Here is a 72,089-nt window from a genome sequence, read left to right as displayed (position 1 = left end):
GGAGGAGTATGAGGTTAACTCTATTATCGATTCTCGAATCTCCCGGGGTAGAGTACAATATCTGGTCGATTGGAAGGGATATGGTCCTGAGGAGAGGAGTTGGGTACCTCAAGAGGATGTTCAGGCTCCTCGTCTCCGCAGGGCGTTTCACTCCCGCTTCCCATCTCGTCCCGGTTCCTTCCGCCCGGTGGGCGTATCTGAGAGGGGGGGTACTGTCAGGGTACCTGAGGTCTCTACCTCCGAGAGAGGCAGAGACTTAGACGTCTATCCGTCCGGACGGGCTGTTTCCTCTGTTCCTCGCGGTCCTCCCGGTCACGTAAACGCCGGCCGCAAGGGAGTCACTTCCTTTTGTAGCAGGACGTCCGGAAACCGACGTCATGACGCCAGCCCGGAACGACCTGTCACTCAATCCTTTAGAGTCTAATCAGATCTCGTCGGAGGCGTGTCTCTCCCTCCGAGCCAGGGTATTTAAACTTGCTTCTCCCATTTGCTCATTGCCCTGTCGTGGTTCTAGCCTGTCTAGTCACACAGTGCTCTGGTATTTTCTGTTATCCCTTTGGTTCCGACCCGGCTTGTTTGACTTACTCTGTTTACCTCTGTTATCCTTGACCCGGCTTGTTCCTCGCTTACCTGTCCTCTCGTTCCCTCGACCTCGGCTTGTCTCTGACCATTCTCTATACTCTCCGTACGTTAGTCCGGCCATTCTAAGGTCCGGTATACGTATCCTGTACCTGTTTGTACTCTGCGTGTTGGATCCCTGTCCCGATCCTGACACCAGGTCTCCCAGCGTCTGTGTCCCCATGTGTCCTAGTGTCTCAGTGTCCCCTAGTGTCTGTGTCCCCATTTGTCCCCTAGTGTCTGTTTCCCCTAGTGTCTCAGTGTCCCCTAGTGTCTCAGTGTCCCCATGCGTCCCTGCTGCCTTTCTCCCCATCCCTCTCTTACCTGAGCTGTAGAGCTGCTGTCTGGACTCTGTGCTGTATTGCTGCTCCCCCACGGATCAGTAAGTAGTAGAGAGAGGCAGGGATATGCTGTAACTTCCTATCCCTGCCTCTCTCCACACACAGTGACCCCTACTGGCCGGTGCTGGTATTGCAGAGTAATCTCCATTTATTCTGAGAAAAATACCTGCATTTGTATTGCCGGTAGTACTGCAATACTGGCACGGCCAGGCAGCCTCAAATACCAGTCAGGTGACAAACCAGTAAAATACCAGTCAGACGGCAAAGCTAAGAGTAGTGTGTAAAAAAAAAAAAAATAATTTTTTTTTTTTTTTTTTTTTTTTTAAATGGGCCTATTCCATGGGCCTGGGCCTGGAGCTGCAGCTCCATCAGCCCCTATGTTAATCCGGCCCTGGACGTGCCGGCCAGGGAATTTCCATAGCAAGCACAGCGCATGTGTGCAGTTTGACAATACAGAGCCTTGAAAGAGCTTCTCCAAAGGTGTATCATAGCTGAGACCACGTAGTCAAGTCAGAGACCATATCTCCCCACAGGATGCAAATATTCTTTTGAATTCACACATCCCTAAATACATCGACGTTCTATACAAAATTCAAAATCACTACTGTATTCCTACAATGCACACAAATACTCATCTGGTCCATAAAGATATAGAGTTTTTGCTTTATGCACACTTCCGCTACATGTAAATATAAACAGTGGCACTACTCACACAAACACAACCTTGGATTCACAAAACACAAAAATGAATTATTTAGTGCACACACCCATGTATGTTTCTACATGTACCGTATATACTCGAGTATAAGTCGAGTTTTTCAGCACATTTTTGAGCTGAAAAACCCCAACTCGACTTATACTCGAGTTAATGTCTGTATTATGGCAACTGACCCCGCGAGAGCCGCAGGGTTAGAGCCGTGGCAACGCTCCGCGCGGCCGCGAGACTTACACTGGAGGAGAAGGGAGCTGCACGGGCCGGAGGTGAGAGAATGGAGCTGACAGCTGCTGTAAAGGTTAGTAACAGCTTCCTGCCAGCCCCCTTCCTACACAGCCCATCCACTGGACCACCAGGGAATGAGAGCCCCCCTCCCTGGCCAGCTAACAAGCAGGGAGGGGGGACGAATACAAATTTAAATAATTATAAAATAATAATATTTATTAAAATTATTAAATAATTATAAAATAATAATATTAAAAAAAAAATACAAATATATATTAATAATATAACAAAAAAAATAATATTAAAATAATAATTTAAAAAATAATAATAATAAAAATGCCCACCCCCCACCAAGGCTCTGCATCACATACATAAACACACTCTGCATCACACACACACACACTGCACTCATACACACACTGCATTCATACACACACACACACACACACACACACACACACACACACACTGACACTGCATTCATACACACACTGCATTCATACACACACTGCACTCATACACACACACTGCACTCATACACACACACTGCACTCGTACACACACACTGCATTCATACACACACTGCATTCATACACACTGCATTCATACACACACACACACTGCATTCACACACACACACACACACACACACTGCATTCATTATATACACACACTGTAAATAAATATTCAATTATATATTTTTGGGGGGATATAATTTTATTTAGAAATTTACCAGTAGCTGCTGCATTTCCCACCCTAGTCTTATTCTCGAATCAATATGTTTTCCCAGTTTTTTGGGGTAAAATTAGGGGTCTCGACTTATATTCGGGTCGACTTATACTCGAGTATATACAGTACATATTGGATTATAGAGGGGGCCCAGGGCCTAGGTTTGCCCGGGGGCCCAGACTGATCTCAGTCCGCCCCTGGTCACATGCAGTATTCTAACCTCCCAGAATGCTTTGCTCATCTATTTTTTGCTTCTGTGAACAATTTTCTAAGCAATGCTCTTCATATCAATATTTTGTGTGCGTGTGCAAGTATCTAAGCATCCCACAATGATCTGCTCATGTATTCTTTACATGCGTGTGGATTATTATCAGCACTCGCAATGGGCTGTGCATCTCTATTGTGAGTTTTGTGCAATACTCTAATAATCATAAAATGGCCTGCTTATCTCTGTTTTGTATCTGATTGCAAAACATTTTAATAGCTTAGTGCTGCTATAGTGGTAAAATGATTTATTACCTAATGAGTGACTTGGCTGATACTCATCTTTGTTTTTTAACAGTAAAAGGTCACAATGTGTCATATTCAAGTAAAAAAACAAAAGCTATGGGTGTGAATCATTAAAATTATCTAGATCACTTGGTGTGGCCTATGTTGTAATGTGCATCTACCATCTATCCATTTCCTGTTCCTGCAACTGAAACAAAAAATGGACTTGCCTGGTGTTTTATAGATTTTTTTTAAATATCAAGAATTGTCAGAATTCTGCCTGTGATGACAACTCTTATATTACTAAAGCCAGACTCTGTTGGAATTCATGGGTTCTGCATACAAACTCTATACAAGTAGAGGATTCTGAGTATTCATAGAGCACTGGTGGTTTTCATAATAATTGGACTGAATGCATCAAGGCCCTGGGGAGATAGCGCAGCTAAGCGGACAAGGGGACATGTAGGAGTGTGGGGATAGATGCATAGCATTGGTTGGAAAGAGTCTGTGGGTGGGATTATGTTCTGTGTAAGACAGTGTGGGGGAGGTCTTACCTCAGTGCCACTTGGGATTCGGGCCAGCAAACAGCTTCCCTCCCGCCCACCCTATAGTACGTTTCGTCACAGCTAGCCGGGGGTATGTCCTTGCCAATTGAGTTTGAGGTTACGTTTAAGTAGATGGAATGAGATGAACAAGTGTTTTAAGGTCTCAAACCTCCCCTGCTCTAAAGGTTAAACTTTAGGTTGCCTGAGGTCTCGTGCAGGGGCGTATTAGCCGCGAGGCAAACAAGGCATTTGCCTTGGGCGGCATTTTCTAGGGGGCGGCAAAAAAAGCCGCCCCCCAAATGCCCAAGGCAAATGTCTTGTTAGCCTTGCGGCTAACAGACATGCCGGGCTGCTGCTGGGCGGTCGGGCGGCGCTCTTGGGCGGCTGGCGAGGGAGCACTTCATCTGAGCTGTCTGCTCAGCTCCCTCGCGCGCCGCAGAGTGAGGCTGGGAGCCGGAATATGACGTCATATTCCGGCTCCGCCTCCCAGCCTCACTGTGCGGCGCGCGAGGGAGCTGAGCAGACAGCTCAGATGAAGTGCTCCCTCGCCAGCCGCCCAAGAGCGCCGCCCGACCGCCCAGCAGCCACTGGACCACCAGGGAAAAAAGATGCCCCCCCCCAGCATTCCCAAAGGTAAGGAGGCTGGGGGGGGGGTTGAAGTAAAAAATAAATAAAAAAAAGTGTTTATGTGAGTGAGTGAGTGTGAGTGTCTGTTAGTGAGTGTGAGTGTGTGTCTGTTAGTGAGTGTGAGTGTGTGTGTGTGTCTATTAGTGAGTGTGTGTCTGTTAGTGAGTGTGTGTGTGTGTGTGTCTGTTAGTTAGTGAGTGTGAGTGTGAGTGTGTGTGTCTGTTAGTGTGTGTGTCTGTTAGTGTGTTTGCCTGTGAGTGTGTGTGTGTGTGTCTGACTGTGTGTGTGTGTGTGTGTGTATGTTAGTGAGTGTGTGTGTCTGCTAGTGACTGAGTGCATGTCTGTTAGTGCGTGTCTGTTAGTGCGTGTCTGTTAGTGTGTGTCTGTTACTGAGTGTGAGTGTGTCTGTTACTGAGTGTGAGTGTGTCTGTTAGCGAGTGTATGCGTATCTGTCAGTGAATGTGTGTGTGTGTATTTAGAATGCGGGACGGGGTAAAGGTTGGGTGGGGGTGGCGCGGGGGGGGGGGGTGCCTGAGTTTTGTCCTGCCTAGGGCAGCACAAAACCAGGATACACCACTGGTCTCGTGCCCATCGAGCGTGGATAAGGTCGGCTGATGGCAGGCATTGGAAATATATGATTTTTATGACGAGGGGGGAGGTGAGAGGGAGTGGTGATTAGGAACCACTCCAGGTTTTATTGGCAAGGACGGTTGGGTCACTGTATAACACTATGGGTGGAGTTATATATGTATATATGTTAATTTATGCTTATTTATGTCTAATGTTTTGGTTACAGAAAAGAAGAGATTTAATAAATAAAGTTATGGATGTGTTATACAGTAATTTAGTTTGTCATAATAAATGCTGTGGCCTGTTTCATCCATACTAAGTGGTCTGTCGTTACTGGGGGGTTTAATGGGGTTAGATTTTGTTCTAGGCTGCATCGCGATTCCCCACTACGTACATACATGCAGGATGCACATTCCCAATTTATAGTTCACTTGCTTTTTGGAAACAAATGATAATTTTAAGTACTATTTGTCCGCTGGCAACACTAACTACTACTGGGTAAATAGTTAGCGTTTGCTAGGCTGCCACCATGTTAAAGTGAAAAAAAGGGAGGAGGGCAGAGCTTGACAGCGGGAATGACCAGACACTATACTGAGCAGCTCCTGCAAGTTATAACCTAATTCGCTTGATATCTTGACTTTACTGCAACATCGATACAAAAAGTTAAATGTGATCTACTCCTGTCACCTCGGGCTACAGATTGCTGCCATTCTTATTTACCCCGGTGGCTAAAAACCATCGCCACAGGACTGGGGCCTACCATGCCTCACTATTTTCTGGACTCACTCTGTGACGGAAAACAAATCTCACATACAAACCAGCCCAATACATCGGATAAAGACATACTGATAGGGAGTCAATCTCAAAACCACAGGGAAGTGCGCATGCTGAAAAGTGGCAACCTATTCAAACTCTAGTCATGAACCAAGCCTACTCTGGATGATGCCCCACTGACAACCTCGGTACCCACTTTTGTCTCAGAGACCTCAGAAGGGTCCCTTCTTGCTACAAAGCAGGACATTAAACACAGGATGTTTAAGAAAAGTTCAGTACTTACAAGGTTAAAACTACTGTGCAACTATCTTGAACCAGGGCACATGTGTAGAATGTCAGGAACGCCCACAATTAGATAACGTGTATAAGTTTTAGTTTAATAATAGGATGTAACTATTGTAATGTGGGTGTAATTTTTGTATTCTCTGTATATGTATGGAATACGTCATTTACAGTATATATTCTTTGTTCGGAAACTGATCTGTGTCCAGGGCATCGTGTTACTGATAAAGGCACGGGAACATTTGCAGCTTCAAATAAATTAATGTTTGCTTCCGGGAATCCTTGTCCATTTTTTTATGTACTTTTGTTACACCACCTACCTAGAGATTGTTGCAGACCACATACTTCCCTTCATGGCAATGGTGTTCCGTAGCCTCTTTCAGCACTATAATGCACCTTGCCACACTGCAAAAACTGTTCAGGAACGGTTTGAGGAACAAGGCCCTGGGGAGTCAGCACAGCTAAACGGACAAGGGCACATGTATGAGTGTGGGGATGGTGCTAGTAATTGGCTATATGTGTTTAGGGGAGTGGTTATGGGTTTGTAGTGGGGCAGGGATCATCTTACCTCAGTGCCTTTTGGGATTCTGGCCAGCAAACATCTTCCCTCCCACCCACCCTAATTTTCTGTTTTTGTTCCGTCACAGCTAGCGGGGAACGTGTCCTTGCCAACAGGGTTGGGGACCAGATGGAATGTCAGGAGATGGACAAGGTGGGTCTCAACCTCCCCTGCTCTGTAAGGTAAACTTTTAAGTTACCGAATAGGACGTGCCCACCGAGCAAAAAGCCGGCTGGTGGTAGAGCATTGAAGATTATGGGAATTTTTGGTTTGGACGAGGGGGGAGGTGAGACACCAGTGGGTAAAGTTTTGGTGCATAGGCACCTGGTTAAGTTCGTTGGCAAGGGCGGTTATTTAAGTTGGAGGCTGTAGGGCAATAAGTGTAATTTATATGTTAATTATGGTATGTATATGTATATATTTATATGTTTATTTATATTTGAATTAAAGAAAAAGAATAAAGTTCGGATGAGTCCTACAGTTGTAAGTTTAATAAATGCTGTGGCCTGTTTCATCCAATATTCGTTGTTTGTCATTATTGGGGGGAGAATTGGGGTAGTTTCCTTACTCTTAGTCGCACCACATTCCCTGCTACGTACATACATGACAAAGAGTTCAATGTGTTGCCCTGGCCTCCATACTCCCCAAATCTAAATCCAATCGAGCATCTGTGGGATGTGGGAACAACAAATCCGATCCATGGAAGTTTGAGTTTGATAAAAGTTGACAAAAGGCTGAGCATTGCAGTCAACTTTTGGCCAATCCCAGCAGCCTTCACTATTGACAACTGTGGGATTCAGACAGTGATCTATGGACGCTCCAATGGTCTAGTGGGATCGTCTATAGACCTCAGTGTTGTACTCTCATGCTCCCAGCAAATGAAGCACCAGGAATCGAAGAAGACCACAGAATTAAGATAACTCTCCTGCACGCTGCAGCTACCGGACCTACACCAGATCGGTCACTTCTGGGAATCTTTGTGAAATATGCAAAGATTCCCCAAAATGAGAAATTAACTTGAATTGCATGGATTTAAAATGGTTTAAATATATGTGGGCAGAAGACCTAGCTATCCATTGAGAAGGTCTCATGCAAGAGATGAAATGCAGTTGGTTGCTAGGATATGCCAAATTCCGGGACTACTAGAGGAAACAAGCTGAATCTCTAAGGAAGTGCCTACATGTGCCTCCTTACAACTTATGTCAAAATATAATTTTTTTTTTAAAATGCCCTAGGCAAATCTTTTCAGGTGACGTGTTACCACTGGGATTTTTATTGGTTGACTGGATATTATTATAAAGGAGAGACAGTTCATTGAGATGAAGTTTTTATGGGGTGGATAGGCCGTCTAACTATGAATTCACTTTTAATTCCATGCAATTCACATTGTAGTGAATAACTCTGTAAGTCTATGTTCCATTCACAATATCCCTAAACAATCTCATTTGTTTAGAAAATATTGCAGCTTACCAAATAATTAATTTCCTTCAGCCTGTCCCTGTCTCACCTAACACAACTTCTGCGTGTAAAATCTGTTTCACCTTGGTTCACCGATCTCAGCTACCTCACACATCTCATACGATATTAATATAATTGCAGTTATAGCACTCCTGGTAATTGTTCTTCCCATCTGAATTCATTGCTCTTTAACTATTTCACTTCTTCTAGATTATAACATTTTTGGAGGAGTCTGCTCATCTCTTATTTGTATTCACCATTACTTGTTTGTCACAATTTGTTTTATATTATGCTTTCACTGCACATCAGCAGACCTCCCAACAGTCCCGATTATGGTGGGACATTCCTGATTCCGGGGTCTGCCTTCCCAATCTTGTTCTCTGGTGTTACGCATCTAGGGACACCAAGGAACTCTTCTCAGGCAGCACAATGCGAGACAGGCTTGTGCAGTGACCAGGCCCTAGAAACAAGCGGTCCTCTCAGCTTGGTCATGGATGTTGGGGGCAGCCCGGCGTGCTTGACGCAAGGCTGACACGAACTGCCAATTGTGGACATCACCAAGTAGCATCACTGCTGAATACGTTGGCTCTTTATAACCGCTAGTAGTAATAATAATAATAATCAGTGACAACGCCCCCCTCAAAGCCCAACCATTCCGATCTGCATACCTCCTAATGTTGAGAGGTATGCACCACTGCCAGATATGCAGTCTGTACAAAAAGAATGATAATATTAATAACTTACAGATGATACAAGGACTGTTACTTATTAGTTATATAAGCAGTGAATATGATGAGCGGATTATTATAACAAATTCTAAATCAACAGAATGTGTTGATATAAACACTTTGCAATATCCTCAATCACTCTGAACGAAGAGGTGAGAAAGACTTCTTTAAAAGTATATTACTATATTACAAGGATTTAATTGCTTCTAAATCCCAATCATGTCGAAACCTTTTTGTGGCTAAGTCAGTGGGTTTATCTTATTGTCTCCATTGTATCTTACCTACATGTTAATCATCATTACTCTTGCTCATTATCACCACACCTCTACACTAAACGAGGCTGACATAGTATTTATGTATTACACCCAGTTATTTTCACCGTAGTGTGAAAGAATTTCACTAATTTGCAATAGTGAAGTGGAGACTTTTAAGTATGATGGTTGAGATGTAACGGGAGGCTGTAATTGTTTATCAATGTATTCAGATAAATTTCTTAAAAGTGACTTGACTGCTGACCCTCTCCCTTTTTATCTTCCGTTGCCCTTCCCCCCAATAAAACACAGACAACCAAATTGTGGGTAAGGGCAACGGCCACAGCTTTTATTATTAAGCCAGCATAATTTAAACCAACTGTCAGCTGCTGGGTTTTCCCAGCAGACAGCTAACACAACAAATCTTCCAGAGCCTCTTCAGCCTGAAGTCCGTCCTCAACCAGACCAGGCTGCGACTCCCCAAGCCCGTCCGGGCACTGCTCTCAGTTCCACTTGCTGGCGAAGGACAAACCGCCACCGCAGCCTCTCCCCTATCCCTGGAGAGGACTGCGTCCCCCCGAAGCCAGCGCCTGTTCAATGGCTGACTGTAATCCCAAATTAAATATATCCAGCCCAATTTCGTTTAGGTGTACCCCATCAGCCCTCATTATGTTTGCGTTGTTCCCTTCCAGCTCCACATGACGAGCCACAAAGCCACCCAGCCTACGCACAAAACGTGAAATCGTCATGTTGAAACGACGCCTGCCGCGCTCCACCGCCCTGGCGTGTGGCAGCGCCCCCCAAGCCAGTCGAGGAATAACTTCGGACCACACCAGTGTGACCTCGCTGAAAAGCGCCATACAGCGGGCCAAGTCGTGCTTGCACGCGAAAATTAAATCCACAGCTCGGCACCGTCCCAAGTCATTCCCCCCGGCATGAAGAACCAGAACCACTGACCCGGTCACGAAGCGCCGGAGCGCGACGCACTCCGGATACACTTGGTGCCACTCCAAACCCCGTATCCCCCGCCATCGAACCCTAACCTGCTCATGCGGGAGCCCTAGATTCCGGCCGTATGGTCTGAGCTCAGCGCGCCTAGCCGCCCAATAAATAAAGGAGTGACCGATGATCCAAACATACCGGGGGGAACCTGTGAAGAAAACAACACATCATAACTACCAACAGACTATAACAGATGAGGACGTATATACAGTTGAAACCTGCGAGAATCCCATCGACCCATGCGCTGAATTGCAGCATCGGACAACCCTACCTGTCGCGCCTGAGTTGCTGCACCAATCCGGAAGGAGTGGGGAGAATATCCCTTATCCTCTATGCCCAAAGCCCGCAAACTAGTCTTAAAAACACTGGAGAACTGAGACCGAGTTAAAACTGACCCATCTGCGTGAAGCAAGAAGGACTCTGCAGCCTCCGGCCGAAGCGCATGTATTGACCTACCAGCGCCACAGGACACCACCTACCCCCAGTAGCACCAATGCTAACCAACCTCCCCCGACCTAACTGATCTGTTTTGGACTTCCGAATGAAAACCTCCACTCCACTCTGCCCTATGCGAACGTCCCCCCTTCGAAGAGATGCCAGAGCCCTAGCCGACGCGGCCACCAACTCACCTATCCGCAGTGCAGCGTAAAAACACAGAGAAAAGGCCACCCTGAAAAGCAGCGCCTCGAAGGGTGAGAAGCACACCGCAGAGAGAACCCCACATAGATCATCCAATAAGTGGACGGACACCGGCCGTCTACAATCAGGAACCCTTTCTTTCCTCCATCCCCGAAGAACCCTCTGGACCACGAACTCTTTTGAAAGGTCCTCCCACCCCATACAACGCATCAGGAAAGAAAGAGCCGCTAAACTGCGTTCCACCGATGACACCGAAGCTGCGCGCTCCCGTAAGGAGGACATGAAAGCCAAAGTAGACAGCAACCTACCCTCAGAGGAGTACAAACCGAACTCTCCCGCAAAGACCAGCCACCGATCCCACACTGCCCGATAGGCAGACCACGAAGCGGGAGCCAGCGATCTCCTGAACAGGTCTGCTAGGTTCCGAAATCGAGGGTCCATAAGCACGTGGGACATACCAGACCAGCTTCCTCGGCTCCTGGAGCGACCTCCCGAAAACGATCCCACTGAAAGCGAGAAAGAGAGTCGGCAATGACATTAGACACTCCGGGAACATGGATTGCTCGGAACCAAATGTTAAATTCCAAACAACGCAGAACCAACCGGCGTAACAAAGCCAATACTGGAACCGAGCCAGATGATAAACGATTCACCACATGGACCACACTCATGTTGTCCGTGCGGAAAACCAACTGCCTGTTCGCAAGCTCCTCCCCCCACAATTCCACTGCTACCACAATAGGGAAAAGCTCGAGAAAAGTCAAGTTACGTATCAGGTCCGCCTCGCGCCATGCAGCAGGCCAAGGCTCCGCACACCAACGTCCCCGAAAAAAATGCCCCGAAGCCCAGGGAGCCGGAGGCATCCGTAAACAACTCCAGGGCCACGTTAGATATCGCTTCTCGACGCCAAATTGTCCGACCATTGTACCCTGCGAGGAACTCACTCCAGACATTCAAATCGTCCTTGAGCCGCTTGGTGACCCGAATAAAATTATGGGGAAGGCTAATGCCGACAGTAGCCAGAGACAGCCATCTACAAAACACCCGACCCATAGGCATGATCCGACATGCAAAGTTCAAGTGGCCCAACAGGGATTGCATCTGACGAAGCTGCACCTTCCGCGCACCCTTCACCCGATCAACCATGGTCGTAAGGGTCCCCAATTTACCACTGGGCAAACGAAAGACCAAACCGATGGAGTCAATCTCTATACCCAGGAAGGAAAAAACCGCCTTCGGGCCCTCTGTCTTGTCCTCTGCCACTGGAACCCCTAAATCTCGCATAACTGCCTTAAACTGTCCCAACAAATATTCACATCGCGAAGAGTGAGCCGGACCGACGAACAGAAAATCGTCAAGATAGTGCAAGAGGGAAGTAAAACCTGACACTTCCGATACGATCCATTCCAGCAATGAGCTAAAAACTTCAAAATAATAACAAGAAATCGAGCAACCCATGGGGAGGCACATTGATACCGGAGAAACTGACGGAAGCCAAGCACAGAGAGATGGACACAGGTTTCTTCAGGAAGGAAGAGATTCTTTATTGGATCACCGATCGGGACTCAGAGGGACTAATGTCACCAAAATACAGCAAGTTCTGAGCCCCGGACAATAGTGCAGGCTCCTTATATAGGCACATAACTCCCATATTAAGCTCCACCCGCACATTCTCTTGACCAATAAATACAAATAAGAATTAACTTCCTGCTTGACCGCATGGCCTGTCCAGCACAATGGAGGAGGGGAATACTATATCCTGTATTCTTGCACATGCTCCGTACACTACTGATCGTATCTTGCCTCGTGCAACCAACTGATCGATACGTCAGCATATGCACGTACACATGCCACGTGGTAATCTCGGCCTAGTAAATTTATTTTTACCGAGATTCCACCACATTCCCCCCTTTGATGCCTCTTGATATTTCACAATTACTTGAGGCATCACTTAACCTTGGTTTGCATACACCGCAAGTTACCTTGAACCAGACCAGACTTATCTATGATGTGAATCTTCAACACTCATCTTCCTGCATTGGTTCTCCCTGATCTAGAGCCTTATATTTATAAATTGCCATTATCTGTGCAGCAGCCTTCCTCTCTGCTATATTTTCTATCAGGCTTTGCACAGACCTAACTACTAAGGGTATAAGACACGGCAGGAGTAGACACAACATTAAAATTAGTAGGACTCCACCTACCACTGCCTTAAACCCTCCAAACCATCATACCAGCTACCAAACCAACTACTTGGATTATACCCTTTCCATACCTGAGTAGGCACATGCGCTAGTTTAACCATATGGCTAGTAAGCTCAGCTATTGCTTGCCCTTCGTCATCTATTTGAAGACAGCAATTGCTCAGGTTAAACTTCCCACATACACCTCCCTCTACTGCCAAAAGGTAATCCAAGGCTAATCTATTTTGGTATACTGCTGTCCTCATCCTGGTATTGTGCTTCGCTAGAAGATTGAGCGCTTGTGATGTCTCGTTAGTAATGATCTCAACCACTGCCTGTAATCTTATAATACGGTTGAGCATATAAATTGGGGTTCTATAACCAAAGGTACCGTCCTCTGCCCACGTGGCTGGCCCATAGTAATCTATAATACGCTGGGGAGGCCATTCATTATCTTCCCAGGCGCCTATCTCTATGGGTTCCCTTTTCTTCCTATGATTCACATCATACACTTTAACACCTAAAGTCTCACCTGTTTCAATAGGTAACAAGAAGAAGGATGGTTTGAGCATACCCAACACACATGCCCCTTCCCAGTCCTGTGGCAACTCCGAATAGGCTTTCTTACCACAGATCCAGTACAAATTTGCTGGGGCTCTCCAGTTAGATGTGATGGATAAATCAAACCACACATCCTTTAAATTGGCGTATCTAGCAAACGGGTTAGATGGTTCTGAGACATTTGAAGCCGACCACCAAGTTGTATTCTTCGTATCATCATCATAAGCTTTTTGCCCTAGACAAGTTAATTCTCCTACAGAAGTATTATACATCATTCCTTTCCTCGCTATGCAAACATAACCTATGATGGAGGTCTTTAATCTCCACTCAGATTTACCTCTAACACTCATATGATAATCGGCTTGTGTAGATATTAATTGGTCAACTGCCTCAGAACCGGACATTACCTCCTTTGCTTCCCAAGGCCATTGGTCTCCCATGTTAGTACCTCCACACACATAGCAGTTGGTAACATTAAGACTACCGGCAATACTTTCAGCTAAATCAATAAACAGGTTTTTAGCATTATGGGGGATCTTATTATCTATGCTCATCTCTTCATAAAAGGAATGGTATACTTGATGAGTCTGGGAGGATACCGTATCAGTCTCTATCCCTATAAACAATACTGTCCCAGGATCTAAACCCGTCCCATATATTTGAAACCCGAATAAATTACCATATTTATCTAAGAACTTGTCGGGGTTATTTATAAGTATATGGACTGGATTGCATTCCATAGACTTACAATATGGACTAGTAGGCAACTTAGTCACAATCATGTCCTTGTCTACTGTCTGTCCCCAAGTTGCCCACCCCACACAAGACCAATATGGGCAAAAGTTATAATCTCTATTTGGGCATCTAGGGCTCACATACTTATTTTTACTACTGGGACAAATATATTTATCGTTAGACCCATACGTCCTCTCCCATCTAAGATCCCACATACATTCCACGGCTTTCTACCACTTGATATCGCCTTACACGCATCAAATAGCAGAACACCCGAAGAATGTACGGATTCTAATACCGTCTTATTAATTAGGGTCCCCTGAGGATCTCCATTCCTGAGAGTCAACCAAATTGTACGAGGTTGATACTCTGGACTGAAGCACTTAGGTTCTCCTACTCCTAAATGGCACACACTATATTCTATATTTAGGTATCTACATCTTGATACATCTCCTTTACACTCGTATTGCGAATGCCAAATTAGGGTTTGGGAAATATGGTTACCTGTTCTTGTAGTCTTAATGCATACCTCACAGCTAGGAGTGTCGGTACCTCTACCTTCCTGAATATAAAAATACACATATAAAAACATTATTAAGAATACATCTTTCGTCGTCATCCTCAGTCTTCGTCCGTGCGAAGGCACCTCAGCTTCCAGGATGTAAGGGCTGCAGGGAATGGAGTTCTGCTCGTCTTCACAGGGGTCCCTTCGGGACTTTTCCTGGCTTATACACTCGTTGGTGAGCGGACAGGCTTTATTATGGCCTTCTCACTCACTTACCAAATCTCTGAAACAATAAAATTTGTAATCCACAAGGTTCCTCGTCACTCCGACTGAGTCGTGCGCTTTAACCGGATCTTGCAGGGATTCTCTGGATCTGCTGTAGCTTGCCAAGAATCGACTGCTGCTGGTTTAACCCTGGAGTGATGTATCCACGGAGTCACTTCGGCTACTTTTATCGCTGTAGGGGTAGACAAAAGAACAACATAAGGACCTCTCCACTTGGGTCCTAACGGTACATTATTCCACTCTTTAATCCATACTTGGTCTCCTGGGTGGTAACTATGAACTGGGGGATAAATATTCACAGGTAATCTATCTTGTACCCATTTCTGTACCTCCTCCATAGTCTTACCCAACTCTACAACCTGCTGCCGGGTAATTCCTTCTCCCAATTGACTCAAATCCCCCCTTAAGTTACCAAGTACGGGAGGTGGTCGCCCATACATGATTTCAAAAGGAGAGAGGCCCATCCTTCTGGTAGGTGTACTGCGGATTCGCAATAGAGCTATGGGCAAGAGAACGTTCCACTTAAGTTGGGTTTCCTGACACATTTTAGCCAACTGATTCTTAATAGTTCTATTCATTCTCTCTACCTTACCAGAACTCTGGGGTCTATATGCCGTATGAAGCCTCCACTTTATACCAAGCATATGAGTCAGTTGTTGTAGGCACTGATGAACAAAAGCTGGACCATTGTCCGATCCTATAGAGCAGGGTAGTCCATATCGGGGTATTATTTCTCGTAGCAGGAATCTCACAACTTCCCCTGCTTTCTCCGTACGAGTAGGACATGCTTCTACCCAGCCTGAATAGGTACACACAACTACCAGCAGGTAGCGATGTCCACCAGATTTAGGCATTACTGTATAGTCAATTTGTAAATCGGACATGGGGAGTCCCCCCATAAACTGGACTCCTGGTGGCTTTACTGGTCCTTGCCTTGCATTATTTTTATCACACGTTACACATCTTCGTACAATGGCCTGAGTCAAGTTGGACAATCTTGGTATGTAGAAATGTTTTCTGAGGGATTCTTCTGTACTATCTCTCCCAGAATGTGTCCCGTTGTGATAGTTTTGGACAATTTCTACCGCTAGTGATGCTGGAATGACTATTCTTCCATCTTCTAACTGATACCATTTGTTCTCCAAATACTTTCCAGGTTCAGTCTTTAACCACTCCTCTTCTTGAGCTGTATAAACTGGAGTATATTGAGACAGTGGAGTTGGTATAAGAGCAGCTATATGCCCCACATACTCCTGTCTTCCCGATTCAGCGGCACACTTAGCTGCACTATCTGCCATCCGATTTCCTTTGGTTACATCACCATCTCCTCTCAGATGCGCTCGACAATGTATAATACCGACTTCTTTCGGCTCCCACACTGCTTCCAATAGTTGTAGGATTTCAGCTGCGTACTTGATTTCCTTGCCTTCTGAATTCAATAGTCCTCTTTCTTTATACAAAGCTCCGTGGGCATGAGTGGTTAAAAACGCATACTTGGAGTCCGTGTAGATGTTCACTCTTAAACCTTCAGCCAATTGTAACGCTCGTGTCAGTGCTATCAATTCTGCCTTTGTGCTGATGTTCCTTTTGCCAGTGGCCGAGCTTCTATCACCTTGTCTATTGTTGTTACTGCATATCCTGCATAGCGGATCCCTTCTTTCACATAACTACTGCCGTCGGTGTAATATTGAACATCGGGGTTCTGGATGGGAAAATCACGAAGATCTGGTCTACTTGAAAATACTTCATCCATTACTTCCAAACAATCATGTTGACTTTCAGTAGGTTGTGGCAAAAGGGTAGCTGGATTTAAGGTGTTTACAGTCTCTAAATGCACTCTTGGGTTTTCACACAACATTGCTTGATACTTGGTCATACGGCTGTTACTAAACCAATGATTTCCTTTGTAATCCAACAACGTCTGTACTGCATGTGGGACTCGTACATAAAGTTCTTGACCCAGAGTGAGTTTATCGGCTTCAGCTACTAGCAGGGCGGCTGCAGCTATGGCTCTTAGACAAGGTGGAAGTCCGCTGGCCACTGCATCCAGTTGTTTAGACATGTAGGCAACAGGTCTTTGCCATGATCCCAAGTACTGTGTCAATACTCCCACAGCCATTCTTCTTTGCTCATGTACATACAGGTAGAATGGTCGTGTGTGATCAGGTAGACCTAATGCTGGGGCACTCATCAAAGCCTTCTTCACATCTTCAAATGCCGTTTGCTGTTCTTGAGTCCATAAGAAGGGGTCGTGCTCTGTACCTTTGATAGCTGCATACAGAGGTTTTGCCAGTATCGCGTAGCTGGGAATCCATATCCTACAGAAGCCTGCTGCCCCCAAGAATTCTCGCACTTGTCTTCTATTCTTGGGTATCGGTATTTGGCACACAGCTTCTTTTCTCTCTGGCCCCATAATTCTTTGACCTTCAGAGATATGGAATCCCAGATATTTGACAGTTGGCAAACACAACTGAGCCTTCTTTCTAGACACCTTGTATCCTGCCTTCCAGAGAATGTGTAGTAGATCGTGCGTTGCTTGCTGACATATTTCCTTTGTAACTGCTGCTATCAACAAGTCATCTACATATTGTAACAATACACACTCTCCTGGGATGGACTCGAAATCCAATAAATCTTGACTTAGAGCTGAACCAAATAGGGTAGGTGAATTTTTAAACCCTTGGGGCAGTCTTGTCCAGGTCATTTGGCGTTTTGAGCCCGTTACAGCGTTTTCCCATTGGAAAGCGAAGATACATTGACTTTCTGCGGCAATTCGGAGGCAAAAGAAGGCATCTTTGAGGTCTAGGACTGTAAAGTAAGTAGCCCCGCCCGGAATTAAAGCAAGCAGGTTATATGGATTGGGCACAACTGGATGTATACTAACAACCGCATCATTGACTGCTCTCAAGTCCTGCACAGGTCGATACTCATCTGTACCGGGCTTTTGAACAGGCAGCAATGGGGTGTTCCAGGGGGAAGTACAGAATTTTAGGATACCATACCGTATGAACTTATCCAGATAAGATTGGATGTTCTTCTTAGCCTTCTGCGGGATGTGATATTGTCTTAGGCTCACTGGATAAACCCCAAGTTTTAGTTCGATTTTAATAGGTGGAATATTGCGGGCCAGTCCTGGTGGGTTGTTCTCTGCCCAAACTCCTGATATGTTGAATAAGGACTCATCACTCCTAGGGTTTTGGCTAGTCAACGCTGTATAAAGTCGCCACTCTTCTTCCTTTGGTACAGATAATGTCATAATACCTGAAGGTCCATTAAACTTTAAGGATGTTGTTCCATTTGGTAGGAACGTAATCTGCGCTTGTAACTTAGATAGCATATCACGTCCCAGCAATTGGACTGGACATTCAGGCATATAAAGGAATTGATGTTTTACTACGTGGCCTCCCAATGTACAGAGTCGACTTTTAAGAACCGGTTTTGCAGCACTTCTTCCAGTTGCTCCTATTACAGTAATAGTTCTTCCAGATGGAGGAGCAACTAGGTCAGTCACCACCGAATGTTCAGCACCAGTGTCGATCATGAACGCACTCCTTTTTCCCCCTATTGATACATCGACCATAGGCTCCGCTCGACCAAGGGGAATGGAGCCCGGTCGGTATCAATAGTCCTCCATGACCGTGTCAGCCAATCCTACAAAGTCCCTACCTTCTCTATCGCGGGACCTTTGCGCTGCTGGATAGTACCTATCTTCCCTTACACTTCCTCTGTTCCCATTACTCCCTCTATTACCATTGCTCCCTCCGGGGCCTCCTCTACCTCTCGCTCTGCCTCTAAAGTTTCCGTAACCTGCCCTGGGTAGGTCTCTCTCGTACTGCTCTCTTTGCGGACACTCGTTTCTCCAATGCCCTTCTTCCTTGCAATACGCGCACTGATTCCTACTCAAAGGCTCCCTATTCCATCTACTATCGCCTCTATCTGGGCCCCGTCTATCTACGCCTGCGATCGCTACCGCTAGCATATCAGCCTTTTTACGCATCTTGCGCTCTTCCTCTTTCTTTGTCTCTGTTTCCCTGTTCATGTATACTTTATTTGCTACCTCCATTAGTTGGGTGATAGACATTCCTGCAAACCCTTCTAACTTTTGTAGCTTGTGCTTAATATCTCCGTAAGCTTGGCTGACAAAGGCGGAGTTTAACATTCGGGAATTATCAGCGTCTTCCGGATTAAAGGGGGTATACAAGCGGTATGCCTCCAATAATCGGTCATAAAAGACACTGGGCGCTTCATCACTTTTCTGAATCACCTCAACTGTCTTCGACATATTAATAGCTTTCTTTCCTCCGGCTTTCATGCCAGCAATTATAGCGTCTCTATAGGCTTTGAGTTGAACCATATCTGCGCCATTAACATTCCAATCGGGATCGGTATTAGGGTAATGTGTTGCGGCCCATGCTGCCGGATTGGCTTGATTTAAAGCACGGGCTCTATCCTCTAGCGCTTTAATGGCCGCTTGGTTAATCCTTGTCCTTTCCTCATTATTAAACAATGTCATTAATAACTGCTTGCAATCAGCCCATGTCGGATTATGTGTCTGAACTATCGAGGTGAACAGATCGGTCATAGCTTGTGGTTTCTCAGTGTACGAGGAATTGTGGGTCTTCCAATTCAAGAGATCGGTAGTCGTGAACGGGACATATACGAAGACTGGGTCAGCATGTGCCATTTGACCTGCGGCATCGAGATAGGCTGACCCAGGATTCAGACGAAGAGGCATCTGATAATGCTTAAGTTGTTGGGTACCGGTCAGTTGTCTGGTTAGTATAGGGCTACGTGAAGGGGCGTCAGTTATGAGTTCCAGTCGGGGGGAAATAAGGCATGAGGATGTGGGAGCTTGATTTTGGGAAAAGCTAGTAAATAGAATACTCCCAGCCGAGCTAGAAGAAGCTTGACCGGAAGTTTGAAGTGGCGCCAAATCAGGATATTCAGATCTAACGGGGGTTGGTTCTGGTTCCGGAAGGGGAGGTTTAATACGAGGGGGGGTGGATTCTGTACTGGAGGAGGAAGCGGAAGTGGATGAGGGCAATGAGGGGAGGGGTATAGAACTTCCTGCACTCGCGTCACCTCTTCCTGTAGGGAAGTAAGGGGGCGGCAAAGGGATCTCGGACTCAGGGGGCGTGTCCAAAATGGGCCTAACCACAGTCCTAGTGGACAAACAAGTCCTGGCCACCATGAGGCGACATTGCTCCTCGTGGCATATCTGAATCCATTTTGGCGAGTCGTTTACAGCCTGTCTCCAACAATCAATATATGGAAACTGTCCGTAAAGTTCAGGCCTACCTGACACAGCTACGTGTACACGCTGTATCAGGGTTGGATCCAAACTACCACGTGGTGGCCATGCCGCAACCAAAATAGGCCACTCCCTAGTGCACAAAGTGACCAAACGTACAAGAGACATTTTAACCCCAAAATCACATGTTTTAAATCCCTTTTTAAAATGCTTTACCATACAACCTAAGGGATCCAAAATCGTTGACTCCGACGCGCCCATATTTATCAATGGAACGTCGTTGACAACGAATACTATGCACGCGTTCTATTCAACAGTCACACCCGTTTCCTTCGGCAACAGCACCACGTGGTACGGTTACCAAGTGAAACGTACACAATAACACAATAAACACTCAGGGAATTCCCGTACACACACAGCTGTTACACCAGTCACTAAATAATCAATATTATGCCCTTTGGCGAAACTATACAGTCACCCACGCTATAATTCTCTATATATGAATTACCCGTCTATAACACACCCCAGTAACATCGTCTTTTACAAACAGCGGTTACAGTACGGTTAGCATAGGTCAAAGCACAATTTAAGGTCACAATACAATTATTAGTGGTTATGGTGTTAAACATGCAATAGACGACAATGATTAGTACTTATATACAGTGTCAGTAAATATACAGGGTTATGGTACCGTGCACTATGATACAGCAACACACTATTAACACTCTCGCTAGACGGCTGAGCTTGCGCTATCTAACAAGATATACACTTTACTAACAATCTTTAACACATATACAATCCCAACTAAACTATTGGCCAGTACCTTGAATGGACTACCTAAAACTATGTACACCCGTTTTGGTTAGCCACACTGCCCAAGCACCACATATAGCGAACTAGAGGGCGGAATTTACAGCAGAACCCTCTTAGTCTATTTACTCTATCAAAAATCTAGTGGGTTCCAAATTTACAAGCCTTACCACTTAGCCAAGATAGGTTGAGATCTAGCGAACTGAATTTACACAGGCGCCGCTTAGTCTCCCGGTCCCTCCGACCTAGCGAACGTAATATACACCCTAGAACGCTAGTCTAGACAAGACACCGGTGTCCGGCTAGGGCTATTTACACAGGACCCCGCCTGACTCCAAACCAAATCAAACGGTCTTACTAAAGAGCGTTCGATTGAGCGGTGCGCCTTCGCTCCTTCCCTCCGACAGAGGGGGCAGATTCCATACACAGATTTAAACCCCTTTTGGGCCTACCGCACAATCGGTATACCCCTAGTGGGTCTGCCGTCTAAAACAGCAGTTGTCTTACCTCCTCGTTCCTGAACCTGAGTTCACACTCATCGACGGGGACACCCCAGCACTTCTTACGTAGAGGCCGATGATCTCCTGGACAACAGACCAGTGGCGCCGAGACGAAGGGAGGTCCACGCAGAAGTTCAGGGGTGCAGCCGTAGAGAACGTAGGCAAAGATAGACCGTCTCACGCCTCTGCCTCTCAGCTACCGTTGAACGATGAGCTTCCCGGCAAATGCACCAAATGATACCGGAGAAACTGACGGAAGCCAAGCACAGAGAGATGGACACAGGTTTCTTCAGGAAGGAAGAGATTCTTTATTGGATCACCGATCGGGACTCAGAGGGACTAATGTCACCAAAATACAGCAAGTTCTGAGCCCCGGACAATAGTGCAGGCTCCTTATATAGGCACATAACTCCTCCCATATTAAGCTCCACCCGCACATTCTCTTGACCAATCAATACAAATAAGAATTAACTTCCTGCTTGACCGCATGGCCTGTCCAGCACAATGGAGGAGGGGAATACTATATCCTGTATTCTTGCACATGCTCCGTACACTACTGATCGTATCTTGCCTCGTGCAACCAACTGATCGATACGTCAGCATATGCACGTACACATGCCACGTGGTAATCTCGGCCTACTAAATTTATTTTTACCGAGATTCCACCACAACATATCGTAGAAAAATTCCCCCTGAAACTGACATCCCAACAAATGAAAACAGGAAGGGTGAACTGGGAGCAACCGAAAGGCCGATTGAATATCAGACTTAGCCATCAGGGCCCTAGTCCCTGCTTCCCGAACGAGATCCAGAGCCCGATCAAAAGAAGCGTATCGGACCCGACTATCCTCCTTCGCAATCCCGTCATTAACCGAAGCCCCCGCTGGAAAAGACAGGTGATGAATCAGCCGAAACACCCCTGGTTCCTTCTTAGGAACGAGGCCCAATGGGGACACCGGCAAATTATCAAACGGAGGAAAGGAAAACGGACCCGCCATCCGTCCCAAGTCCACTTCTTTTTGCAGCTTAGCCGCCAGGATCCCTTCCTTACCCCGAATCGAGGACAAATTGTGCGCAAACGACGCCTCCCCAGACGGAGTAAATGGGATCCTAAAACCGTCGGTGAAACCTTCCCAAAGCACCCGCGCATCCCTATGCCTGGGGTACCGTGCGAGCCACGGAAGCAGTTTTACCGCCCATACCGGGGTCCTCCCCCCGAGGAGCGTCATCCTTAGATGCCATCCTGGGGAGGGGCTTTCCTCTTCTAAAACACCGAACCGCCGGGTGAGCCCCACCACAGTGGGAACATTCATGTTTGAATCGACAACTGTTGTACCACCTGCACTGACTCTCATTGAAGAGCCAGCAGATGCCCTTCTTGATCCCGGCCGACGCTCCACCAGGAGCGCCGGCGGCCGAAGGAAAGGACGATGAGGCTGGACGGCACGGGGTCATGAGAAGTAACCAAAGGTTACCATCTTGCATGCCAAAATGCATGTGCGGTCGAACCGCCATTTTTTGTCTAAATTGCTGGTCGTATTTAAACCAGCATTGACCCCCATAAACTTTATAAGCCCCCCAAATTAAATCCAAATAAGAAAACAAAGACGGGGCCCGCTCTGGAAACCTCGTCGACAAAATACTAGCGTAAGTTGCAAATCCTTGCAACCAATTACTGAAGGTACGGGGGAGCTCCTTACCTTTTCCAATCTCCGTCGCCTCACCACGTCGCGGTCTATCAGCAGATTCCCTATCAAACAGGACTAACGATATGAGGTCCACATACTCAATATTTTCAATATTCCCTTCAATATTTTCTCCTTCACCTCCAGCGACACATGCATCCCCAGGGGGGCTATGTCACACACCGGCCCCCCTGCAGTACCCTCCATAGAACCCAACAGAGGGGTCCCCGTGGGAAGCGAAGCGTCCTGCGCAGTTAAGCCAACCTGCCCTAAGCGATCTAATACTAAGCGCAGCAATTTTATGACTTCCCCTGTATTCCCTTGTTCCAGCCCAGAGACCCCCTCTGCCCCTAACCAAGCGCGTGCGCACTCCAACTCACGGTTCTGGAGCAGGGGTCTCTCCATCAGCTCCACATCCGATCCATCCGTCAATACAGGTCCTGTGGCCAGCCTGCCAGCCTGCCCTCCAGGGGGCTGGCGGCTCACCCCCATGGGAGCTCCAGATCTTCTGGGGTGGGTGTGTGGAGGGGAATCCTGCGTCCCTCCCTCCTCTGTGGCTGCAGAAGCACCTTCAGGTCTCCTGGGGTGATGAAGAAGAGGGGAATCCTGCGTCCCTCTCCTCTCCCTGGTGGTCCAAAGAGGCCCTGGCGAGTTCCTCCGCCGGCCTGCCTGCACCCGCTGGCCATCTCCACTTTCGGAGGGCCAGCGGTGCTCCGTTCCGGAATCCCCGGATCCATCTTCACCCGGACTTCCGGGTTCGGCAGTGGCCTGTGACGTCTGCGCTCCTTGACCCGCAGACGTCACGTACACGCCACCAGCGTTCCGGCGTGCGGCGCCCCGCCTCTTCCGGCGTGCAGCCGCACGCCCTGACGTCTCATCCGCTGCAGCCGGAAGAGAAGGGTGAGGACTGCGCAACCTCCCCTCTCCCACAGCGCCATCTTGGGATCCGCCATCTTGATGGCCAGGCCCCGACCGGGCCATCCGACGCGTGGAACACCTCTCCCCGCTCCTTCTTCCGGAAACCGGATTCCTCCGCAGGGGGTCAGCCTCACTCGGCCCCGGACAGGTAGTAGTTGGTGGCACAGCCCTGGCTCTCCTCACCGGACTGGGAGACAATCTGGATGGAGGCCTGGAACGGCGGGTACGACGTCCTCTGGTGGGCCCCGACCCCTCTTGAGACTCCTGGGTGTTTTGGACGCTGTGAAGCAGTGCAGCATAGGACTCTGCGCCGTGTGTCCTCTGAAAGGCCTGCAAAATCGTGAGTAGAGCCTCTCTGGGCATGTCAGGGACATGAGCCATGATGTTAAGTTATTAACTGCAGTGGCAAAATTCTGGAACAGCAGTTTTAAAACACTAACAGCAGTTTTTCTTTTTTAAGGTGACCAGAAACAGCACTGCTAGGTTCCCTCAGCGTGCTCTCCAGTGGTCTGGTAAGTATTTCCCAGTGACCCCGGTCCAAGTTCATCCCAAACATTGTATCAATTTTTGTCACCATGGCAACCTCTCCGGGCAGCAGTCATGCTCCCCCCTCCTTATCCACTCCGGGGGTTGGCCTTTTAAGCAATTTGTCTGAATGCATTGATAAACAATTGCAGCCTCTCGTTACATCTCAACCATCATACTTAAAAGACTCCACTTCATTATTGCAACGCTTTACTAATATAAAATGTGAGAGTAACTTCCTACTGGTTACTTGTGATGTCACAAGCTTTTACACAAGTATAGCACATGCATCGGGATGTAAAGCTGTAGAATATTTTTTGAGACATCAGAGTAACATAAAAGAGGAACAGAAAGTTGTTCCAAAAGAGGAACCCAAAGGATGTTGTATAGCCTTTTTTAATTTAGAGCTTTAAGTTTAATTATAAGTTTAAAGAAAACCCAAAATAACAATTAAAAATGTAGGAACATCATATTGAAAAGAGAACTGAAAGACAATGCCCTCACATATAACCAGTGCTAAATGATATGGGGAAATCCTTTATTAATTTCTAGGATAATTGTAGAGTGGCATGTCCACTATGTGTCTCAAAGTAGGAGTAAATTTGTCTCTACACAAGAGGTAATTGATGTAAGTCTACCTGTATTCACAGAGAACCATAAAATGTTACGAATAGTGTTAACCTCTCTTGCCTGGGTAGCAAAATAGTATCGATAGTAGTGTCACACAGGAGAGATCTGTACTATGAAGTAAATGGAGGTATGATAAGTGCAATTCAATTTATAAGGTGCAAATCCTTACAGGTAGTAACCCAAAATCTGGAGGTAAAAATACCCCTATAGTGGTCATGCACATTACACACGTATTCAAAGATCAGAAGTAACCTCTCCAGCAGGTCTGGAGGCCGCCTTATCGGGTAAGTGATTCCCTTATGTCAATACAGAGTGTACATATAGAATTCCGCTAGAATCTCCGCACCACAGGGTAGCTGAAAGTGATAGGACCTAACGTGAACACTATCGCTGGTCCCTAGCCGCTGACTGCTAACTGCCTCCTAAGTTGAAGACTAACTAAAACATTAAACACTAATCATGTCCTACATCGATACCCCCAACACCACACCAAAAGAAAATAAGAAAACAGCGTGTAGAACACCCGTACTAGGAACCTTCTCCAGTGTCGTCTGTAGTCCAGTTAGCCTTAACAGCAGACCTGCAGGAACAGTAACAGAGGGTGTAAAACTCAGTGCTGTCCCAGCTCCTCCAGTGTCTGTGTGTGAGCCTGGACAGGAAGTGGAAGGGATCACTTCCCATTTGCCCACTTACAGCCTCTCACACAGGATATGCCTTACAGGAGAAGCTGGGGAAGCTCTGAGCGACGCACACTCAAATCCTAAACATGAAAATTAAGCCTTTGCCTTAATACTATGTTTATCTCCTCTTAAAAACACCACGTGCAGGGCCGTCTTTAATATTGATTGGACCCTGGGCAAGCATCTGCTGGGGCCCCCTGGACATGCAATCACTCCCTCTACCCCAACCTAGAGGCGAAACTAATGTAGAGAGTGCCTTGGTGCAAAAAAAAAAAATTCAGGCCTGCCCTGTAGCACAAGAGTAAAGAAAAGACAGATCCCCATCTGTCATACAACTCCTGCGATGCTATGCCAGCTGGGGATCTACCATCCTTGCAGGGTTGTATTTTTGAGCAGTGTTTGTGCAATTGAATGTCAGCATGTTATTGTATAGAGTGTATGTGTGCATGTAGGGGTGTATTTGTATGTACTGTTACCATTGGAATGCAGTGGTGTACTTGTGTGTAGTGTTTGCGTTTGAATGCAGGGATGTGTGATTGTCTGTAGTGTTGGCTTTTAAATGCAGGTGTACTTTTGTGTGTAGAGTTGGTGTTTGTATATAATTTTAGCATTTTAATACAGGAATGTGTTTGCATGTAATGTTTGTATTTGCATGCAGGGGGGTGTTTGGATGTAGATTTGTACATTTGTGTGTAGTATTGGTGTTTCAGCAAACTGGTGTGTTTGTATGTAATGTTTGTGTTTGCATGTTGTGTGATTTCTATAACACATATACATATACACATTAACACGCAGATACACACATAAGCACACTGACACATGCTCACACCTTGACACATACTGGCACATACATACACACACACACTCAGATACACACCCTTTGACAAACAGATACAAGCACTTTGATACACACACACACTGGCACATCCACACACAGATATACACACACACACACACACACACACACACTGACACAGGTATGTACACACACACTCAGATACACAGATACATAAAGGTAAAAATGCTGGGGTGTATATGTGTACAGTGCTAGAGATGGAATATAGGAGTGTATTTGTGTTGGCATTAAAATGATGGGATGTATGCATTACCACACACTCAGATGCACACTTACACACACCGACACATACATACACATACACACACAGGTACACATACACACTGACAAACAAGTACACATACACAGGTATACATACACACAGAAACACTGACACACAGAAAAACACAGCCAGATACACACACTGACACAAACACAGCCAGATACACACAAGGACACAGACACAGCCATATACACACACACACACACATATATATGTGTACATTTACATATTTTAATCTCTGCCTTCTAGCAGCTCTTGGACAGCAACTCCCAGCAACCTTGGCCAATATAATGTCTCAACTCTGTTCTTACATACCATGGTCCAGAATTTGGCAAAAGTGACATTTGGAAATGGTGTACAGCCTTTGATAACACTTGATGCAATAATATGTTAAAATAAATACTTTTTACATTTATATTTAATAGGGAACTGCCAGGTTATTCTAGGATTTTTAACATGTACTTATTCCCTGTGTGTTACATTACAAACACCAACACATGAATAAAAGTGATATCAGAAATAAGCAAAACAAAAAACAAACAATATTTAGCAACCCTCCTGTCTCCTTACCTTTTGGGTACAGAGGGGTGGCTTCCCTGGGGTGCAGTGAGAGCTTGCTGGCCCGGGCTGATGGGAGTCTGCCATCAGCTTTCTCAGTCCCTCTCCCGCACAATGCTTGTATTCTCCTCCATGTGGTGTGTGCCCCCTCCCCAGCGGCACTGAGGAGGAAGCGATCTGACCTCACTTCCTCCCAGCATGCCACGGAGAAGAAAAGGGATCACAGGGCAGTGTGTGAGGAGGCTAGCTGCGAGTATGTATTCAGCCAACCCACATATTACAGGGCCCCGGTCCGGAGCAGTATTAAAGGGCTGTGGCCCCTGATTACCTCAGGTGCTGCAGGGGGCCCATGGGGCAGCTGCCTTAGGGGCCCCAGGAGTAACTGGGCCCAGGGCAGCTGCCCCTTTTGCCCCTCCTTAAAGACGGCCCTGACCACGTGTACCCCAATATTCAATGTAACCGAGCTCTAGCTGCAAATCCTGAACCGCCTTTATACTACAACTTCAACCCCTCCCAAGCTGTTAATTTGTTTAACACTAAACACCTATATTATATAACTCTGAAATGAACCCCTCACTGTCCTTAACCTAACCACTTCTAACATCTTTAACACTGCATTAACACATCATTTATAAAGCTATGTAAACTCACTATATTCACAGATTCAAACACAATACATGACAAGCAGAGCAGGAAGATGCACATATATACATTTATATATAGTAGCAAGTTGGGGGGAGAGAACGGACAACAGCTCAATTAGCCTGCCCTTGGGTGGGTCCCCGCTAAGATCTCAAGCTGGTTTTAGCTCATCTTGTGCCATTACAAAAAGAACATATCTGAAGCACATCAGACTGGTCCCACCCTTGCTCACGGTGCCTAGAGGGATATTGGCTATATCTCACTGATGATACCTTACAAGGTTGAAACGATCGTCTGGAGTTGCCGTATCTCTCATGTAGAGGGAACTTACTGGTATTTCGGATCTGGACTGCCCGTACAGGTGGGGCCAGTCTGATGTGCTTCAGATATGTTCTTTTTGTAATGGCACAAGATGAGCTAAAACCAGCTTGAGATCTTAGCGGGGACCCACCCAAGGGCAGGCTAATTGAGCTGTTGTCCGTTCTCACCTCACTTGCTACTTGTTTTTCTCTCCTTGAGTTTAAAGGGCAATCCAGACGTGGACACCTTGCTCACGGTGCCTAGAGAGATATTGGTTATATTTCACTGATACCTTACAAGGTTGAAATGATCATCTGGGTTTGCTGTATCTCTCGTGCAGAGGGAACTTGCTGTCATTTCGGATCTGGACTGCCCGTATGGATGGGACCAGTCTGATATGCTTCAGATATGTTCTCTCTGTAATGGCACAAGATGAGCTAAAACCAGCTTGAGATCTGAGCGGGGACCCACCGATGGGCAGGCTAATGCCTCGTTTCCACTGAGCGGATCGGTTCGGTTCAGTTCGGTACGGTTCGCTATTTTGGGTGTTTCCATTATGAAAGTGGTCCATACAAGCGAACCGTACCGATCCATTCAGGGCCCTGCTTCAGATGTAGGGCCATAGAAAATGGAACGGTTCGGTTAGGGCGGATCTACTATACAATCCATTGATTGGTGGACAGGAAGAGCATTTTTTCTAAACCCTGCATGGCCCTGAAGGTCTGACTTGCAGTGGAAACGCTCACCAGAATGGGCTGGTCCATTCTAAACCTTCCAAACTGTACCAACCCGAACCGATCCGCTCAGTGGAAACGAGGCATAATTGAGCTTTTGTCCGTTCTCACCTCTCTTGCTAATTGTTTTTCTCCCATTTATACATATGCAGTTGTCAAGTATAAATGTGTTTTTAGGCCTGCAATGTCCTGTTAATAAATGCATTATACTTACTTTATCTGTCTTATTTTGAGGTTGAGGTGCGAAGGATGCCTTACTATCTTGTGCCTATCTTGTGCTCCTGACATGTAAATCCGGCCCTGCGGATGGGAGGGCAAATATGTGATTGTTGAAACTAAGGAAATTAACTGGAAAATTCATTTATGGTAAAAGCAACAAACCATTCACAGCCTCTCATGAACACTAGAACCCATTCTTGCACCTGACTCTGGCATAAAGCCCTGATTCTACTTGATGATTTCATTGTAAAAGGATAAACTCTCCACAATATATTATTTGCAATAGGATATAAAACAGGCCTAAAGCAAATATAAGTACAAATGTAACTAGATAAGGAAATAGCACTTTTATTTAACCCCTTAAGGACACATGACGTGTGTGACACGTCATGATTCCCTTTTATTCCAGAAGTTTGGTCCTTAAGGGGTTAATAACTTCAGTGTATCTTTGTTGAGCAGTCCATTTGAATAAAATATCAATATTTGGAAATCCCCTGGCTAGACCCAGCTAAGAGTGCCTTACCATGTAGTAGATAACTTGTATTTGTCCCATGAAAGACCATGGTGGCACACTTAAAGGAACACTATAGAGTCAAGAACACAAACATGTACTCCTGACCCTATAGTGTTAAAAACACAATCTAGCTCCCCATGTCCTCTTAAATACAGTAAAATGTTACCTTTATTCCAGTCTGCTGCTGCTGGCTCTACCACTGATCTGCCTCCTTGGCTGACATCATAAGAAGTGTTGATCTGAGCCAATCACAATGATTTCCCAAGCTTTGGATTAGCTGAGACTGTCAAAGAGACAGCTCAGGGTAAAAGCCAGCACAAGCTAAACACAACCCTAGTCAATCAGCATCTCCTCATAGAGATGCATTGACCCAATGCATCTCTATAAGGAATGTTCAGTGTCTCCATGCAGAGGGGGGATACACTGAATGTCAGTGCTGCATGCTGTGCAGCACTGCCCCAGAAAGCACCTCTAGTAGCCATCTGAGTAGTGGCCACTGCAGGTATCCCTAAGCTGTAATGTAAACACTGCATTATTTCTGAAATGACAGTGTTTACTACAAAAAGCACTGAAGGGAATGATTATACTCACCAGAACAAATACAGTAAGCTGTAGTTGTTCTGGTGACTATAGTGTCCCTTTAATGTTCGGGCTTTTATGTAGGTAGCACTACCCAGTAATGGTGATAGGAGTAGGGCTGCTGCTGAAGCTGGGGAAGTTAAATTAAAGAAATGCTTGACTAGAGTATTTATTAAATTTAGCTTAGGGAACTATGCTAAATTTAATAAACACTCTGATTCGTCCAACTAATGAGAAGTCCTACATTTTTTCTCCAATTGTCCTGTCTTTTCTGAACACTGACCTCAATTACAACTTTAGAGGAACACTATAGTGTCAGAACCACAATCATGCATTCCTGACACAAGCCATGCTATAAAGCGTGATAGGACTTGCAGTCTGTGTAGCCAGTCTATTTATACTCTAATTAGGGTGCAAATGGTTAAGGTAGTTAGAATGCCAAAGGGATATATATGTTGAGGAACTATCATTAAATGTAAGTGCCTTAGAGATTTTAACATTTTTATACTAAGTGAAACTTCAGCGGAGTATAATGAGTAGAGAAAATCTGAGAAAGTCTGCCAAAGAGGAAACATTTTGTAAGTAAGGCAGTCCATTGTTTTAGCCTGACTGTGTGGCTTACTTCCTTATACAACAGGTGTGGGCAGAGGATTATAGTTTGGGTCTGGTCTGCCGGTAGGACACGCACAGTAACTTGTTGGAACGACTTTTTAATCCTTTAAGGTTTAAACCCCCTTTAAACCTTGAAGGACACTTGACACCATGAGCAGTACACACCGCTTGTAGTGATTATGGTGCAAGTATTCTTTTGGTCAAACTCTATTTTTATCATTTTGCCAAAGCCTTCAAGTCGACCCATCTGTTGCTATTGCTGCCGATTTATCAAGGTATTAACAGGGCAAGAGCTTCTCTGAAGCAGCTGAGGATGTTATTATTAGAATTTTTGGATTCAGCAGGGGGTGAGGGATAATGTCTATATAACATTACAGGAGATCTTTTAATTGTAGAGGTGGCTAGGGGCTTAAAGACCCTTAGCCACCCCAGGGGGATGAGTCCCTCATTTGGTGGGTCAATAATGGCATTTTAATCCCCTTTGTTGTATTAATAACAGCACCCGAAGTCCCTGTGGTGGACAATGGCATGTCCACCCCCCTGGATTATTCAGTCTATGGCCACTGGGGGGGGGAATATTCTAGCTTCCCCTAGGTTAACCCCACCAACCGCCCATGGGAACTTATTTAGCCAATGCCAAATGGTATGTGCAGGGCCCGATTAAGAGCCCACTGAGTCTGGTGCTGACAGTTATGATGGGCCTAATTACAGAATCTTATCGACAGAAAACACTAAAACAGTCATACCTCCCAAGCGTCATGTATCTGATGGAGGTGGTACTGAAGAGAAACTCACAGGATTTAGCTATCAGAAAACACATACTCTATGCTAATATCTCATCTTTCAAGTAAATCCATACCCCCTAACAGCAGTGTCCGGTAAAGCAGGATTTCGATGGGCTGGGTAAAAGGGTGGGCCACTGACGTGAATCACGTAATCAGAACCGCCTAAAGGGACAAACAAGCACAAAAAGGGTGTGTGTCTGCACGAAGAATTAGATGGTCAGCCTGGCGTGAAAGCACGTCAGGCAGCCTGACAACCATGCAGGATGACCAAACAATGGCATACTGTGCGGACAGCACCCTGAGCTTGGCATAAATGCGTCTAATGATGCACTAGCTTTACGCTTTCTGAGGACTGTCCCCTACCACTCGCTGGTCCACTCCTCTCCTAACCTTCTCACTAGCATGCAGAATCTCCTGTTATACAGTCTGAGACAGAGAAAAGGTGTATGAAGTGAGTGTTGAAGAAAGGGAACATGCCACAGTGTTAGAGAGACTGAAGCAGCAAGAATATTTGCATAGTGCGCAAAGTCAGCTTTACATTATTTGTTTTTTCGTTTTTCTTTTTGTTTTTTTTAATCAATGGGCCTATTCTATAGGCATGGGCCCGGAGCTATCATTACTAATGATGCAGGAGGGTCTGGTGGTGCCATATAAGGATGTGGAACCACAGAGGCCAGCATCCAAATTTACAAAAGACCTATGTGAGCTGCCAGAACGTGTGGATGGAGGGCTCATAGAGAAATACTGCATAGAATTGAGACGCAAGGTATTCTGTCCCACTGGAACAGAATGACAGAAAAGGGGAAGCCTCCAACAAGTATTATTAAAGAGAGTATCTGAACAAGACAGATGTGGAATTATCTGCCCAAACAGGTGCTTTTATCAGATTCTTTTTTTAAAGATACGTATTTTTTTTTTATGAAAAATAAGATATTCAATAAAATAATAGTTTTATTTTTACTTTCTTTTAGATTTTTTAATAAAGTAATAACAAAACAAAAAAAGAGGCAAAATTAAGAGATATACAAAACCCAGGAAGGAATTAATGACATTTAGGAGTTAATGCAGTCCAGGGCCAACATTACTTTCCACCCCACTGCTCACAAAGTGGAAGAAGAGGGGAAGACTCCTATTGGTGTTATTATTATTTTTAATACAGAGAGACAATTGACAGTCATAGTGGGTGGAGATGATTAACTTTTTCTAATTACATGCTGGGGTCTCACAGACCACAGCATGTATTCACTGCAACGTTTACCGTGTAAAATTAGGTCTACTAGCTGGGTTGAATAATGCACATAAACCAGCCTGCTAACCATAACTTAAACATAATGGATTGATAACCTAGCTTAGAAGTACGAATCTTTTCAGATGTCGAGTCACTTTGTAAATAAGGCTGAATGTTTGAAAGAAGAAATACTTGTTGATTTTGAGTCATTACCTTATCTGGTGAGTCTGCATCAAATCTGTTAATCGGCTTCTGTTCTGCCTGTTGAAACATATCCATAATGCGTACATCGCTTTAGAGTATTTTGAACACATTCATTAAACAAAGCTTCAGTATAATTAAAGTCTTATACAAATAACCAGCTAATTTATACACCAGCTTAGAGCAGCCTATCGAATACTGCTAAATAAAAGGTTCCCAAATCAGATACATTCCTTGTGTCCAATTCAGAAAATACCTTTTTATCCATTGTAAGTAAATGCATTCTGTACGCCATACTGTCCTCAGGAACACATTATATTCCCATTAAGTAGCCAGATGAATACAGAAGAATGTTATGAACCCTTAAGGACGAAGACTGTGGATACCAAATCAATCAAAGTAAGAAGCGAAAGATGCGTTATAAAGAAGAATTTGTGAAGAACAAGATAATTGTAGAATTTATGCAAAAACAGCATACCTGGAAAATTAACTTAGCTGGATTCTCAATTTTAAAATATTTAACAAGGTTAACTGGAAAAACCTTCTTAGTCAGCTATGCATTCAGTTTGGCTACTCTAAACTTAAAGGGAAACTATAGTGCCAGGAAAACAAAGTTGTTTTACTTGCACTATATCTCGCTATAGTGCCCCACTCCCTTGCGTCCCCGTCCCCCCATCATTTATTTGATTCCAGGGCCGATATTCCTTGTGCTGGTACAGGCTCTCCCTCAGCTCCGACCCGACTAACGTCAGCCAGCGGGGTGGGACTTAATGCGCATGCACGGCGATCGCCACACTCGCATTAGGACTTCCACCATAGGAAAGCATTTAAGAATCATGCACAGCGTGAGCATGTCCAGCGTCAGTTAGGCAACCGCTAGAGGTGGAGTTAAAAACTGCAATAATTGCCACTGCAGGGTTAACGGGACTGGGACACTGCACCCCAACCACTTGAATGATCTGAAGTGGTCTGGGTGCCAATAGTGTCCCTTTAAATTGGAAATTCACTTTGAATTCTCACTTTAGTAAATAACCCTGTAAGTGTCTATAAACAGGTAGGTGATGGTAGGTGCCAGCCTGAATGTGTTAGAAATGTGTCCTTCACGCACTGTCCATCTAGTCAGCAGCATCCCAGGGGATATACTAATAATGTTCATTGGTGAGTTAGGTCTAAAGACACTAACACAAATATGGGCAGAGCTGCAGAACAACAGAGAAACATATCGCTTGGTTTGATGAATCCAGTTTACTTATGTTTCAGACTGATAGTAGAAGGTGGAGAACCCAGTTCCTCTCTGCACCTTTTAGAATATGGGGCTTGATATCACCACTGTGGAAGATGAGTTTTTTTTTTTTTTTTTTACAATATTTATTTTTTTATTTTTTTAAGCCATAGGCCTCAATTTAAAGGGAGACACCCAGACTAGTGTGCACTGTCCTCTTAACCCTGGAATCTAAACTATTGCAGTTCCTAATCTTCAATGATTTCATCATGTTTATATTGCAGGGTTAAGACTGCCTCTAGTGGTTGTACCAGACAGCCACTAGAGGAGCTTCCTGCTGTTTCACCGAGCTTGAAACACTGGACATCCTCACACTGTGCATGAGGACATCCAGAGCTTTCACATTCTCCAATGCTTTCCTATCAAGAAGGCCTAATGCGGGGCATTCTGCGCATGCACATTAGGATGTCCATCTGCACTGGAAGAATGTAAATGTTAAAAAAATTAATAATGGGGGGAGGGGGCACAAAGTAACACTTTAGTGTTAGGAATACACCTTTTAATAAGATTTCCAAATTGTTCAATACTGTTTGCAAAACTTTCCAAATGACTGATGTAAAATAATTTCCTTAATTTATTTTTTAATGCTGACTTCTGTAGATCAATCATTTTGAAAGGTTTTTCTAACAGTATTGAATCATTCAAAAAGCGTATTAAATCGAGGCCACGGTTTGATTGCAGAGCCATTCTATTATAAGTCCATTATTTTTACACCACTGAATAATCATGAGGTGGATTTAAGTGGGAAGGTTTAAGATGGCATTTCATACAGACAATTGGCAACTGTCCATCTCTACATAAGCAACCCTGGCACGGGACGCAGTTAGTGTGACATATAAACCTGTTCTTCAATGAAGGAGTCTGTCAGAAGATAAGCTCAGGGAGTAGGCAGCCGGAGCATTCATTTGATGTGAATATGGGTGATCTCGGAGAAATCGGCTCTTTTACGCCCTGGGATTACGTTGTGTTTGCTGCAGTTTTAGCGATATCTGCAGCGATCGGAATTTACTATGCCGTAGTTGGGGTCGGAAAAGAGACATCCCAGGAATTCCTGACGGGAGGGAGAAGCATGTCAGCTCTCCCAGTCTCTTTATCTCTCACAGCAAGTTTTATGTCGGCAGTAACTATCCTGGGAACACCGGCAGATGTCTATCGCTACGGGGCAATGTATAGCATATTTGCTATATCATACGCTTTCGTGGTTATTATATGTGCAGAAATTTTTCTTCCTCTCTTTTACAGGCTTAATATAACCAGCACATACGAGGTATGTATTTTTATTTTTTTTAATCTTTTTTTTAGACTAAATATCCCCAGGCCAAAAGAGCTAGACTTTTACAACATACACACCTGGGAATGTAATAAATACGTTGAGAAGAGGCTATTCATATTATTAACCCTTCGCTAATCGAGGGCTGTGATTTTATATATTATCCTATGTTCATCATGTGTTTATACATTAATAATAATATTATTTTCTAGTTACATACTAAAATTTAGATATATTCCCAGGATATATTTCACTCAGTAAAATAGTAACTTTTTATATAGAACTAATGTCTTCTGAATCCTGTACAAACGAAAATATAAAGTACAACTGACTAATTTTATATTACAGAAAAAAGTTAAGTCAGTAATCAAATGATCATTGTGTCATGCAAGAGGCCACAAAAAATATAAATATGGATTATAGATCTGTCTATTTCTGACTATAATTTGAATAGTGTTCATAGACCTGGAGACCTTGCAAGGAGCATAACTAGGAACTGATAGGCAAATACACAGGCTAGCACATACAGGCACACAGACACAGGAACATACATAAACATATAAACATGGGCACACACAGAAAGACACTCACAAGTATACACAGACACACATATATACAGGCAGGTGCACACAGACAGGGTACACAGAAACGGGCAAACACAAATGGGCATACTCAGTCACAGGCATACACAAACAGGCACATACAAGCCTACACAGACACATGCACACACAGAAACAGGTTACATTGATTCTGGCACAAGCTTATAAACAGAAAGAAGCATAAACATACACATACAGGTACATAAGGTTATACACAGATATGCATCCATATGTTTCATTAATTTAAAAAAAATAAAAAATAAACTTTACAAAAAGTAAATTTCCCCCTTTTTCGTTCTTATCTTGGGCCAAGGGGGGAAGAATATTGTACCCTTGTGAGCCAGTCAGAGCCGGATTTTCCTATAGGCTAACTAGGCTTCAGCCTAGGGCCTCAAGATCAAGAGGGGTCTACATTTAAATTGCTAGCAAAATTTAAATGACACTATTCTAAAAACAGTGAACACTAAAACACTGAACCGAAAATAAGGAGAAATTCTACGCATATGATATGACCAGTGGCGTACTAAGGAGGGGCGAGGGGGGCGGTCCGCCCCGGGTGCCACTTACAAGGGGGGTGCCCGGGGCAGACTGCAATGCCCCTCCTGCCGTGATCGCCGAGACCGGCGGTCTGCAGTTCCGCAATGTGCAGAGCTGCAGACCATGGATCTCGCGTGCACTGCCCAATCAGAGCGTTGCCGCAGGTTACCACGGCAACGCTCTGATTGGGTCTCGCGAAATCCATGGTCTGCAGCTCTGCGAAGCTGCAGACCAGAAATGAGGGCCACCGGACCACCAGGCAGCCCCCACTGGACCACCAGGGATTTAAGGTAATTTTTTTAGTCATTTAACATATTTTTTAGTTTCATTTAACATATTGATATATATCACAGTAATTATGTATTTTATTGTCTCTCATGTAATTTACAAACTTAAAAATGGGAGGTGAAAGGGCCTCATAAGTGGAATAGCCTAGGGCCTCTTTTCATCTAAATCCGGCCCTGGAGCCAGTGGATGACTGCTTGTCTGCTCCTCAGTAGGGTGCAGACTACTACGTCCGTGCAGCTGTAGGGACGTATCAGAGCATTGCCCTGATAACCTGCAGATCACAGGCACACACTGGGCTCCATCCTACTCCGTAATTTGGATGCAGTTTACAGATGTTTACCCATACTCTTATACTTATTTTAAACTCACATTAAACTCACTCTGTTTACTATTCTGACAGCTCCCACTATAGCTTAAGTGGGGGTTATTGCCTGAAATCTTCTTCCTTCCCTATTCTACATTCTCTCGGTCCTCTTCTTTTAATAAGATCTCTTGCATTTCTTTCCTCATCTTTATTTTGCAATCTATACAAACTGCATACACTGTTACTCTGTTATCTTCTCTCTTTCGTCTTTAACATTTGTGTACCTTTCAGTTTACCACCTACGTTGAATGATCACTTTAGTTTGTTCATTGTTACTTAATGACTTTCCCATGATCTCATCTATGTACTCCTGACTTTACTGACCCATGATGTGGCTCTTTCTGATTTGGAATCTTCTTTAGCTGATACTTAGCTGCATTTTTATTTTTAATTTCTATAAAAGATTTAGCTATTGACATCATACTGCAGTTCAGACAAGGCAAAGGCAGGACAAATATTCATAATCAAACTATTACAGGATAAAGTGTTGGGGATTTCTACATTTAAATGTATTTATTGCACCAGACAAATAAATATAAAGAAAAGTACATATAATATTAAAATTCCTGGGAAGTGACAGTTCCCCTTTAAGGACAAGTTATTGAATCAATTGGTTTTGCAGTTGCGCAAGTCAATTAAAAAGAATCTATGCGATAGGGTGTTAGTTAAATGAAAAGACTCTGATCCAGGGAATCATTGTCTATAGGGGCACTTGGAGCAACGGCTCACCAGTTTTTATATGGAGGAAAAACGTATTTGCAGTAGTTTAGAAACTCTAAGATTCTTTTTCTGAAAGGAAAGGGTAGTAAGCCCCCAAAAATAAGGAATAACTTAGTGTCTCTTTCAGTTCTGCAGGGCCCCTTTGCTCTAATTGATTAGCTGTTTGAAGAAGCTTACTTGAGAGCTTCTAGGCATGTAAAAAGAAATGGGGCTGCTTTGAAATCTGCCCTGTATCAGCAAGTTTTGCACATGCCTAGTGTCCTTTTAGAAAGGAATTTCAAGAATTTTCATTGAGTTGCCATTGGGGCAGCAGAGCCAATTGCCCATGAGGGTAGGCATGCAATTGGACTCTTTATTAAAGGGCCATCCTTGGCTGATAGCACCAGGGGTTGGGTTTATAGTACACAAGAGGCCATCTTGGAAGTAACGCAGAGGGAGAACAGCAGCAGCTCCTACCCCCTGCCAAATGTAAGTGTATAATATAAAATGTTTCTCTCCCTCCAAAAGCTCTAGTAACTTGAGGGCTGATTAAGCAGGATAATTTACTCAAATATCTAACATATATATATATATATATATATATATATATATGTCAGTGAAGCCCAGGGGTGACCAGGAAAGGAGGACATTTCTGAAACAGAACACTTTGCTGCCTGTTACTAATAGCTTTAATAACTCTTACTGCAAACACCCCTTCATCTTCTTTAAAGTGTGCAGTCACTCTACAGCTGAGACCTGAGATACTCATGCTGTGGCTAATTGAAAAGTTGTGAAGCTGTAAATTGCAAGACTGGGGCTGTGACTCTGGGGACCGAACTGATTCCAATTTAAACCTGTTTTAATCTGTAACGATTGTTGCTTCTGTTAACCATGTCAGCTACTTCTTGGCATATTACCACTGCAGATGAATTATATTGCCAGCTGCAAAGGTAATAAGGAGTCTATCATTATCCTGCTGCTTTAACTCTGTGTACACTCTGTTCTGAGAGTTAATAGCAGAGCCGTCCTAACAGCATTATAGGTCCCCGGGCAAATCAGTGCACTCGGACCCTACATATACAACAACTCACAGGAGTAAAATTTTTAATTATTTATATAATTTAAACTAATATTTATTGGTACCTCCAACAAAACCAACGTTCAAACATTAAAAAACAGCAGTGATTAACCAAAACAAACTTTTGGACAAAATAAAATGAGTCTTGAATTTGAAAACCAATAATTCAACCTAAAACTGGTACTCAGTTGGTATATCATACAGACGGGTATGGCACAGCATGAACTTACTATGAATTATTTATTATTAATCAAATGTTCAACACATAGCTTTATGGCTTCAAAAAATGATGTGTGTTGATTCTGTCTTGCTTATGTACAATTAGTCCGTGTACATTGTTTTTGTCAAGATATGTTTTCACAACAGCAAGATCGCATGTACAGATAACAGGTGATTTGTCCACCTAAATCCACCTAAAACGTTTAATATAGAGGAGTTGAAGGTTCTCAATAAATCTCTAAGTATAATATACTGCAGAGTTGGCAAGCCTATGGGGCCTCTATGTTCAGATAGCCCTGGCTAATAGTGAATCAGGAGTAACTGATATGGTTGGAGTCTATTAGTATCTTGATGTTTTGCTCATGTGCACACCCTGTGCTAAAAGCTAATGCAGTAGCTGACCTGCTTCACAACAGCAGGAATATTTAATCGAAAGCTAAATATCATAGCAGGAGCACTACGGAAAATGAGATCATGAGAGGGAGAGAGCTAAGAGAGGTCTACGATGACACAGAGACATGTACTGTGTGGGTATCGCTGTATTGCAGCTCTGTGTAATCCATCACAGTGATCCTGGCTTATGAAGAATATCTTCTTATTATGCCCAACTCTGTGTGTTATTTCTCTGTATTTTACTCATCTCCAACTGTAGTATGGGTATCTCTGTAGTCTACTCAGCTCTGTATCTGGGTATTTTATCTCTATCTGGGTATTTTATCTCAGGATCTGGGTATTTTATCTCTATTTTCAGCTCTGTTTATGATATTGTTATCTCTATATTGTACTCAGTTCTATGTATTTTAGAGTTATCTTTATCTTGTGCCCAGCTGTTTTATAGTATGAGCCTCTCTGTATTATGTCCAGCTTTCTATTGTATGAGGATCTCTATACTGTATAGGGTCAAGTAAAACACCCCACTATTATAAAACCTCACCAGCCATTACTGCCCTGATCTTGTACTAGTGACATAAACTGAAACTAGAAATGTCACAATGTCTCTTTTAGACACTGGCAGGTCTCCTATTAAAACATATGAGGGAGTTAACATTTTTTTTTACACTCCTATTGTTTTTATGAAGGGATTTTGTAAATGGTACTATTGCGGGAGAGAAGGTAAAAACCTGCACAGAAATAATGAATTGTGGCGTTGATGTCTGGAGTGTCCCATTAACAAAGTATCCATTGTGTAAAAGATGTGCATTAATAAGTGTCTGTTGGGGGGCGGGGCCGGACCGCCGAGCGGGAAGGTCGCATGTGAGACCGGCTCCTGCAACTCACTAAATCCTAAAGCAAATAAACATGGAAAACAAACTAACCATGGATCGACAGCAATGGTCCTCAGTGCTAAGGGGACGCTGGATCCAGGGTGAGGCAGGCTCCTCGAGTTACAGTCCCCTGGAGGTGAGGTCTTTGTCGTCTCAGTCGAGGCCCTTGCCGGCGGTGAGTGGGGTGGACGGCCGCTGCCCCACTATCCTGCCTGAAGGCACCCAGCCAGAGGACCAGTATCGGGCGGACCCGGCCCTGTCCCCCCCCCTATGGACCGGTGGGGGTGATCCCGGTCCTCACCCAGTGGCTATGCAGACCAGGCCTAGCAACACCGCCGCCCCGATCGGGGGCCTGGGTGCAGCGCACAAGATGGCGGACGCCAGGTGCCACGAGGCTGATAAGAAAGGCTATTCCCTCATTGAGCTCATAACAAACAACGAGGCTGACAAACGGAGACTCAAGGGGTTGCAGGAACCTGCGACCTCCATACCCTACATCGCAGCCAACCACAAGAGCTATTACTCACCCCACCAACAAGCCAAGCCAACGGCGAGCAGAGGCAGCAACATAGCCGAACCATTACCGGCTGTGGCGGAGGAGGGCTGGGAAGCTGCAAAGCGACTACTCCTACCTGAGAACGAGAACAACAATTTTGCCAACAAGCACGGTACTCCCACAGCGAGCCCGACCACGTACCCGTCGTCCACACGACCTGCAGCGCGACAGCCCCAGAGAGGGGTTACACGAGGCACCCGGCAACAAGCTTTCCTGGACTGCAGTCGACAGCCTACTCCGGCGGACTCTACCCTCTTGTTACCCGCACCTGGCGGCTTTGGCCCAACAAGTATGTGGCACCCAAGACACCTGCGAATGGACTTTGCCCAGATGGACACTCGTACCTAGCCACACCAACGCACCAGCCTGGGCATCGGCTAACCGCAAGTTGGCTCATGCAGGCGAGGCATCATACCCGCCATACCGACGACTCCCAGAGCCTGTCCCGGACTGTGCATGTTAAAAAAGCCAGGGTGATATATTGCATGCAGCTTACCACTAAGATCCAATATGATTATACCTCAAACTTAGGGGCACACTGCACCAGCATATCTTTTTTCTACACGCATAAGACACATAAGCAGTTGATCTGGCTACCATAAACCAGATACTAATACACCTGCCAACTATGTAACCAAATAGCCTACTCATAGAACACCCAAAGTCATGCATATCTTTAGCTTCTTGAATGGGCAAAATGTCTGCCATCACTGGCTACTCGATGTACCTTGCTCTTAGTGTGTCCCACTTTATTACTTACCAGGCAGTCTCCCTCCTGATGCCCACAGCAATGTTTAGCAAGCCTACTGTATACAACCGCATAGTATAAGCTACTATATTGTACCTATCATCTAACGGAGCTCCATGTTAACATTTTATGTTACCCATCCTTATTTTAGGCCTAGCGGAACTCTTCAGTTGCAACTAAATGGTTAAAATCTGCTATATATATAAAAAATGTGCATGATCCTCAAATGTCACTTCACGTGTTAAACAGATTGTACTGAAGCTTGTTCATGATGCTGTGACTTATAAAAAGCTTGTTTGTAATTTTCATCACTGCACGACCAAAATAAAGAATTAAAAAAAAAAAAAAAAAAAAAAATAAGTGTCTGTTGTTTCCGAATAAAAGTAAAAAATACTCTGGCCTTCATTGTGCTATTTGTACCCATTTATACATATTTAGTAAATATTAAAAGATCATTGATTGAAAACAAATTGTTGTGATCTATATACATATGTATTTTATTGTATTTTGTATTTCACAGTATCTAGAAATTCGCTTTAACAAATTTGTGCGCATCCTTGGGACAGTCATATTTATTATTGAAATGGTAAGTACCAAATACAGCGTGCAAATGTGCAATATTTTTTATTGTGTTTAATTCAACTTGATTAAATTGTAGTTACATGAAAACAATGAAACACTATTTCTTAATGTGAGAAAAACAAGTTTTGATTTTTGGTTTGTTTTTCCCCCCACTATTTTTTAATGGGTTAAATAAAAAAGTTAATTGAAAATTGAATAAAAAAAAAAATTAATTATTTTATAAAAGCACACAGGAAGGCATGTTATAATAAATTTTAAAAGTATAAACACAGGCAAATAATTACAATTGTTTTGCATTTGACTCTTTGGTCTGATGTGGATTATTAGCCCAACCTAATGATTAAACAATAAAACAACTGTACCAAGTGTCCTGGATCCAAAAGGATTTTCTTGATTTTTCCTGCCAACCTGAACAGGACTACTATTATTATTATTAGAGGTATACCTCTTATCATGAGCATCGGATAGAATCCCGTACTTCCTGACCTCTGTCCCATTAAGTCAGGATGAAAAGGAATGTGGTTCGTAGATAACAATGATAGCATTAAAAAATGGCAAACAAAATGGCATTTTGTAGTAGAGCAATCAAGTGAATTGGCTACAATTGGAGTGTCTGAGATGATCTCAAACTAGGTGGTAACCATAATAAAGATTTTTTTGGTTTATACAGTTGTTCCGTTCATACCCAGATAGAACCCTGGAGGGATTTGTTTATGCCCAGTGACTCAGAGAGAACCTTTTATGGGAAATGTTGTTTCCATCGGTGTTTGACCCATCAAACTTGGAGTTTTGACAACTTAATGAGATAATTGTTAGACCCTTTTGTGTTCACTTTTAACAGATCTGTCCATTCTATACCATACTAATACTTGAATTCAGCCTCAAACATCCCATATGATGTAGATTAAATAACCAAACTGCCTACAACATAGAAACATAGAATGTGACAGCCGATAAGAACCATTCGGCTCATCTAGTCTGCTCAATTTGCTAAATACTTTCATTAGTCCCTGGCCTTATCTTATAGTTAGGATAACCTAAGGTCTTACAACCTTCCCATATTAATAATTAGACAGTCTCTCGCTCAGCAGCTCTCTCTCTTTTATTCATTTCCATGCCCACTTTCTCTTCGATATTGTCTTCTAGTCTCAGCTTCGCTCACTCCAGCTTACTGTCAGTCCATGTCACTCTATGCACCTCCAAATCCGTGTTACTTTGTCTTTTTATTTTGTACCACTGTACCAAGTTTCAAATCTTCTCTATGCTCCCTTCTCGTCTTTCTATTTAGTACAATTGGTTTTATTTATATGTGAAATGGTTAATTTGTTTATTTTTTCCAGGTTTTGTATACTGGAATTGTCATATATGCTCCTGCACTTGCACTCAACCAAGGTTAGTAAAACCTTTAAATTCATATTTGGCTCTATTTACTAAACCAATAACTTAAGATGAGTTGAAAATACTAATAGCGTATTATCTTTTGTAATTTTTATTTTCTTTTTTTTCATTATAGTTTCAGGATTTAACCTTTGGGGTGCAATGGTGGCAACTGGATTAGTCTGTACTTTCTACTGTGCCCTGGTATGTTACACAGCTTTATATAATGTGACCTGCTTCCTTTTGCTTACTTTTATAGACCAAAATATAAGATAATGTTCTTAAAGAATCAGTAATATCTTGCGATACATTTCTTTTATTTTTATATGGAATTTTAAACTGAGATGAATGCAATATATATGTAAAGAATATACAGCATTCTATGCAATAAAACAATTGACTTGAAGTGATTGACTTAAAATCAAAATTACATTCTGATTGCATGCTAGATGTTTTAGCCAATCCGGACTTACTGGACCAAAAAAAGTGAGCAATGTCAAAATATTTTATAACTATGTAAAAAAATCATTAGATATATTATTTTATATACATGTTACTGTCTCTTTAATCATCAGCATACAAAGAACAATACAGGTATACAATGACATGTATAAAATAAATAATGAAAATGTGAATTATTATGAGAAATCTTGTAGGTTGCAAAAAATAAAAAATAAAGAATTGTTTGGGTCTATTCATTATACTAAGAATTTTAGAAAATTGAAAAGAAATCTCTAATTTTAGACCGAAATAGGCAGATAGTAAAACCAGCTCAGATTATCTACCTACAATTTTCACTTTTTCTTATCAATTCTCAACAGTTCCTGGTTAGTTAAACAAACTCTAAATTTCAATACTTAAACTGGAGCAGTTGAGAACAAAAAAAACTATAATAATAATTCAGCCAGATATAATATTATCAATTAGGGCTAGCACATACTTACACACAAACAACCAATCTATAATGTTATGTCATGCAGGGGTACATCATAATAATTAGTTTTCTTTCAACCTTGTGGTAGACACTGCTCATTTAAAGGGTGAAAAAGATATGACCATGACCGATTTGTTTGTTTAGGGTGGGATAAAAGCGGTGATCTGGACAGATGCATTCCAGATTTTTATTATGCTGGCTGGTTTCATATCTGTCATAATCCGAGGTGTGGTGGTACAGGGCGGAATTCAGAAGATCATTGAGGATTCCTACAATGGAGGGAGACTAAACTTCTGGGAGTAAGTATCTTAACCTACAAGGAATTTTAGCTGACTTTAGCAAATGTGTCAAGTGATTTCATTAATTAAGAATAAAAAATATGCCATTGCCTGGTATGTCTGATGGAGTATTGGCAGTGTTTTTTGTTTCTTATTAACCCGGTACATATTTACACGAAATGTATTGTCTTTATTTAGACCCGTTACATGAACCCCATCCTTGATCTCAGACTCCTCTAATTTCCTTATTTCTATCAGAATCACAATCAATGTCTAATGTTGAATTTATGCCAGGAAGCAATGTAGTAATACAGATACAAAATGAAGATGTGGGTTCAGGGAAAATAATGCCATATTGGCGCTCTTTCGATCTCGATTTTTTTTTATTCTGGTGTCTCCATTACCAATAAATGGTGTTATTCTTCCATAATACACATTTTACTGTTATGTTTTTTGTGCATTTATACATGTATGATGTTTCGTGCTAGAAATATAATGTCCCCACAGTAAATAATCACGTTTTTAATATTGTATTGAGCTTGAGTGAGTGTGACATATTGTCATTATCTCAACTAGCTTTGATCCTGACCCCTTGAGAAGACACACATTTTGGACAATTGTGGTTGGAGGAACTTTTCTGTGGACCGGTATCTATGGTATTAACCAGTCTCAAGTGCAACGATACATTGCCTGTAAATCTAGATTTGAAGCCAAATTGTAAGTAATACTCTGACAATACGTTTTGGGAATCACTTATTCCCCCCAAAAAATAGAAAAAAATATGTATTTTGTGTTAAACAAGCTAATAATTTTAGGACTCTCTAGAAAAACCAACTTATTTAAGATATATTTTAAATGGAGATCTTATCAATCACAAAATGCTCTATGCTCCACTGCATCAGACTACGCCTGCTTAAGTATATCAAAATCAAATATGAGTTTGACCATAACCCGTGGGATTTATTATACAATCTATATATTTTAGAAAATTTCTAAAATTCAAGAAATCTGTAACTTAGCTTCAGTCAAAGCTATTTTAGCCTGAAATAGTATATTCACAGTTTTAAATGTATTCCAGTTCATAGTTTAAAGAATAAACTGTATTTCATGCAGCTAATTTTTGCAGTTGTTTACATTATGTATATTCTAGACGTGTGCCTGAGTCTTGATTGATTTTATTATTATAGCTCTACAGGGCTCTGAATTGGGAAGCATTTTAATGACATTATGTTATTATTTCATAATGGGTATTTATGGTATGCATATAAATATATATATATATATATATATATATATTTATTTATATATATATATGGAATTTTAATGCAGGTTTTTAGTTGTTTTATAATAAATTAATTTGTTTGTAAATAGTTTTCTGTTCTAGAGTATGTTCCTGTTTATTATTTAATATAATGTAACCATGAGAAACATCATTTTAAACCAAGTAATGGCCCAGTCCGAATGTTAGTGAGTTTTGTGTTCATTAGCCTTTCCCTTTTTACTCACAATTTAACTTATTGAGGCTGAATGGCCTCCGTTTGAGCACAGCAGTGATAGATAATATAACATTCTGATAGCACAATTTGGGATTCAATCTCGTGATTTGAAATTATTTTTACAGGTGTAGGACCATAACAAAATAATGGCAGATGTTGATACAAAATACCTTATTTATACTAGCATCACACTGTAAAAAAATGAATATTAACTGCAAAGCGTTATTGGCAAAACTACCCTTCTAATTTATCATGCCCTGACCAAGACCATTTCTCAGCCTTCCCATCCCAAATTATATAAAGAATTAGTTTTACATATACATATCTTAGCCAGGGCCGGATTAACATAGGGGCTGATGGAGCTGCAGCTCCAGGCCCAGGCCCATGGAATAGGCCCATTTTTTTTTTTACACACTACTCTTAGGTTTGCCACCTGACTGGTATTTTACTGGCACAGCCGGTATTTGAGGTTGCCTGGCCATGCCGGTATTGCAGTAATTGCAGGTATTTTTCTCAGAATAGATGGAGATTACTCTGCAATACCAGCACCGGCCACTAGGGGTCACTGTGTGTGGAGAGAGGCAGGGATAGGAAGTTACAGCATAACCCTCCCTGCCTCTCTCTACTACTCAGTGATCTGTGGGGGAGCAGCTACACAGCACAGAGAGTCCAGACAGCAGCTCTACAGCTCAGGTAAGTGAGGGATGGGGGGAAAGGCAGCAGGGACACATGGGGACACTGAGACACTAGGGGACACATGTGGACACTGAGACACATTGGGACACTTAGACACTAGGGGACATATGGGAACACAGACACTAGGGGACACAGACACTGGGAGACCTGGAAACACTGAGACACTTGGGGACACGGGAAAACATGGGGACACTTGGGGACACTGGAAAACATGGGGACACTGAGAGACTAGGGACACTGGGACACATGGGGATGCTGAGACACATGGGGATGCTGTGAGACATAGGGACATTGGGAGACACTGAGACATTGGGACACGGAGACACTATGTCCCCATTTCTCCCAGTGTCCCCATGTCCCCCATCCAGTGTTGCTAGGGTCTCAGTGTCCTCAAGTCTCCCAGTGTCTGTGTCCCATGTCTCTCAGTGTGCCTAGTGTCCCCATGTGTCCCAGTGTCCCTATATGTCCCAGTGTCCCCGTGTCTATGTCCACAACTGTCCCCATGTCTACCAGTGTCCCCAAGTGTCTGTCTCCCAAGTGTCTGTCTCCCAGCCAGTGTCCCCTAGTCTTCCAATGTCCCCAAGTCTCCCAGTGTCCCCTAGTCTCCCAGTGTCTGTGTTTCCATGTCTCTGTGTCCCTAGTGTCTTAGTGTCCCCAAATGTTTCAGTGTCCCCATGTCTCCCAGTGTCTGTGTTCCTAGTGTCTCAGTGTGCCTAGTGTCCCTATATGTCCCAGTGTCCCCATGTCTATGTCCACAACTGTCCCCATGTCTCCCAGTGTCCCCAAGTGTCTGTCTCCCAGCCAGTGTCCCCAAGTCTCCCAGTGTCCCCTAGTCTCCCAGTGTCTGTGTTCCCATGTCTCTGTGTCCCTAGTGTCTTAGTGTCCCCAAATGTTTCAGTGTCCCCATGTCTCCCAGTTTCCCTAAATGTCTCTCAGTGTCCCCGGGTCTCTCAGGGACACACTGAGACATTGGGACACTGGGAGAAATGAGGACACTGAGACACTGGGAGACTAGGGGACTGGGTGACATGGGGACACTGACACTGTGATACATAGGGACACTGAGACATTGGGTGACTTGCGAGACTGAGACACTGGGAGCAATCCATCTATACAGCAGAATCAAACTGTGAGTAGTTTGTTGGTGTTTTTACAGAATTTTCTCTGATTCACTCCTTTTGATTATACAAATGAGGCTGGTATTTTTTTCCAAGAAAGGTGGCAACCCTAACTACTCTTCACATACTCTTGCTTAAAAGAGCACTATAGGGTCAAGGACACAATCATGTATTTCTGACTCTATTATGTTAAAACCACCACCCTGGCCCCTTCTTGCCTCCCTAAGTATAGTAAAATATAACTTGTATTCAAGTCTGCAGCTGCTGTCTCTGCCTCTGAACTGACTGTCTGCTGACATCATCAGAAGTGGTGGTCTGAGCAAATTACAATACTTCCCCATAGGATTGGCTGAGACTGTCAACTAGGCAGATCAGGGGCAGAGCCAGCACAAGTCCAACATAGCCCTGGCCAATCAGCATCTCCTCATAAAGATAAATTGAATCAATGCATCTCTATGAGGAATGTTCAGTGTCTGCATGCAGAGGGTGGAGACACTAAATGGCAGTGCTACACACTAGGCAGTACTGCCCCAGGAAGCACCTCTAGCAGCCATCTAAGGAGGAGTGGCCAGTGGAGTTATTTCATCTGAAAAGACAGTGTTTACTACAAAAGGCCTGAATGGAATGATTCTACTTACCAGAACAAATACAACAAGCTGTAGTGGTTCTGGTGACTATAGTGTCCCTTTAAGTTTGGAAGCTTAAGAGGGATGTATGGGAACAAAACATTTGTGGACTGGCTGACAATAAAATTAGTTTAGGTAATGCAGACGTTGGTCTCTCTAACACTGTGGCATGTCCCCTTTCTTCTACACTCACTACCAGGGCCGGCGCGTCCATAAGGCGGCACAGGCAGCCGCCTTAGGGCGCACCGGCCCGGGGGCGCAAATGTCAGGGTGACCGGCAGGAGGGAAGCGCACAGCGTCCCTTTCCTGCCGGTCACTTCTTGAAGCGTGGCCGAGCGGCAGCAGCATCCCCACAAATCAGCCTTCTTCCCTACAGTGCCGCGGACTGTGTGGAGGGGGCGGGGATATGAACACGTCATATCCCTGCTCCCTCTGTAGCACACAGCGCGCCCAGCAGGGGCGGAGCTAACGCTGGCCACCTTCATTTCAGCATGGGAGGACTTCCTCCCAAGAAGACTGCAGAGAGCAGAATGCAGAGAGGAGGGGGGCTGGGCAGGACTAGCTCCAACTCCCAACTACCTGAGCCAGCACTCTAGATCCCAGGTAAGCCACCCTCCTGTGTATGGCTAGAAAAGTGTATATTTTGATCAGAATGTTTGTGTGTGTATGTCTGTCAGTGTGTCTGTGTGTGTATATATCTGTCTGTGTGTATCTATATGTCTGTCAGTGTGTCTGTGTATGTCTGTCTGTTAGTGTGTCTTTGTGTGTGTATATGTCTGTCAGTGTGCCTGTATGTCTGTCTGTGTTTCTATCTGTCAGTGTCTTGTGTGTTTCTGTCTGTCAGTGTCCGTGTGTGTATGTCTGTCAGTGTGTCTGTGTGTGTGTGTGTGTATATCTTTCTGTCAGTGTGTCTGTGTGTATCTATATGTCTGTCAGTGTGTCTGTCTGTGTATGTCTGTCAGTGTGCCTGTATGTCTGTCAGTGTATCTGTGTGTGTTTCTGTCTGTCAGTGTCTTGTGTGTTCTGTCTGTCAGTGTGTCTGTGTGTGTATATATCTGTCTGTCAGTGTGTCTGTGTGTATCCATGTCTGTCAGTGTGTGTGTGTGTCTGTCAGTGTGTCTGTGTGTGTAACTGTATGTCTATCATTGTGTATGTGTGTATCTGTATGTCTGTCAGTGTGTCTGTATGTCAGTGTGTGTTTATCTGTATGTCTGTCAGTGTTTGTGTGTATCTGTATATGTGTGTCTGTCTATCTGAATGTGTATCCGTTTGTGTATATGTGTATCTGCATGTGTGTCAGTGTGTGCGTGTGTGGCAGTGTATGTGTATATGTGCATACATCTCAACATTCAAACACCAACACTACACACAAATAACCACCTGCATGCAAACTTCAACACTACATACAAACACACCCCTGCATTCAAATGTCAACACTACATACAAACACACGTCTGTATCAGACACCAAAATTATATATAAACACACACCTGCATTCAAAAACCCAACACTACACGTAAATGCATGCTTGCATTCAAACTCAAACACTACATACAAACTCACCCCTACATTCACACAAACATACTCTATACAAACACATACTTACAGTCAAACACGCTCCGTGCTAAATACAATCCTGCAAGCATGGGGAATCGGTAGAGCCCCAGCTTTCAAAGCATTGTTAAAGTTGCACGACAGATGGGGGTCTATCTTTTAGCCATCCTGTGTACATACACAGACCGTCATACAGAGACATACAGTCTGTATGTCTCGGTATGATGATCTGTGTATGTATTCAAAAGGAATAAACGCAGGCAACACTCTAATAGTAATAATGGTATATTTATTGATAGGTGAACCACCCCAAAGAAAGTGCAACGTTTCGGCTAAGCAGAGCATTATTGCATTATTAAGGCTCTGGTGAGCCGAAACATCACACTTTCTATGGGGTTGGTCACCTATCAATAAATATACCATCCTTACTATTGGAGTATTGCCTGCGTTTATTCCTTTTGAAGACTTTACTGGTGGATCCAGCGATGTCTGCCTGACGTCGGAGCAACTACCACTGTGGATGGCCGGAGCATTTACACGGTATCAGTGTGCAGGGTTCTTTGTTTGTCTGTCTTTGTATGTCTCTGTATGCCTTGTCTGTATGTCTCTTTATGACTGTCTGCGTATGTATGTCTCTGTATCACTGTGTATGTATGTCTCTATATGCCAATCTCTATGTTTCTTTATGTCTGTGTCTGTATTTTTGTGTGTGCCTGTGTCTGTATGAATGTATGTCTGTGTTTGTACGACAATGTACCTGAATGTGTAGATTGTATGACTGTGTTTGTTTGATTGTGTGCCTTTTATGACTGTGTGTCTGTATATCTTTGTGACTGTGTGCCTGAATAATTATGTCTGTGTGCTTGTATGGTTGTGTGTCTGTATGTTTGTGTATTTGTGCATGTATGTATTTTTAGTGAGAAAAGGTGGGAGGGGAACAGCGCTACAGTACTGATCACAAGGGGGAAAAAAAAAAGCTGCACACCTGAAAGGAAGGGCTACCCTCAAACCCTTCAGAAAATGGAGAAAACAAAAAACAACAAATACAGGGTGCGCTGGATAAAATAAACGAAAACGATAACACAAAAAGGAAAGTCTCTATAGGTACAGTGTAGACCTTGAGTAAATGTTCTTCTGTTCTCGCTTTGGAATCGCAGTGGTTGGATATGAAACACAAAAGCAGAGAAGGGGGGGACCAATAGTGCAAAACCGTATGGTAGAGAGGATCACGAACAACACAGACGTAGAGAAATGCCAACTTACAATTTTTAGAGCTAAGCCCAGCTCTAGGTAAAACAGCTTACAGTGGTATTTGATACTCCCCACATGTAGGATATAACTGGGCAATTGGAGTCTCCACACGATTCTTTAAAACTTCTGAGACAGACGTCAGCATATAAAATATATAAAAGAAAAAAACCCAATGGTGCAATAACTTAGGTAGTACTGCAACAACAGACAACACAGAGGTCCTAAGAGTGCCAACTTACAATTTAGAGAGCTATAACCAGCTCTGAGTAAAACAGCATACAGTGGTATTTAAACTCCCCACGTGTAGGATATTCCTCTAGTGATGCTTGTAGTGCCGGTCTTATGAAAAATAAAATCACAAGAGAGGGCCCATAGTGTTTTCCTTATGTAAAAATGACAAAGTGATAAAAAGAAACGTACTTACAGTGTTCAGAGCAGCCACACTGCTCTATGAACCAAGCGTAGGTGGAATAATCCCCACCAGGGATTTCTTTTGCAGTACTGGATCTTGTTAAAAATGATGATAAAAAGATCAGCCAGGATAAAACAGCAGCATATAAAGTAAATGAACTAACCCAAAGTAAAAGGTAGTAACAAAATACTTTAATATAAAACAGAGTAAAAATACACAACGCGTTTCGCCAAACAGTAGGCTTTTTCAAGTGTAGAGTAAATAATCCTGGCTATTCACATTATATAGGCAGCTAATTTGCAATGAATTTCAAAGATTGGCGCCAAAATGGCATCATTACCATGTGACTGCAGTCACATGACTTTCAGTTATACATATGATAGGTGGACATATTAAAATAGTGAAAAATATGTGGGTTTAGTACTACCCTATACTATTAAAATATAAAAACGATTTTTTTTTTCACTATTTTAATATGTCCACCTATCATATGTATAACTGAAAGTCATGTGACTGCAGTCACATGGTAATGATGCCATTTTGGCGCCAATCTTTGAAATTCATTGCAAATTAGCTGCCTATATAATGTGAATAGCCAGGATTATTTACTCTACACTTGAAAAAGCCTACTGTTTGGCGAAACGCGTTGTGTATTTTTACTCTGTTTTATATTAAAGTATTTTGTTACTACCTTTTACTTTGGGTTAGTTCATTTACTTTATATGCTGCTGTTTTATCCTGGCTGATCTTTTTATCATCATTTTTAACAAGATCCAGTACTGCAAAAGAAATCCCTGGTGGGGATTATTCCACCTACGCTTGGTTCATAGAGCAGTGTGGCTGCTCTGAACACTGTAAGTACGTTTCTTTTTATCACTTTGTCATTTTTACATAAGGAAAACACTATGGGCCCTCTCTTGTGATTTTATTTTTCATAAGACCGGCACTACAAGCATCACTAGAGGAATATCCTACACGTGGGGAGTTTAAATACCACTGTATGCTGTTTTACTCAGAGCTGGTTATAGCTCTCTAAATTGTAAGTTGGCACTCTTAGGACCTCTGTGTTGTCTGTTGTTGCAGTACTACCTAAGTTATTGCACCATTGGGTTTTTTTCTTTTATATATTTTATATGCTGACGTCTGTCTCAGAAGTTTTAAAGAATCGTGTGGAGACTCCAATTGCCCAGTTATATCCTACATGTGGGGAGTATCAAATACCACTGTAAGCTGTTTTACCTAGAGCTGGGCTTAGCTCTAAAAATTGTAAGTTGGCATTTCTCTACGTCTGTGTTGTTCGTGATCCTCTCTACCATACGGTTTTGCACTATTGGTCCCCCCCTTCTCTGCTTTTGTGTTTCATATCCAACCACTGCGATTCCAAAGCGAGAACAGAAGAACATTTACTCAATGTATGTATTTTTGCCTGTATCTATGTCTATGTCTATATGGGAGAAAAAGAGAGATAGAAAGTGTCTGACGGGGAAGTAAGAAATACATAAGAGGGGTTGTATGAGACACACTAAAGGGGGGTGTAAGGCACAAAGGGACCAGAGGGGTAAGAGAGTGGATATGCAACACTAATGGGGGTAAAATTCAAAAGGGGGGCTACGAGACACAGAGGTGAAGATGCATTGGTTTTTTTTGGGTGCGGGGGGGGGGGGGGCGTCAAAATGCATCTTCGCCTGTGTAGTCAAAAATCCTAGCACCGGCCCTGCTCACTACATACACCTTTTCTCTGTCTCAGACTATATACCAGGAACTTCTGCCTGCTAGTAAGAAGGTAAGGAGCCAAGTGGACCAGCGAGTGCTAGGGGACAGTCCTTGGAAAGCATGGAGTGAGCGCGTCATTAGATGCATTTATGTCAACCTCAGGGTGCTGCCTGCATAGTATGCCCTTAGTTGGCCAGCCTGCAGGATTGGCGGGCAGCCTGACATGCTTTCATGCCAGGCTGTCCTTCAAATTCTTTGGACAGACATGCCTCCTTTTTGGGCATGTTCACCCCTTTTGGCAGGTCAGGTCACGGGATTCGCACCAGTGACACACCCTTTTACCCCGCCCATTGACTTCCTGCTTGACTGGACACTGCTATTAGGGGTTATGGATTTACTTGAAAGATGAAATCATAAATTAGAGAGAGATTAGCATAGAGTATGTGTTTTCTTATAGCTGCATCCTATGAGTTTCCCTCCAGTACCATCTCCATCAGATACATGACGCTTGGGAGGAATTACTGTTTTAGTGTTTTTGGTCGATAAGATTACGTAATTAGGCCCATCATAATTGTCAGCACCAGGCCCACTGTGCTCTTAATCCGGACCTGATCTTAGCTATACATAGGTAGCCACTTGTGCATACATAACTTGCCTCTCATGGCAACCTATTTATAAACATATATAGACACACACTAGCTAGCACACAACAGCATAGACCTGTGCTAGCAGACATCCGTAGACACCTACTCTCACAGATCTACAGGACAAATTCATCATCACACATTGGTGTTAGCACACATCTTTAGAAACACACTAGCAGATATCTATCGGCACACACACATTTTACAATTGTATTATACCTTCCTCATTCCCCATGTTCACAAACTACTCCCTAAACATTGGAGGAGGGCATATTAAGGGGGTTAAAGTGGTATGGGTGTAGTGCAAAAACGTTGGCTTATATATTTGTGCTTTTAGTTTAGTGCTAATAGTCGTTTATTCATCAAATACAGAGATGCTAGTAAATGTCATAAATGAGCAAATATATTTAGAAATCAGAACTATTTTAGCACGTTAGTTGATCTCACATTAAGAATAAATGTGCTCTTTTAATATGTTGTTTCTTGCACATACTACTTCCCATACTAATTTTTCACGGTTTATCACAATAGTGTAGTTATATTTTTAAAATGCAAATTTTAAAAAGTTAGACAATTTTTTCCCCCCAACTTGTGGTGATTCATTCCTCCCTGTAATCTTAAGTGACACAAAGATAAATTGCATGCAGTGTTTTGCTCACATCACTGACATGGGAGATTATAATTAGTTTAATAGGTAACTGCAGAAATCTGATGTGTTTGTTATCTTAAGGGATAACATGCTTAATAAGGTTGAGTAGATAAATAAACACCAGGCTACAGGTATTACTAGTGTAAAAAAAGAAAGAAAAATGTAATTTGGCTGCTCTGTTTACATCACCTGTATACTGACAGTATTACTTCTGATCAAATAGCTGTTTTTGAGAACAATTGTCCATAGATATCATTTAGTGTTTATAAAACATGTCCAACATGAAGCTAGTGTCACCATATATATGTTTTCAAATAATTACCAGTGATATTGATTTCTCAATAGAACACACCCAGAATGTCCCCAGGTTGCACTCAGTCTAGGTACTTGTAATTGAAAGTGTAATTTGCACTTGTTAAAACATGTTTGTTGTATAAAGCTGTAAATAAGTAAAAAAAAAATAAAAAAAATAAAAACCTGCTTAAAACAGCAAAAAAAAGCAACGTGGCACAATTTATTTTGGTCTAAGAAGATTTGACTTGCCTAACCAACATCGTTATATATAATAACCTAATCTACTGGATTGCATAACAGAAAATACATTCGAAACCACAAAACACAAGCATTAAGCATATATTGTGTCTCAGCTGAAGAATTTGCTTGTTTAAAATCCTCGGAATATATCATGTATCAGCTGAAGAATTAGCTTGTTCCTCTTTCTTTTTCTCTCCCTAGGTCACTTTACTTAAATCTTATAGGTCTGTGGGCCATCTTAGCCTGTGCAGTTCTATCCGGCCTCATCCTCTATTCAGTATTTAAAGATTGTGACCCATGGACATCGAAAAAAATATCTGCTCCAGATCAGGTTTGTGATCTAAATAAATATTTATCAAATTCAAGGTTTTATTCCCTTATCTGTATAGGATGGAGGACGGTTGGTGCTAAAGATGGTCAGAGCTTACATTAGGGTTGCTGACAGACTGCTAACAGTAGTTAATGCTGATAATGCGTGTAGACACGGGACATACAACACACAAGCACCACAAAACACTTGCAAGAAGAAAATGTCTGATACACAAGATTCTCAAATGAACACCTATCAGTCACACCCCTAGTGACTCTGTTACCTAATCCACTATTCTGAAGATTCCACTCATATGACTAACTTGAGATGTAATGTAGTCTAAGTCAGTTCACTGTGCCGCCCTCACAGTTCTTCACCAATCATTAATTGCGTCACCTTAAAACTATGAACGTTACACCTACAAAACACAGAGACCCATGTGCCACCCTATAAAACTATATATGCCAAGACTTTAGTTTATGTATATGGTAACCTCTACATCATTTATGGTCCCTCTAAGGCCGTCACATAGATAGCTCTCCAGCTGACATACTAATGTAACTCTTCTAATTCAGGAAATGTAATATCTACAGACTGCAATGCTGAATTGGCTGAAAATTGTAGTTAAAGGGAAACTGTCATATCCCAGAATTTTAATTACTAACCCTCTATATTTAAAAAAAAAAAAAAAAAAATGTTATGTGAGGTCTGAAAAAAAAATTAGATGTAAAAGTTCACTCTAAATATCGTGGGAATTGGTAAAGAAAGAACGCTTTCATGACAATGATAAACCATGCACTTGCCAGTGGCAAGTTCGTATCCAAGTGGCACTTGAAATAATACAGAATTGTGTTTCCATAGCAGCCATATTACATATGAGGTGACTGAAGTTGACTTTGGGGAATGTATTGGACACGGGTCTGAATTGGGACTCAAGATCTGATGTAGACAAAGAGAGTTGGAATGGTATGATTTGAGTACCGAGATATTAAAGGGGCACTCATGATTGGAGAGAGGTCTACCTTGGCTCCCTGTCAGTCACTGTTATTTGCTCTGCCTGAACTAAGCATCACTTAAAAAACATTTTTTTAATTGTTTTTTTAATGTTTTATTCAATTGTGCAATTTTCACATTAATGAACAATGTTATGAACAGTTGGAAAAATTACCTTTAAAGGTTATAATGACACATAGAAAACATTCTTCAACAGTCTTTTTTAAATAAAATGATAAATAAGCAGGGAGGCCACTTCTTTGATGCTAATTGAGGTGGATCTTGTTAGGGATGCTGTAACGGCCACCTTGGCTTCCTCTGTTTATTATGCAATGGGAAATGCAGTAGAAAAAGTATCTTGATGTCATAGTAGAGAATAGTCAATAGCTAAAAGTTTCACATTAAAAAAAATCCTAATGTAAAATAAAATGTTACCTCCAGTATTATCAGGGTTATTCACAAAAGTGAGAATTTAAAGGGACACAATAGTCACCAGAACAACTACAGCTTATAGTATTTTTTCTGGTGAGTAGAATTATTCCATTCAGGATTTTTGCAGTAAACACTGTCTTTTCAGAGAAAATGCAGTGTTTACATTACAGCCTAGTGATAACTTCACTGGCCACTCCTCAGATGGCTACTAGAAGTATTTCCTGGGGCAGTGATGCACAGTCATTGCCATTCAGTGTTTCCACCCTTTGTATGCAGACACTGAACTTTCCACATAGAAATGCATTAATTCAATCCATCTCTATGAGGAGATGCTGATTGGCCAGGGCTGTGTTTGACTTGTACTGGCTCTACCCCTGATCTGCCTCCTTAACAGTCTCAGCCAATTCTATCTCTCTCTCTCTCTCCATTCTGCCCCCCTCCCTCCTGTTTAGCCCCCCCCTCTCTCTCCATTCTGCCCCCTCCCTCCTGTTTAGCCCTCTCTCTCTCCATTCTGCCCCCTCCCTCCTGTTTAGCCCTCTCTCTCTCCATTCTGCCCCCTCCCTCCTGTTTAGCCCTCTCTCTCTCCATACTGCCCCCTCCCTCCTGCTAAGCCCCCCCTCTCTCTCTCCATTCTGCCCCCTCCCTCCTGTTTAGCCCTCTCTCTCCATTCTGCCCCCTCCCTCCTGTTTAGCCTTCTGTCTCTCCATTCTGCCCCCCTCCCTCCTGTTTAGCCCTCTCTCTCTCTCTCCATTCTGCCCCCTTCCCTCCTGTTTAGCCCTCTCTCTCTCCATTCTGCTCCCTCCCTCCTGTTTAGCCCTCTGTCTCTCCATTCTGCCCCCTCCCTCCTGTTTAGCCCTCTCTCTCTCTCTCTCTCCATTCTGCCCCCTCCCTCCTGTTCAGCCCTCTGTCTCTCCATTCTGCCCCCTCCCTCCTGTTTAGCCCTCTCTCTCTCTCTCCATTCTGCCCCCCTCCCTCCTGTTTAGCCCTCTCTCTCTCCATTCTGCCCCCTCCCTCCTGTTTAGCCCTCTGTCTCTCCATTCTGCCCCCTCCCTCCTGTTTAGCCCTCTCTCTCTCTCTCTCCATTCTGCCCCCTCCCTCCTGTTTAGCCCTCTCTCTCCATTCTGCCCCCCTCCCTCCTGTTTAGCCCTCTCTCTCTCTCTCCATTCTGCCCCCCTCCCTCCTGTTTAGCCCTCTCTCCATTCTGCCCCCTCCCTCCTGTTTAGCCCTCTGTCTCTCCATTCTGCCCCCTCCCTCCTGTTTAGCCCTCTCTCTCTCTCCATTCTGCCCCCCTCCCTCCTGTTTAGCCCTCTCTCTCTCCATTCTGCCCCCTCCCTCCTGTTTAGCCCTCTGTCTCTCCATTCTGCCCCCTCCCTCCTGTTTAGCCCTCTCTCTCTCTCTCTCCATTCTGCCCCCTCCCTCCTGTTTAGCCCTCTCTCTCTCTCTCCATTCTGCCCCCCTCCCTCCTGTTTAGCCCTCTCTCTCTCTCCATTCTGCCCCCCTCCCTCCTGTTTAGCCCTCTCTCTCTCCATTCTGCCCCCTCCCTCCTGTTTAGCCCTCTGTCTCTCCATTCTGCCCCCTCCCTCCTGTTTAGCCCTCTCTCTCTCTCCATTCTGCCCCCCTCCCTCCTGTTTAGCCCTCTCTCTCTCTCCATTCTGCCCCCCTCCCTCCTGTTTAGCCCTCTCTCTCTCCATTCTGCCCCCTCCCTCCGTGTTTAACCCTCTTTCTCTCCATTCCCCCCCCATTTCCTTTATCTTTTGGCAGCGGGCCCATAATCTGTACATGGTACGCTGCTGTATGAAACAAAAATTGGAGGGCCTCTAGGTGTGTTTGAGGGTAAGAAGATTTTGGTTCGCCACGGGGTGTTGTCGCACGCGTGGCAGCTAATGTGTTTCTGGGTGATGGAGGTCGGGCTCGACCTTTTTTCGTCTTGCCATGCAGAAAGTGGTGGAACAGGCCTTGGTTGGTTTTGGTGGGGCTCCCCGCTGATTTTAGGTTTAAAACAGCGGGGTTTGTGGCGGGGAGCGTGTCCTTGCCAACAGGGTTGGGGAGCAGATGGAATGTCAGGAGATGGACAAGGTGGGTCTCAACCTCCCCTGCTCTGTAAGGTAAACTTTTAAGTTACCGAATAGGACGTGCCCACCAAGCTAAAAGCCGGCTGGTGGTAGAGCATTTAAGATGATGGAAATTTTGGTTTGGACGAGGGGGGAGGCGAGACACCAGTGGGTACATTTTTTGGTGCATAGGCACCTGGTTAAGTTCGTTGGCAAGGACGGTTATTTAAGTTGGAGGCTGTAGGGCAATAAGTGTTAATTTATATGTCAATTATGGTATGTATATATATTTATGTGTTTGTTTATATTTGAATTAAAGGAAAAAGAATAAAGTTCGGATGAGTCCTACAGGTGTAAGTTTAATAAATGCTGTGGCCTGTATCATCCCATATTCGTTGTCTGTCGTTATTGGGGGGATAAGTGGGGTAGTCTCTTTACTCTTAGTTGCACCACATTCCCCGCTACGTACATACATGTTTGTGCTTCTTACTCTATAGTGTTCCTTTAAAGTGAATTTCAAATTTAAGGCCAGAGTAGGCATACTGAAAGCATAGTGGACTTGGAATTTTTTTCCAGTTTGGCTATTTTGACCTTATATTTGAAATTCACCTTGAATTCTCACTTTAGTGAATAACCCTGTATATGTTTTATAAGTTATCACTCAGTATAAAATAATTACAATCTGTTTTTGCAGCTCATGCCCTTTTTGGTATTGCTGATTCTCAAGGACTACCCAGGAATACCAGGGCTCTTTGTAGCTTGTGCTTACAGTGGAACGCTAAGGTAAATCATTTCAAAACTATTTTTTTTCCCTCTAAGCAGCTGTAAAATTATGTGGGCGACATCGTTATGGTGGTTCCATCATCTTACAAAGAAATTCTGTCATTTGCATGCACTGCAGTCTCTAGAGCTTATGTACATACAGTAACTCAAAGTTCTTGGGCCACTATCATCCACAAGCCCAAAGAACACTGATATCTGCAAAAATCTGAATATCTTTTATATTACTTATATTATATATTTTTTGTAAGGGATTTGGTGTAGTGCAAGGATTAGAGATAGAGTTTAGGATCCAAAATTACTTGAGCAGCACTAAGACATACATGTCCCAGACTGTCTGGGATTTCTAGGAGTCCGAGGCCATTGCTTTTTTTTTTTGTTTACAAAGAGAAAGGTGATGTCTCTCTCTCCCTAACATCACTCATATTAAGCAATACCTTTTTTATTGTGACACAAATTGTGATCTGAAAACATGAACTGCTATATTCTATAATCTGCTGTTTGTTTGACTTTTTTTTATGTTTTGTTTTTTTAACATGCAACAATACAATACTACTTTATTAACTTATAAACTTATTTTTTATTAGCACTGTGTCATCTAGTATTAATGCGTTAGCTGCTGTAACTGTGGAAGACCTTATAAAGCCTTATACAAATCTCTCTGAGAAGAAGTTATCATGGATTTCCAAAGGATTGAGTAAGTTGCAAGTAAATACATACAGTCCAATGTTGCTGTCAAATATGTTTATGTGGTTTTCAGCCTCTAGCGGCATTCAGAAATTGGTAACTTAAAGGAGCACTATAGAGTCAGGAACACAAACATATATTTCTGACCCTATAGTGTTAAAACCACTATCTAGCCCCCCTGGCCCACTCTTGCATTCCTAAAAATATTAAAATCTTACTTGTATTCAAGTCTGAAGCCCCTGTCTGCCTCAGACCTGCACGCACAAGACAAACACAGCCCTGGCCAAACAGCATCTTCTCACAGAGGAGAATCAGTGCAGCTCTATGAGGACAGTTCAGTGTCTGCATGCAGAGGGTGCAGACACTGAATGGCAGTGCTGCTCACAGTGCAGCACTGCCCCAGGAAGCACCTCTAGCAGCCATCTGAGGAGTGGCCAGTGAAGTTATCACTAGGCTGTAATGTAAACACTGCATTTTCTCTGAAAAGACAGAGTTTACAGCAAAAAGCCTGAAGGGTACGATTCTACTCACCAGAACAAATACAATAAGCTGTAGTTGTTCTGGTAACTATAGTGTCCCTTTTTTTTTTTTTAGACAATCTTTATTTTTTCAAATAGTTTTTTACACATATGGTAGGTAGCACGGTACGGAACAGAGACGTCAGTAAACATACGTACAGTTGTAATTTGCAACTTACAATCATTAAACGGTTACATACTAAATGTTCGTCAGATCGGTTGGTAAGATATACATAATAAATCAAACGGTTTCAACAATTCGCATAGACTGTGAGGCGTGTAGTGCAGCGGAGGTGGTGTTCTGCGTGAATCTTTCCACCTGAATGATATCACTAGGTCTCACTCCGTGACTTCTGCTGTTTGTTCCCTATATTAACACGACTCTGAGTCACAATAGTGTGGGTTCAATACCACTACGATTAATCTTAGTGTGTCGTACTGTATCCCCTCGGTACTTCTAATTATAGTGTCCCTTTAACACTCACATTGTTACACTTTAAAAACTTCGATGGTATTCAGTCTTGATTTTATAACTGGGTTCTTCACTAAAGTAAAAATTCTAAGTGAATACAAAATTAATTTCAAAACTTGGACTTAGACTTTGTCAAATTTTACCTTGGATTTAAGATTCACTTTGAATTGTCACTTCAGTGAATAACACAGCTTGCATTCTACCACATTAGAGGGACACTGTACTGCCCGAATAATAAAACCAATGATAAAACACTGTTTGGTAGATATGTCCTAAATGAAAATATGCATGTATTTAAATATGCATTATACTTAATTGAGGATATAAAAAAAAAAATCTCGCAAACGCTGCAGGTCTCTTGTGCATTTATTCTCGGACGAAATTCAGACATTATTTTAATTTTAAATTTCATTCTGATGAATTAAATTATGATCTGGGCTGTGGGCTGCAACCACATCGTGGAGCCATTTTTATAGATAACTCTCTAAATTGGTACCCTTGTGAGATGCTATATTTAAGGGTACCATATCAGGGAGTTGTTTAGTAGATAGCTCCTTTTTGGCATTATTATGGCAATCCCATCTACTAAAAAAAAAAAACTTACGAAAAGCCCTTCCTCTTTGTAATTTTGGTCTCTCAGACACCCTTACTAATACTCCATAAACATACTAAGTATTAGTAAATAATGGAGGTTAAATCCTCCCTCCTGCCCCAGAATTAATAAGGGGGTAGGGGTGCATAGTGTCTCCTCGTGCCCTGCAAATTGGGGGCTATAAAAATAAACAGAAGGTTAGTGTCCCCCTTCATCCCCCAACCATGGCCAGCGGGTGAGGGCTATTAAATAAAATGAGCAGTGTCCCCGCATGCTCTGCTAGTGGGGCTATTAAAATAAATGGAGAGGGACCTAGCCGAACAATCAGAGTGTTCTGACTCAAATTGCATAGTTTTGGAAAGGCTTTCCCCCTAACTGCAAGTTTGGTCTGCACAGAGCCCACATGGGGTGAAGATGGAATAATTTCTTTTTTTCTAAAGTGTTCTGTTTTTGCAATAAGGTCCTTTTCATATTTTAATAGTTGCTATACAATGTTATGTATGTTATGTATGTTATGTAGATGATGGAAAAAAAAGAAGACATCTAATGGTAAGTATGATTTTTTTATTTTACAGGTATTTAGTTTATTGGCTCCCCCTCACCATTATTAGGGTAGGGCGTTTTTGGTTTTTTTTATGTGGGGGGGGGGGGGTAATTTTTATTTTCAAGCACCACAGTCAATGGCAATAGGTCCACCTCTCCTTTTTTATTTAGGGCCACCAACCTGCCGACAATCAGTGGTGACTGGGGGTACACAATTTCCCCTACCCCCCCCCCCCCCCGTTCATTTTATATAATAGCCCCCACCCATGGCAACTAGGTCCCTCACCATTTATTTCAATAGCTCCAAAATAGTGTCCCCCATTTTTTAATTAATTAGGTGCCCCAACATGGTGATATGAAAGACCAGTGTTAGGGCCCCCGTTATTGGTAGACATGCCCCCCACTTGTGGCACAGTGGAGCTGGAAGGAGGATTTAAACTTTCTTAGACAATATGGGGGTCATATTGACTACCATTGGGCCAAGCATGAGTGGGGGCATGGATTGATTTAGGAAGCTCTCCGCCACTACTATGTTTAAATATTACAAGAGGGGAGTCGCTAGCCACTAGCTCACACCCTCTAATAAAAGCAAACGAAGAATGAATTACATGGATGAAATGTTGTCCAACAAGACATTAGTTCTTCATTCCATTTGTTTTAATTTGTATATGTACATTTGTCTTTTGGAAAAATTGATGAATTCCGAAATTCGGACGAAAACGAATGCCAAAGCCTAGTAGAACAAAATTATCTTCAATGACAATGAATTTGTCAATTGCCAAAGTAGATATAATTGTACAGTTCATGTGGAAATAAACTTGTTACATGCAAACAGTGATGATCATAATAGTTCTAGTAAACAGTGATTATTTATAATACGAATAATACATCAAAGAGTCTGTCCACAGGCATTTCCTACTCAAACCTTTAACACTGGTTTCAATGTAGGCAATTAGTTTCCTTAATTAAACAATTAAGATAAATGAATACATAAAATGTACCTAATTATTTATAGATTATTTCCTTAACCCTCTGTAAAATCAATGATTTCCATTGGTGATTTAAGTGTTTTAACCACGTTGGCAAAGTCATTTGTCAAGTTTTAAATATCACATCACAGCAATTCTGATTAATAAGAAACCGATTTTAACAGGGTAACACACTAATGTGAGAATTCTAAGTGAATTTCAAATGTAAGGCCACACTAGCTGAATTGGAACATATTCTCTAAGCCAACTACGCTTCCAGTTCGGCTACTTTGGGCTGATATCTGAAATCCTCTTTGACTTCCTGAGAGTGTAGCAGCTCTGTAACTGAATATAACATTATAGACTATAATATTTTATAGTAACCAGTATGTTCTGTTTTATGAACAAGGTGCTGGTTACGGTATACTTTGCATTGCTATGGCAGCTGTGGCATCATATATGGGAAGCGTGATTCAGGTATCTTGGATATTATTTTTAATGCCTTTTATTATTAATTAAGATTGGTGGAGGGGAAATGGTTTATGAGGGCATTGCAAGTGTAAAAATACATTTACTATGAATCTTTTATGACTAAATCTACACGCTTTTCCTGATTTTATACTTCAGTGACAACATATTGGTTGAGAGGGATGATAAAATGTTGCATTTACTTTGCCTTATCATATCTTAGGCAATACAGAGGAATCATTTGTGTGACTTAACAATATTAATATAGAGCAAGATACAGTGCTATGTGCTGCACAGTATCAGCATTAAAATGTACAGCATTAGAATGTGCTCTGTGCAAATAAAGGCGCTTATAATGTAAATAATGTAAGAGTCTATAATAAACAGCTTGACACGCGTGCTAGTGACCTCACACTTGGCACATATACTTGCAGTAAAAAAGGAGGAGGTGTACTGAGTGATATAGACCGCTCACATAAACCTAGTGCAGCAGTAAAAATGGTGGGCAATGAATGCACTCACATGGGGTAATGCCCCATCTACTGGTGCATATGCTATCACACTAAAAGCCAAGTAGTTTAGGCTTCATATAAGGTGAGCAGTTACCTAAATTCTATAAGTACTACAACACTGTATAAAGGTTTTACACCAGGAGTGGTGATCCTTTTTGCTTTGTCTCCTGCACTGAATATAGAAGAGGCCCTGGTATTGCCATAATTTACCACCATTGGTGTGACTTGAGCCTATCCTCGTTGGGCTCTACTGCATGTGAGTGCATCCATTACCTTCCCATTTTTTTCTCTGTTTAGGGTTTATTGCACTATTGTGCATACTATTTTCTTCTCTAGTATATCCTGCTCCCTTATTGCTTATTTAGCTCTCCACCAGTTTTATGTGAGCGGGTCTATATCACTCAGTTCACCTCCTTTTTTACTACCCCATACATTAGGCTTAGGAATAGTTAGTTGGGAGATACAGTACATAAGATTTTGAGGGCAAATACTATTACCCAATATCCATTTTTAACTTTGTTGCCTAACTCATATCCTGCTTATATTTGATTTGCAAGTTTAATGCGTACCGGTCAATTATTTACACTGTCAATATTCTTATTTTCTTTGAATTTCATTAAAGGCAGCTTTATCAATATTTGCCATGGTGGGAGGACCTCTTCTTGGACTTTTTTCCCTAGGGATGTTTTTCCCTTGTGCTAATTCAGTGGTACGTAACATGGCTTTCTCTTTTGTAGACGTATCAATCAATTATGCTGGACTTGTTGATATGACCATTATTAGGAATATAGAAATCACTAGATTCACATACCTACAAACATAGATCTCTAAATAATAGTTTTCTGTCTCCTAAAGAATATATTTTTAGAATCGTTTGAGATAACTTCTCATTTTTAATATCTAGCATCCAGTGTTTGCCCAAGATAATTTTCTCATATTTTAGGATCACTATTATTATTATATACATATATCATAATATTATATTTATGATAGTTATTCAACTCTCATGTGTGGGAGGATAAATGAGTGATTTTAAACATTTTCTGCCGCAGTATTGTTTCATATTGGATTGTTAATACTGCAGCTCAAATTTGTACTTTTAAACCAAATGCACTCTATTATGATTATACTGATGAATTGGGAGGGGGACACAAGACGTAGGCTTGAGTGTTGTATGTATGTGGGAGTTCGTGTTGTGTGGTGCCTGGGTGTTGGGGGGGTAGGTTATTTGCCCCCTCCTGATTACCTTTTGGCAGGAGGGTTGGTGGGCAGGATCCCTGGTTTTCCGGTGAGGGAGTTTTGTGGTCTGCACCTTAATCGGGTACAGATCAACAACCTGTTCATATACATGTTAAATATTGTTAATTATATCCTTGAATATTCTGTTTTTCCAAAAAAGAAAAAAAAAATCTAGTACTTAAAAAAAAATACAAAATCTACAGAATTTGGTAAGACAACCACTTTGGTAGAGAATTCCACACCGTTATGGATATAAAGAACACTTTCCTCCGCTGTAAGTGACCAGCACCCAACAGAGGTGCACACCCCAATGCTCCTTCAATTAAGTAAAGGTTTGCAGGGCTAAGCATCTATTGATCTCCCTGCCAGCTCAGAGAGGGCCCTAGGGGGCTCCTATGCCGCCTTATGGGTAATTCGGCTCTGAATGAATCATTGTTACAAAATGCAGAGGAGGATGAATTTCTAATAACCTTTAAAGTTCAAGCACTATGCTTAGATGCCCAATCTATGCCAAATGAGTTGAGCTGGTTTTAAGAGGTTCTGCAGTTTGGCCTAAAACGTGCAGCTCCCTTTCAAATAAACACCAAAGTGGTCAAGCCCCATCATTATGCAACTGGACAAATAAAGACATAAAATGTAGCTAATATAACCATTAATTTTGAAGGGTGCTGTCGGAGGACTTCTTGTTGGATTTAGTATGTCACTATGGGCTGGAATAGGAGCACAGATTTACCCTCCATTACCACTAAAAAGCCGACCTTTACCACTATGTACTAATGGATGTAATGTCACCATGGGGGCAAACTGGACATCAATGACTGAAATGACGATGTTGACTACTCTCATGCCACCAGACGTCAATGACAGGTGGGTGAAAGTTCTACTCTTCTAGAAGAACACTTCTAAGAACAATCATATATATAATAAAAGAGGTAGCTTTCTGCTTCAATCTAAACAAACCTTTTAGCATAAGATATTCTAATACATTATAAATAATTTGTAATTGTGTTTCTTAGAGTGGGAAATGCTGTGATATGATGAAAAAAAGTATAACAAACAATGTACAAGTCACCAAAAAATACCAAGATTGTGCTATAAATCAGTGACCAATTTAATAAAAATAACACTATATACTTACACACTGATTGGAAAAAGCTCATGTGATTTGTGGCCAAACGCGTGACGGCTGAGGGCTTGAAAGAAAAAGCTCAAAATTTTGTCAAGTGTAGGAACAATACATAAGACAAAGTAGTCCCTATGTTGTCTTATAATATCTTTTGACTGGACTGGAATTTCAGTGAAATACAGAAACAGTCCTTATGAGCATTTCATAAAGATTTATTTTTGGGGGGAGACGTCGGGGGGACAGAACTGCTTTAACTCATCCAGCAACAAATAATCTTGTATAGAAGGAAGTAACATAGTCCTCCATTCTTTACAAAGGGTAAATGAAGCACATAATGATTGTTATGCATATGACACAGATACAGGAACAGAGATCATTAGGACACTTTCCATCTATTACATTTCTCTCTATCTGTAATATTCTAACACTCTTGAATTCTTCCATTACAGACCTGCAATTGCTGACTACTGGTATTCGTTGTCCTATTTATACTTTAGCATTTTGGGAACCCTTGTAACATTGATTGTTGGACTTATCATCAGTCTGTTAACAGGTACTGAAACTTTGAAACATGACTAATGTTCTCAAAGCAGCATCTTGTGTAAATGTTATTTTTTAATTGATTAGCAAAACAAAGACTGTTAACCTTACTAATAATAATAACTAGATTTGTGCATGGGAACAAAATTTTGTTTGGCAGAATCATTTTTCCACAAAAAAAGAACTCCCGAAATTCGACCAAATGTCAGTTCAACTCAGCAGAATTTTAAAACCGAGATACCAATTTGGGAACTAAATCAGAATAACAAAAAGGGCATGAAAATTAGCCATTTAGTCTGCTGCAAAATCTGTAAATAATATATTATTATGTATATATTTTGCAATATTCAGATAGGAACAATTTACCGCCATTTCGTTCACAGTTAAAAAAAAAAAAAAAAAGTAACCAAAAGAAAGAAAAACCGAAGAAGCAGTACAAAATCTATATTTATATATTATACATTTTTTAAATATGTACTATATAAATATAGATTGTTTTTACTGCTTCTCCATTTTTTTTCTCTTTTTTGCTCACTTCTCACTTGACCTGTGAATAATTTTCAACATTTAGTGCCTGTCCAATATCCATCAATCATATTCTTTCCCATCAACCATCTCTCTTTTTGTCTTCGTCGGGGTAATCATGACTCCCAAACCGAAATGGACATGCTTAAACACTGCATTTTGATTGGCTCATGATTCGGGAACATTTTGGCTCACGCGATTGGCCCAAATTTGGAAGAAAAGAAGATTTGGTCCAAGATGAATTTCCAAGTTTAATAATTACCATCTATAAAGATAGTTTACTGGCCCAACATAAAAGCTAATATGGAACACTCAGGACTTTTCACTCACTCACGATTCAGACCTCGTTGGTATCCATGGTACCATATGGTACCGTATGGTACATAGGGAAGAGGCCAGAGTGGGTAAAATACTATATTTAGTAATTTTACTGTAAATACTGTAAATAAACATATTTTATTTTATCTGCAACTCTGTTCAAAAATATGGAATTAAACTACCCAATTTGGGGGGGAGTTTAGAAATTAGGATCATTTTCTGACTGTAGAATAAAAACGCTTATTTGCACATACAGATTCTTTCCTTTCTGCGATTTATTTTTGCTCAACTCCATTGCACTACTCATGCCAGGTGAGGGAATTAGGAAGTCTCTTTTTATAACACTCGAGCATTATAAAAATATATATTTTTAATGCTGGAATATTCTTTTAAGGTCTCACTAGGCGGGTGGCGCAAGTAAAACTAAGCCTTTTAGTGTTGCAACAGAGAGCAATTTGAAATTAAAATTAAAAAGGTAAATATAATACATAGTGGGGCGTTTGAGACCCCAGGATGTTAAGAGAGAGAGGAAAACATTTCAACATTTCTATCATTAAGAAAAAAGACAAATGTTTGGTGTTTTAGAAAAGTGTAGAACACATTTTACCATCATTCTGTGACAGTATGATATAGTTCCAAGTAAATTCAGTGTTTGATATATTTTACTTTACTTTACAGGAGGATTAAAACAAACTGTGAATTCCGATAAACTCTTTGGAAGACAGGATTGTTCATGTGACTTCTTTTTCTGCCATAAACCTGACAAAGTAAGTTAAAAAGTTAATATCAAGGACTTGATGACCATGGCATATGAGCGGTATGGGATGAGATTGGTTTGGGCACATTTAAGCCATGTTTGAAAAACATTAAAAGTGATTATAGTCTAGTGACTAGCCTAACTGTTTATTGATAAAGGTTCTGGCTGCTTTAGAAATCACACCCCAGAATGGGTTAAAACTCACCTTATTTTCAGCTCTCCACTGGTCTGCCAGCACTGGCCCTATCCCCATGGTGACATTATCAAAATTGCCAATTTTTAGCCAATCCAATGCTTTCCTATGGAAAGCAATGAATTGGGTAAAATTGGCATGGGGCGGGGCCAAACACTGTTTTGGTTAATCAGCACCTCCTCATAGAGATGCGTTGAAACAATACATCTCTATGAGGAAAATTCAGCGTCTCCATGCAGAGCGTGGGGACACTGAACGTCAGGGCTGCTTACTGTGCAGCCCTGAGCCAGGAAGCCCCTCCAGTGACCATCTAAGGAGTGGCCACTTGGAGGTGTCCCTAGGGGCAATGTAAACACGGTCTTTTCTCTAAAAAGGCAGTGTTTACATGAAAATGCCTGAAGGGAGCTATTATACTCACCAGAACAACTACAATAAGCTGTAGTTGTTCTGGTGACTATAGTGTCCCTTTAAATGAATGATGATTTTTAACCAAATATCCATTGTACAGTAAAGCTCATCATAGCAAGCTTCAAGACTCTAATCTGACATGGATTGTCCTACAGCAAAGATATATATGTTTTGTCTAGTTTGTCTATATGTTTAGAACATTCTGGAGGGCCTGTACTGACTAGATTGTGAGCGGGTTTTGTTTAATGATTTTATTTTGATCAAATAATGCAATATTTATATACCATTTACTTATATACCCTTTACATTTACAACTAACGATGTACGTATAAATTAATAGACACCATTAAAAAAAAGAGTTGTTGTGAAGTGAATTGCAGACTTTAACAAAACTTTACTAATTTAGCTTTTTTCCATTGTGGATATTTTGACTCACAAAGAGCAACGTTTCAAAAACATTCTGATGTCAGTGTTCTGTTAAAGGACCACTATAGTGCCAGAAAAACATACTCATTTCCTGGCACTATAGTGCCCTGAGGGTGCCCCCACCCTCATGGTCCCACTCCCATGGCGCTGAAGGGGGAGGAAGGGGTTAATCCCTTACCCTTTTTTCCAGCGCCAGGCTCCCTCGGCGCTGGGACTTTCCTCCCTCTTCTTCTGTCATCGGCTGAATGCACATGCGCAGCAAGAGCTGCGCGCGCATTCAGCCAGTCTATAGGAAAGCATTCTCAATGCTTTCCCATGGACGCTGGCGTCTTTTCACTGTGAAAATCACAGTTAGAAGCGTGGAAGCGCCTCTAGCGGCTGTCAATGAGACAGCCACTAGAGGCTGGATTAACCCATAGGTAAACATAGCAGTTTCTCTGAAACTGCTATGTTTACAGCAGAAAGGGTTCATCCTAGCTGGACCTGGCACCCAGACCACTTCATTAAGCTAAAGTGGTCTGGGTGCCTATAGTGGTCCTTTAATTAGACTAACCAGTTGGCAACGCTTACAGTAACCTATGTAAGGGTAAGAAATATCCTCCAATATTATTTTGTATGTACAGTTTACTTTTCTCTCTCTTTTTTATAGACTGATAAAGTTGAAGTTTTAGAATGGAAATCCCATCCAAACTCAGGACTTGAAAACCCCGTTTTTGTGCATGATACTCTGGACCTCCCTGAATTAAACAGAAAATCAAATTAAAAGAAAACTTCTGACTGCTTTGTAAATGTGTCAATTATTTCCTTTTTTTTTTTAATGCATGGCTTTTTTGGGGGGTTTCAAACTGAAACACAGCACATGCAGACTTCAAGCACCCTAACCATTTCTAATCACTGGACTAGCCATGGTGCTTTGGGTAACCCTTAAACCAAAATATAATACTTTTGGTTTTTTTAAACCACTTCTTTCTAAAAAACCCCCCAAAAAGTGGTATTTATAGGACCAGTCAAATGTACTTAAAGAATGCAAGCAAAGAACAGGCTTTGTGTCTTACCATATGGCTAGAAGAAAGAGGAAGCTGCTCTTTTCCATACTATTATGAACCTTGCAATGTGCAAAGCATGAACGTCTTTTGGACAGCGGCCTCTAGA

The 72,089-nt window shown here is 42.6% G+C and overlaps 1 protein-coding gene across 1 annotated transcript; it reads left to right on the top strand.

Annotated features, from left to right (window-relative positions):
* The first annotated feature begins 35,501 nt into the window (after positions 1-35,501).
* On the top strand, positions 35,502-71,712 carry LOC134600789 (sodium-coupled monocarboxylate transporter 1-like). Its single transcript, XM_063445177.1, has 15 exons — positions 35,502-35,859; positions 42,736-42,801; positions 44,138-44,189; positions 44,311-44,378; positions 45,253-45,407; positions 45,963-46,103; positions 56,281-56,410; positions 60,560-60,648; positions 61,233-61,342; positions 64,835-64,902; positions 66,028-66,114; positions 67,309-67,511; positions 68,220-68,323; positions 69,832-69,920; positions 71,587-71,712. The coding sequence occupies exons 1-15, from the start codon at positions 35,509-35,511 to the stop codon at positions 71,698-71,700; spliced, it is 1,827 nt and encodes a 608-aa protein (XP_063301247.1). The 5' UTR covers positions 35,502-35,508; the 3' UTR covers positions 71,701-71,712.
* Positions 71,713-72,089: the final 377 nt, after the last annotated feature.

Source organism: Pelobates fuscus, chromosome 3 (genome assembly GCF_036172605.1).
Source record: "Pelobates fuscus isolate aPelFus1 chromosome 3, aPelFus1.pri, whole genome shotgun sequence".
Lineage (NCBI taxonomy): Eukaryota > Metazoa > Chordata > Amphibia > Anura > Pelobatidae > Pelobates > Pelobates fuscus.
Note: the sequence above shows the minus strand (reverse complement) of the source record. Positions and strands in the feature narration are given on the sequence as shown.

Bases quoted from the DNA above. Each gene is read 5' to 3' on its own strand.
- LOC134600789 (XM_063445177.1), top strand. From the start codon at position 35,509: ATGGGTGATCTCGGAGAAATCGGCTCTTTTACGCCCTGGGATTACGTT. The intron at 44,190-44,310 runs GTTAGTAAAACC...TTTTCATTATAG, and splicing joins TGCACTTGCACTCAACCAAG to TTTCAGGATTTAACCTTTGG. The intron at 67,512-68,219 runs GTGGGTGAAAGT...CTTCCATTACAG, and splicing joins CCACCAGACGTCAATGACAG to ACCTGCAATTGCTGACTACT.